This window comes from Euphorbia lathyris, chromosome 3, assembly GCF_963576675.1.
Source record: "Euphorbia lathyris chromosome 3, ddEupLath1.1, whole genome shotgun sequence".
Taxonomy (NCBI): domain Eukaryota; kingdom Viridiplantae; phylum Streptophyta; class Magnoliopsida; order Malpighiales; family Euphorbiaceae; genus Euphorbia; species Euphorbia lathyris.
In genome coordinates this window covers 35,835,185-35,907,273 of record NC_088912.1, presented here as the reverse complement: position 1 = coordinate 35,907,273, position 72,089 = coordinate 35,835,185, and the positions used below count along the sequence as shown (strand labels likewise).

The following is a 72,089-nucleotide window of genomic DNA, read 5'->3' as shown; positions in this document are numbered from 1 at the left end:
ATGAAGACTTTCAAATTTTAAAAAATTAAAAACCTTTTGCATAAGAAAGGAAGACTCTTTTGTTTACCTTCCTTTATGAGTCTGCATAATTTAAGGGCACAAATGTGAAAGAATGGAAGGTATGTCTATTTGAGCTTTCACTACCCCAACGCTCTCTCCTTTGACCCCACAAAACCTGTAACATACCATTAAAAAGTTCACAAGTTGGGATAAGAGAATAGAATCCAAGGGGAAGAAATAAATAATTTCACACCTTCTTATCATAACAACCCTGAACAGCACTGCACTGCAGCAATAAAAGCAAAAGATATTTGCTTTCATTCAATTTTCATATCAAACTCACAGTAAAAAGTTAGGAACCATCAATTTGTTTTACCAAACAGGAATTCCTGAATTGGCCAATCTTCTCATGAAACATTATTATACTCAGAAAAGGGTCCTACAACCTATAACCATCATAAAAGGATCAAAATTACAAACAGGACCCTTTCAACTACTATATAGACACAGAAATCACAAGGTCAATAATGTAAAAAATTGGTTCCTCCATTTTTGCCGTGAAATTTGGAAACTTTTTTTTTTTTTTTATCATGATTTGTGGGGTTTGTTAGACTTATGAGTTTGAAAACTTTTGAACTATACAATAGATAATATTAAATACCATCATACCTACTCAAAACTGGACCTTCTTTTGGCCGGAGAGAACCGGGAAAATAACGGTAACCAGGAGTATGTGTTCCTGGAAAAAGATAAGATAATTGTAGAACTGATACAAAATACAGGAAGAAATCTTATAAAAAGTAGAGAAATAAGCTAGTAATTGCAGCTCAAAGCTTCAATTTGGGGCTTTTAAAATGATGAAAGTAGAGTGTAAAAGCTATGAATTGCAGCTCAAAGCTTCAATCTTTCTAGGCTCGAAAATCGAAGGCTACTACAGTATGAGATACTAATGAAAGTACTTTTCCAGGAAAAAGAAAAGAAAATGAAGTGTGATTACTCAAAAGAGAGCTTGAAAAGGAACATCATTACAGAAAAGAAAATTGGGATTCTAATTCCACAACTACTACAAAACAAACATGGAAAAGGAAAAGGGAAAAGAATATTTAGAGATACTCCAACTTAGTTGCAGAGTAGAATATAAATATGGGAAAGTTGGATAAAGTAAAGTGAGATGGATGAACACTTGAAAATGATACTACTTTTCACAGAAAGGATAAATATTCTTTCTTGGAACTCAAATTGTTGCATTTTCTCCAGAAGGAAGCAGAAAATGAAGGGTGTACTGACCTTTGAATTTGATAGTATGAATGAAAGCAGAAAATGAGGTTAATGGAGGTACATTGGAAGATGGAGAATTGTAGAGGAAGAAGTGACTCTTTTGCTTCTGCTTCTTGCACAGTTTTCGAGATTTGGATGAGAATAGTAATATAGTATAGTAGGAAAGGATTTTTTTAGTTGGAATGGTAGGAAAGGATGAGATGTGAAGAGTGAAAACAAAATGACAAAACGGTATAAAGGTACAACTACGAATTTGTCGTTTCATCATTTGGAAGATTATTATCTCACTTTTTAACTTGTTCTTATGTCCGCATGATATAGCACCATCACACGGGCCGAAAATAAAAGTTCATGTCTTTGTGTTTGGACCACTTCAACCTATCTGAATTTCCAAAAAATTTAAATGAATTTTGATACATGTTATCCGTGTAAGCACGTGAGTAGCTTGGTTTGCAGACTACCTTATAAATAGGGATGGCAACGGGTACTCTACCTGCGGATACCCGACACTACCCGACTCTAATGGGACCAGGGACGGAGACAGGGGTGGGCCTGGAGGGGCCCGAGCCCCTCCGGCCGCCGGAACCACCATGGTTACGAGTAGTTTCGGCTAGTTTCAGCCCCTCCAAATATTAGTTTATATATACTCTATGTAGTAATATTTCATTGTTTTAAGGTAGATTAGATGATTAAAACACTTGTTTTTTTAGAAGGTCCTAGATTCAATTCCCCCCAACCTCAATTTATTTTAGAAAATGTTTATTTATTTAAATTTTATTTTTCAATAATTATAAAGCTATGTTACCATTATTAAAATTAATTTATTTTCATAACACTTTTCAACTCATTTTTATTATATCTTTTCCAATCCGTTATCGAGGCCTAAATTGATACTATTTTTTAAACGTAAGCCTATATTGGTGCCATTTTGTACGTGGATCCTAAATTGATACTTCCCCCAAAAACCATAGACCTATTTTAGTACCTTATCCCTAATTTTTTTAGAAACTAGTATTGAACTAATAAAAAAATTAAATATATCCCATTACATATTAAGCTTGTTCAAAATTCAAAATTTCAATATTTTGGACCTATTAGGTACTCCCTCCCTAAATCCAAATTTCTAATTTTCTTTAGGCATGGTAGGCCTCTCTAAATCCAATTTTTTTTAAAAAAAAAAATTGGCCTATTTGGCCTCTATATATCCAAATTTCTAATTTTTTTTTGCCACTTAGGCATCCTTAAATCCAAATTATTAATTTTTTTTGGCCGGTATGCCATCTGAAATCAATTTTCTTAATTTTTTTACATGTTCAGCTCTTCTTAAATTCAATTTTTTTACATGTTAGGACTATTAAACGAAACCTAACTTAATTTTGAGAAATTGTACATTAATACTTAAAATTAGTTATTGATCATTCAAATTATAACACGCATATATAAAAAAAATTAAGCAAGTTCGATTTAGCAAAAAAAAAATCTCGAATGTACGTGTAAAATCGCCCCCCCCCCCCCCCCCCAACCGAGTAATCCTGTATTCGCCACTGAATGGGACTATCCGTACCCTGTATAAAAGGGTATGGGACGGGTATGGGATCAAAACCATTACCCGTTAGGGTAATGAGACGGGTATGGGAAGACCCCTAGTGTACCCGGTACCCGTTACCTGTCATAAATTTTTTATACATTAAAAAATATTATTGTGTTTTAGATGTAAAACGTGAGATTTGAATAATAACATTTTGTTCTTTGACCATTAAGTGATACCACTAAACTATTTTATTTTTATTGATTAAGTTCAATTTGTTCAATTTTTAAATCAATGATTAATTAAATTTATACTTTGTTAAATTTGTAATATTTTTTATTTTATTTATTGATTCTTAACGGGTAAGGGTACCCGCGGGTACCCGTGAATTAAATGGGAAGGGTATGAGATGCAAAACATATACCCGTTAGGGTAATGGGAAGAGTACGGGTAATTAAAAAATAAAAGGGTAAGGGTTTGGGATTGGCACTACCCGCGGGTACCCTACCCGTTGCCATCCCTACTTATAAACCGAATAGAACATTGATTAAAGATAATTGGTCTCCAATTACCAAATCAAGACCCGACGCCCCTGACCGTTCAGACTGAATGGTGCAAACTAGTAATTGCGAGTCTGTCTCAATTAAGACCAATGATCAGCTACAGGCTCATGACATGCAAGCGCCTCCATCAGGACGGTTCAGACTACTCTCATATTTTTTATCTAATTGCATTCAATAATCTTTATTTTTATCTCATTGTATTTACTAAACTCATATTTTTGTCTAGTTGCATTTAATAACCAAAAACTTCAATCTTTTGGACTTTTAAAAGTTCATAATTATAGGTCTATTTGGCACTTTCTATTTGACATGTGGTGAACCATATCTCCTCATTTCTAGATCCACCAAATTTTATTACAAATGGTTTTGAATGCAATTAAATAACAATATGAATAGTTTAGAACTTTTAAAATCTGAATTAAAAGCATTTTGAAGCACTTTTTCAATTTTTGATTTAGAAAGTAGGGCTATAAATGAATCGAGTTGCTCAACATTCGGCTAGATAAAAGTTGCTCGATTTATAAAAGTCGGTTCGGAAGCTCGAGATCAGGCTCGGCTATAAACTCATGAACATGCTTGATTATAACGTTCATAAACACAGTCATAAGTAAGTTTGATTCAATTTTTTTTTTAATAATAGTATTTCTACAAATGGAGAAATGAAAAACAACGTAGTTTTATAGGTTATAAAACAGATTTGTGTTAAAGAAGTTTCAAATGAACATAATTAATGAGTTGTTCGCGAGCAAAATATATGAGCAGAATTAATGAATTACTCGCGAATAAAGCTCTTGAATAAATAAACAAGCTTATCGCGAGAAGCTCACAAATAGAATGTTGTCTTCGAACTTGTCAATTTTGTGATGAACTGAATATGATTAGACTAAAGTTCGGCTCGGCTCAATTACTGTCCTATTGATTTTTCATTTAGATAAATTAAACTTTTGATTATTTATCTTTGGTTATAATAAGCAATTTATTAAAAGCATCTGCAACACTTCGAATAAGGAGCATTGGAGATTCTGATATAGGAGTGTTGAAGTCCTCCCTGTATCATTCCCCCCAAGATCATGATTCTTCCCTACAAAAAAAAAAAAAAAAAAAAAGGAAACAAAATGGTTCCTCGTTTAATAGGGAACCATTATTTTAATTTTTTTTAGCTTTTTTATTAAATAGATATATTTTATTTTGGATGTTTAATACGATCTGTAGGCATTTTTGTCAAAATAAGGAATTAACGTAGTCTAGAGAAGTTCTGATTCAATTAAGTAAAGTAGCAAAGTCAGCAAGCAAACTGCAGTGTTAGGGTTCTAATTTTCTTTCTCTGCTTGATCGACCAGTTTAGTGAGGAAGGAGAATAAGACACGCCTACGAAGAAGAACACGTTTTTAGGAGGGAGAAGGGAATTATTCTTTTAGCTTTTTTTTTTTTTTCTCTAACGCATGTCAATTAATAATTTGTTGGAAATAACTCACATATTGACACCTCATTAGAGCATCACCAATGCACATTGCTTGGATAAGTGCTTGGTGAAGCAACATTTTGTTTGATATCATTAAAGTGTCCCATCACATTGGATAAAATGGTGCTTGAGATTTTCAAGCAATATTACCAGTTTTTTTTATCAACATTTTATTCCTTTCTTTTATAAAAATAAAATAAAATAAACCATTTAATGACATATAAAATACTGATGTGTACGACCATAATGATAGCTTTTGGAGTTGCTTAGTGATAGACAAATATAACACGACACTTAAGAGACATGAATTAGCATTCGAGAAAAGGGAACACGTGTTGCCTCCATAGCCAAATTATATAATACAACTTCGTATTAGTAAGAAATCTATATGTGAGTGTGGTCGTGATCTGCTATTAATGCTCCTCTAGTCAGCAACGCATTCGTGTTTGGTCTTTCTTCCTCTACTTTTCCATTTATACTCTTTTTAGTCTTTGACTTTTTTTAGTTTCTACTCTCGTTACGGTTTAGATAATAGCGTAAAATGTGGAGAGATTGGGAAGAAAATCTTAATTTGTCCACTTATATTTTTTTTAACACTTACAAACGCAATACAGCATTGTTTTCCTAAGCAAAACGATATTGTTTTGCATTTGTAAGAATTAAAAAAAAAATAGAAGAAACGGGAGGAAGGCATGACAAATACATGGATAAATTTCGTGAGATCACCCCTCTTATGAGTCTTCCTCCTACGAGTGAGAAGGTTAATGGACTCTTTCAGATCCTTATTAGTTTCGCTCATATCCATATACAAGTTCAATAAACTGTTCTAGTGATCAATGGATGCTCAAACTCTCACTCAATCTCTCTAGAGATGTTCCTTATATCTTGTCGGCCATTTTATACAGTGGCAAAGTGAGGAGTCCATACGTGGGGGAACTAATTTTAACCCTGCAGACCAGGGGTGGAGTCAGTGGCGGGTAGACCTGTCCACGGGCCCGGGTACCCGTCCGGCCCACCTAGGCACGTGTCCCTTAGGCCGGGCTTGGAAAATGATAATTGCTGTTAGGCCCAGTCCGACCCAAGCCTGCTAAAGTCCGCCTATTTTTTGGGCGGGTTTTGGATTAATAAAAATAGCACGGCCCGGCCCGGCCTGACCCGCCTATTAATATTAATTAATAAATTTTATAGATTTATATATTAAATATTTATTTTTAAGTATTAAAATTTATTTTTTATAATTAAAAAATTATGTATGTATATTTAAATGGGTTTATATGGGTTGGGTTTGGTATTTAATTTTTAAGCCCGAGCCCACCTAAATTACTAGTGGGCTGGACAGAACTCAGGCTGAGGACTTTTATGGAAAAGCCCGCATGGCCCGACCCATGGCCAGGTCTATGGCGGGTGGCTCAGGCCTCCAGACTCCGGGCTGGATTTTATTTGAACTCTGGATGTTGTGATTTATCCCCTCGCAATCAAATGGGATCAATCTTTGAACATCATCTTAACTCGTTCAGAAGTGTAAATGCATATATACAACAAAGTCTAAAGGGGTTTGTGTTTCATTTTGATGAGTTGAAATTCCAAAATTAACAATTAATATAACAATTCAAAAAACCTGGAAGATTCTATGGGTTCAATGCTCTTCTATCATTAATGGAATCACACTACCAACTTATATTTTATTTTATTCTTTTCTTATTTCGATTTTTTTTTTTTTTTTGTTATTTTGTTACCATTTTTTTCTCATTTAAATTATGTTGATTGAATTTTATTGAATTAAATAAATAAAATTTAGTTTATTGTATTTTTTATGAGATAAGATATAAATGTAGAGTGTAGAATTTTATGGAAGTGTAGATTTATTTTTAACATGCCAAATGGTGAAAGTTTATTCTAAATATTGCCAAGTAATATCAATTTTACTATTACCTAGATCTATTCACGAGCACGTTGGCCCATCCAAACCCATTTTATATAGGTTGGGCTTAGACATATTAATTTGATATTAGACCCAGCCCAACCCAAGCCCACATAAACAAGCACATAAAATAGATTAGACTTGGGATTTATCTAAAAGATTGACTTGACCCAGTCCGACCCATCCCTATATTATTATACTATAAATAACACAAAATATTTCAATAATTAGAATCATAATATTTGATATTCTTTTTGCTTACATCTCAATACCCATAAATTAACAATTGCACAGATATACCAAAATTATGAAATTACAAATCAGAAAAGTGAAACTAAATTTTAAAAAAAATTCTTAAGTCTTTGTAATCATTAATTTAATTATGGAGACATTACTTATTTTTACAATTATTATCTCACACTTTAACATTTTGTTTATTGATACTCACGGAAAAACTAAAGAAAATCAAATCAAATAAACAGAAAATTAGATTAGTGGAAAACTGCATAGTTTCTTTTGAAATAATTTAACATGTATATTTTATGTTGAGATAAATTTAAACACTTAATTCATTAATTAAAGATATAAATATAAATATAAATTAATTTATAAAAATAAAAATATTAGTTGGGCGATGTAAATATAGTACGAACTGCACTGGGTTTGAACAATGTAAATATATACAAAACCCAGTTAGGTCCGGTCCGACCCAACCCATAAACAGGTCTATCACTACCTAACAAAAAATTGAACTTGCTAGTTATTCGTTTGCTACAACGGATCTTTCAAACATGTTCGTCGATAAACTGAAACAGTTTCGTGTATTTGAACAAGTTGTTTATAACTGTTTTACAACATAGTAAATGTTTTATGTAATTTTTTTTTAATTAATTTGTATTTGACATACTTAAATTTTAGCAGGTTTTTTTTAATGTATTAACATCAAAATTAATATTTTAAATATAATTAATATTTGAAATTTCTAATAATGTGAAAGTTAAATAATAAATACTAATCCCTACCAAAAAAAAATAATAAATACTAATCTATTTAAATTTTCTATATATATAATAAAAATTAGTCTCATCTGGAAACATTAGGGGTTAACTGAACTATTTCGTGATCAAAAGGCATATTTCCAGAAAACAACAAGCCACAAATTTAAAACTTATCCCTACCCTATTTTTTTTGTTTATAATCATTATTCAATTTTAATTTTATTGGTATAAATATAAATGCTGTACGGGTTGGACCTGAATTCAGAAATCTCTGGCTTGGTCCAACCTGATGCCAAATAATACAGACATACAAAACTTGATAAAATAGTTAAATGTAAAATCTGAGTAGACTAGTCTAACTTAATCCATATAGGGCTGTAATTAAGTCCAGGGCTATTCCTGAGTCTAGGTCCAAGGTACACCGGTCTAGAGTCCAAGGTTGGAAGATACTAAAATTTGTTATATATATATATATATATATATATATCAAAAGTTATTTATTAACTATGTATATTAAAAACAGGAAGAATATTTATTTATTTAAATAACTGATTCACTATGAATATTTTACTCCTAAAACTCTGCTAGAATTGTTTTTCCCCTAATTACTATGATCATCTAAAACATTTAGGGCTCGTTTGTTTCGCGGAATAGAGGGGGAATAGAATAGCCTATTTCTAAAGAATAGCTATTCCCACCTTTGGTTGATTTTTTTTATGGAATAACTATTCCATGGAATCCCTATTCCTTGATTTCATGGAATAGTTATTCTTCAATTTAGGTTAGGAATGGCCTATTCCTAATATTATATTTTTATAATTTACAAAATTATCCTCCATTAAATCCTCAATCTCCTCTCTAATCACTTTCCCAAATCTTATAAATTTTGGTCAATCCATAATTTATATCATATAAAACGTGAAAAATGGAAAAATGACGAAAACGTTAAAAAATTTAAAAATACGAAAAATGTGAAAATGTTACAAACACGAGAATATGCAAAAAATAAAATACGCGAAAAACATGAAAACGTGAACAAATGCGAAAAACACGAAGACGCAAAAAAAAGCAAACACACGAAAAACACAAAATAGGAATAGCGCGAAAAAGTGACAAAACACGAAATATTAAAAAACGTGAAAAATAAAAACACGAAAATGCGAAAAATGCTAAAACACAAAAACGTGACAATATGTGAAAAACATGAAAATGCGAAAAACGCAAACAAAACACGAAAACGTTAAAAACAAAAAAAATATGAAAAAATACGAAAAACATGGAAAAACGTGAATAACACGAAAAAGTAACAAAATACGAAAAATACAAAAACGCGAAAAAAACAAAAAGGGGAAAAACCGAAAAACTAAAACATGAAAAATTGAAAAAATGCAAAATAAAACACAATAACATGACAAAACGTGAAAAATACGAAAACGTGAACAAACGGAAAAAACAAGAAAACTTGGGAAACACGGAAAAACATTAAAAAAAACGTTACAAATGCATTTTTCGTGTTTTTAACACTTTTTCATGTTTTCGTGTTTTTCGATTTTTTCACATTTTCGTGTTTTCCACTTTTTTCATGTTTTTGTGTTTTTTTACGGTTTGCACATTTTTTTGTGTTTTTTCATATTTTGCGTGTGTGTTTTTTTTTGTGTTAACACATTTATATGTTTTCGCGTTTTCACCATTTTCCACTTTTATCTCATTTTTTTCTTTTGTTTTTGTGTTTTTAATTTTTTTTTTGCGCTTTTACATTTTGTTTTTTTGCCTCTCTTTTTTCGTGTTTTTACAATTTTTCCGTTTTCATGTTCTTATTGTTTTTTCGTTTTTAATGTATTTTTCGTATTTTTTTCGTCTTTCGTGTTTCCCATTTTTCTATATTTTATATATTTTTTAAAATAATATATATTAAATATTTGAACAATTTATAGTAAAAAATTAAAATTTTAAAATAAATAAGAAATTACATTTGAGGATAATATTGTCTTTTTAATAAAAAAATTATCTATTCCATTCTACCTTATTCCACCAACCAAACATAGGAATAGTAATTCCTAAGAATTTCTATTTCATTCTTTGCTATTCTATTCCTTTGGAATAATCATTTTATTCCATTCCATTCTATTCCGCGAACCAAACGGCACCTTAACGGTTTTAGGATCATATTAGAGAAGCTCGCTGTCGTTTTGGTGGACCGCATTCAACCACCACTTGCCCCAAACTACATACAGGTTCGTTGGACCCCCCCCCCCCCCCCCCGACGGGTTGTATTAAGATAAACACGGACGACTCCGCTATTGGTTCGCCAGGTGCTGCTGGGGCGGGAGAAATCTTCAGAACAGCAAGAGGTTTTGCTAGAGGTTGTTTTGCTTTCCCAAATCCGAATTCTTACGCGCAATTTGCAGAACTACGGGCTATCATTTTTGCAATTAAAATTGCTTGGGAGAAAAACTAGCACAGACTCTAGGTCGAATCAGATTCCGCTACAGTCGTTTAGCTGCTCCGTACTCGTTCAGCGAACGTACCTTGGCAGCTTCGACAGGATTGGTTGCTCTGTCTCACTCGCTGCTCAGCCATGGAACTCACGATCACACACGTTAACAGAAAAGGAAATCAATCCGCTGACTGTCTAGCCCGCTATTGGGTCTCAGCTTCTGATATTATCTGGTGGCCATCAGCGCCGGATTTTTGCAAACATTTTATTTTTGAAGACCTTTGTAACATTGCACATTTACGTTCCATTTAAACTCTCTCTCTCTCTCTCTCTCTCTCTCTCTCTCTCTCCTTGTATTCTTTTATTTATTTAATATAATTGGGTTTGTCGAGTTCCAGGGGTGCCAACCTAGTTGGGATGCCTGGATACTCGACTTCGTTCCAATCTTTATTCAAAAAAAAAAATAATCTAAAACACTTAATATGTAAAATTTGAGACAAGACTATCAAACCTAGATACATATTATATGTAAAAAATATAAATTGCTTATAATTAAGAACGGAGAGAACAACAAATTCATAATCAAAGGAAAAGGTCAGTTTGATATTGGTGTAACCAACAAAATCTATTATGAGAAAAAGTGCTATAGGAAAAAACTGATAATTGGTTAATAAGTACATGATAAAAGTTTTAAAAGTCAAGAAATAAAAAGAATTCTTTTTGTTCAAAAAAAATTTAGTACGAAAGAGAAACTGTACGGATGACAACCGATAACTCAAAATTGTAGGAACAAAATTGATTTTATAAAAGCAACTCTAATGCGCATTCTACCTGGTTGTTACTTTCTATTAATTAGTAACAACCAAGACTGGAGTGCCAATTTTAGTTATAACCAAAAACATATCCCGTAAATCCAAAAGTTTCAGCGTTTTAAACCCACGGAGGGCACTTGAAACGTCAGATCTGGTGTGTTAGATGCCCTCCTTTCAATTCAAAATCTGCTTTTTTTTTAAAAAAAAATTACAGTTTTGATCCGTAGAAAATTACAATTTCGGTCTCTATTTATACTTTTTAGTAATGTCTCCAAAATCACATAATCATAGTGGATGCTGTGATGAGTTTGGAATAGTGGAGTAACACAAAAATGGTCAAGGGACAGAATGTCAAAAGCTGCAAGGAAGAATATCAGAAAAATAGAGAAAGTTTGTGAATTAAAGATTTAGAGAAGCATTGCATTAAAAACAAAGAAGCTGCAGTACAAGCAAAAACAAGAAGAAAGCAACATCATCTAAATCATCTAAATGTTAATATAAGAAATGGGAAGAAAGTGGAATTAATCATCCACAAGATGCCAAGAAGTTGCAATAGTTTATTATAGTCAATTAATTCATCAAAACAGATCACATGGGCCTTGCTTCCCCATTCCTTCATTCTTTTCTAACTTTCAACTTCAAATTATTTGCAAACTAATTAATGTCTCTCAAATACATACAAACTGCCTTACTCACAAAATGGAAATCAATTAAATTATTATAGATATCATGCATTAAATAGATGTATCAACAACATTATTTACATATATACTATAGTTAAAGATATTCATTTTATAAGTCTATTGATATAAATAAGGTTTATCTCTCTTGTTTATAAGATGCATCAATATTATTAAAATTGTTAAAGCAGGAATAGAAATATGCAATTTTAATGTATATAGTAATGTGACGGATTGCAGATGATGTCGCTCTTCAAGACGTTTGCAGAACTGCTTTCAGACAGTGCAAGTTGTCGTATAATCCAATCGTCTCTAAAATAAAACAGCTCACTCAATGAAAATACGAGTTTGTATTGCATAGTACGAACTCAGTCAGAAAATACATTCAATAATTGCTCAGTTTCGAATTGTAAAAGAAGCATAAAACTTGTAGTGTTAAGAAAACGAAATAATAAAGCTATATATAGATGAAAAAAGAGTTGTTGAGTTTGCTGGTCTAGTGGAGCAAAAACTTGGAGAGGAAACAGAGTAGTGGTGAACAGGTTAATCTGATTCTGGTGGACCAAACCAACTTAACAAAAATAAAATATTGTGTCCACACTACACTACACCAACTCAACCCGGATCTATCGGATAGATGATGGTGGCATGCATGTGTGTGTTGTGGTCAAGTATTATGTAAGTCCTCACATTTTTACAAAAGTGGAGTACCCATTGGGACACATCTAAGTATGTGAGGACATTCTATTATGAATAGCACTTCAAAGTGATTTTTAGGCAATGTCGAAAACTTTACACTTCATTTATCTCTTTAAGGACAAAGTTTTAAGGCTATTTTCATAAATTCAAATTTGGGCCAAGTGGCTTAGCCCAACAATCCTCCACCTGAATTTTTAAAAACATTTAACTCAGTAGTACCATCAGGTAAAATATAAACAAATGTATCTTTCTATTTGAACACTTCCGTAGTGAGTATAATTTAGTTTATGTTAGAGTTACTCGTGCTCTTGAACTCTAACTCTGACATTGTACCACACCAAAACCTTTTCAGTGTGCAGTTCTAGTAGTATGTGCATTTATTGTCACGCAAGTTTATCCCGATATAATGAATGCTCTAGAGTTTTTCCCTAAACTCAAAGCGGTCCCACTTTTACATTCATATAGGTGAGTCTTTCAGAAATACTCCTGTAGCTATGTACTTCACTCCAAATGGAGTATTATAAATATCTAACTCGTATTACATCACAACTTATTGTTACCCATCGAACGTACTTCTTGGAATCTCCAGTCTATAGGTTGGGTTACCATTATCTGTAACTCATCACTGTAGAGGCATTGGTCCCACGCTTTTTATGGTACTTTGGAGTTTCTCTTTATCTAATTATTTCATCAAAGAATCAACTAAATTCTCTTCAGAGCGTATATAATCCACTCTAACAGTATTGTGCTTACAACGTATCTGTCATTCTTACCATTATAATAATGATTCTGAATCTTAGCAATAACCGTGGTACTATCGTAGTGAATCAATACGGCTGAAATTGGTTCTTCCCATAAGGGAAACTCAGTTAATAGACTTCTCAACCGACCTGCTTCTTTACTAACTGTGGCTAGTGCTCTAAGTTATGATTCCATAGTTGATTGAGTTAGAATAGTCTATTTCTTAGACTTCCATGGAACAGCACCACCAGTTATACTAAAAATATAACCACTAGTTGCATGGAATCATCTGACAGGGTGTTCCAGCAGTCATCATCACTATGTCCCTTAAGGACTGCAAGCTAGTAAGAACATAAGCTTAGCTTTTGAAAGGAGCAATTTGAATGTAGAATAGCTTCAACTTTAACTTGATTTTTGCATGGAATAATTCAAGTTGGTGATGCGGGCATCTTCAATGAAAGACTAAGGCAAGAAGTGCAAGAGTGTCACACGACGTGTGAGCAGAGAGTTGCTTGAAGAATTGTGGAAAAACAACCCACACAACATGTCACGGGAGGCCCACGACCTATGGGTTGTGGAGAAGCTTTCGGAACTTGAATGTTAATTCACACAGTATGTGCCTATTATCCACACGTCGTGTGACATATTGAAGAGGGGCCTGGATGGTATGATCGACGAAGGTAAATATGAGTTATCTAACCAAACACATAAAACTTTCGCCTTTAAAGTGGAAATGCAAACATAATAAGAAAAGTAGGTAAATACACATCTCATTATAACTTTTTTTTTTTAATTTAAGCATAGGAAAACAATAGCTTGTTCGTAAATGAATTCTCTCTTGATGAAAGCAGTAACGATTCCAAAACATGATGGAGAAATCAATCATTATATGTCTGGTTTTTCAAAACGAGATTCCTTATGTCAATTGTCGATCGACATGAGGAAGAAACCAATGATAAAATGATGGTTTCTAATTTTTTTAAATAAATAAAAGGCTTAATACATCATTTGCCTTCTGAACTTGTTCAAAAAACTTGATTGACTTTCTGAACTTTCAAAGTGTTCTGATAGCCCCCTAAACTTGCATAAAATGTTCAGTTAGCCTCCTGAACTTGCGTAAAATGTAATTAATTGATCACTCGGTCGTAAAAAAGTAAGTTAAATGTGAAATATGTATTCTTGAAGCTTTTTGGAACTTGAATGTTAATTCACACAGCGTGTACCTATTATTCACACGTCGTATCACATATTGAAGAGGGGTCTGGATAGTATGATCGGTGAAGGTAAACATAAGTTGTCTAACCAATCACATAAAACTTTCATTTTTAAAGTGAAAATACAAACATAAAAAAAAAAAAAAGGTAAATAAACATTTCATTATATATATTTTTTTTTAAGCATAGAAAAAAGAGTGAAGCTTATTTTCAATTATAAAAATCAATTGTAGTAAAACTCATATTTTTAATATAAAAAAAAAATTGTAAGTAGAAAGTCCAAAGTCGACATAAAGTAATGATTAATCAGGTGCTTAAGAAGAAATATCCTGGTAAAGAGCCCTGTTTAGAGCCAAATTCCAAAACTTGACACAGGACCACATTTAACTCTTTATTTATTACTCCCTCCCTCCCTCCCTCACTCTCTCTTTATTTTATAGTACCTCTCTGTCCTCAGAAAAAAAGAAAAGTAAAAACTTAACAAGAAGATGAGAAGCAGCAATCACTTGATAGGCCTACTAAACTTCTTAACCTTCCTTCTTTCAATCCCAATCCTCGGCGGCGGAATATGGCTAAGCAGCAGAGCAAACAACACCGACTGTTTGAAGTTCTTACAGTGGCCGTTAATAGTCATCGGAGTTTCCATTATGGTCGTCTCTTTAGCTGGATTCGCCGGCGCCTGTTATAGAAACACTTTCTTGTTGTGGTTATATCTATTCGTTATGTTCTTCATCATCGCCGCTCTGATTGGATTTATCATTTTTGCTTATGCGGTCACCGATAAAGGAGGCGGCCGGAGGCTCATCAACAGATCTTATTCCGATTATTATCTGCAGGACTATTCCGGCTGGCTCAAGGATCGTGTGGCGAGTGATAGTTACTGGAATAAGATCAGTTCTTGTGTAAGAGATTCTAAGGTCTGTGGTAAGATGGGAGTTACTGTTAATGGTGTGCCGGAAACTGCTGATATGTTTTACCGGAGGAACCTCAGTCCGATTCAGGTAATTTCTCTCTTTTTTAATTTCACTATTTATTTTTGAAAATTTTCTTTCAATTTGTTCATTTTTAGAGGAAAAAAAATTCAATTTTGAGTTTAGTTTATGATTTTTTTAACTAATCATATTTCTCTTCTTATTCTTTAGTTAATTAATATTTTAAACTAATGAAAATTGATTTGGATGAATAAAAAATTATTATATATTATTGTTGTCAAGCCTGAAATTTAATTTTTTACTCTTTCAATTTACGAGACATGTAAAAAAAAGTAAAAGTAAATGCACGATTGACTGTCCTTTTTGTACTTGTTTTTTTCTTTTTACTATATTAAAGTTACTTTACTCAAAAAATATTGTCAATTAATGTACCAAAGGTTATTTCAGTGAACATCTAAAATTGGATGAATTTTATAAATATGAACATCTAAAATAAAAACTACCCTAAAAGTTTCTTAATGTTTTCTACATCTTTTCAAATAAAAGTTATCAAGTAGTAAAATTTAGTAAAAGAGGGTAAAAATTGAGTTAAAATAAAAATGATAATAACAATATTGAATTCTAAAAAAAAATTGAAGGAATTAATTACGTTAGATCATTGACTATATGGGCCATGTGTAGGTAATGACGAACCCGTATATTGCGGTTGTGTTTAGCATGAAAACTGGTCCTGGCTGGGTTTCTTCGTCTTTATCTTTGTGATGATGACCATAACCCACCATTACTTGTAAATTAATTGAATACTAGTATTTTATTCCTTAAACAAAATAGCAATATTATTGTTACTGGAATATTTATTTCTTAATTTTTTTTTAAACAATTTATTTAGATAACGTAAATTTATGTAAATGTAGGCCCTATAATATATAACACTTTAGTTTGCTTAGTTGTAATATATAAATAATTATAATCCCAATTCCCGCTAAAGAAACAATTCCAATTTAAAATTTTAATTAGTTTTTTCTGCAATCGAGATCTGCCCAAATTGGTCGGTTGCTTCATGTGACCCATGCTAATAAACCCAATAATACGTATTCTCATTTTGGAGGGCTTTACAAGTTTTTTTTTTTTTGGAATAATTCTTGTGGTTTCGTTGATAGACGAGGGTGTTTGTAGATTTTTGTTGTTGCAAGAAGATGGTTAAGGTTTTTGTTGTTAGTAAAATTAAAATTTTTTAGATTGATTGGTTTTAAATAGAAAATTTTAAGAATTAAATTTATTTAGTACCACATTTAATACGAGATCACATTTTCAGTTTTTCAAAATCTTTTTTATCTAAACATTAATTTTTACTATCCTACCAAACAACAATTAAATAACCTCAAAACTGAAAAATTGAATAATTGAAATTGTTTAGAATATCATATTATTTTTAGAATTTTCTATACCGGATAGAAAAATAGCTAACTTGATCTTATAATTTAAGCAAATTCTTTTTATCTGTCTTAATTTAATAAAACTATTTGTAACAAAAAAAAAAAAAAAAAACTAATTGAGGTGAGGAAAAAGACATAGAATTGTCACTTTCTTATTTTTCTTATTGAGAATGTTGTATGTGGTGTAGGGAAGTGGTTGATTTACCTTTTTTATCTTTAAAAAAATTCCTTTAAAGTATAGAATAATTAATAAAGAATATGAATATCCCTTTTCTCTTTTCTTATAACAATATTACTTTTATTAATTGAAAGTCACAAAGATAGGAGATACAAGAGATCTCGAATCCCATCTTTTACATTAACTTTTCATCTTTATCCATTACTAAACATATATACTCCAATTTTTAATTCATCCACATATAATATTCCATCCTTGGACATTTCTAATTTTTCTTTTCTTGGCAGTTCAGTGATTAGGACAGAAATATGATAAAAATATTCAAGAAAATATATTATTTATTACGTTTGTATGAATTTATGGGGCAAGTCTTGTCTTGTTTCAATGGGTAAATGAATGCGTGGTATGGTTGCCATTCTTAGGTTTCATTATTGTATATAGTACTAAAAAAAAAACACTTTGCTTTAAATTGTCACTATAATAATGACTTGACAGCAAATAGATTAGGATAGGGGCATGGCTATTTTTTATTGGTAGCCATGGGTTTAATTCACCTATTACTTTGGACCCACATAAACACAATCTTCATAAGTGTCAAATAAATATCTTAATACTAATTACTATGAATTTGACTCTTTAATTTTAATTAAATTTGTTTAATACCACCGTGATATTTGAATTATATAGTTTGAATTATATAGGTTTTATTACAAGTAGATGCCTTGTGGTTCATCAATTTATAAATGGATATTTATGAGTTTTTTTTTTTTTTTGCATTTAGGTTTACGTTGTCAGAATTTAGCCAATAATGACCTTAAAATGCGAATTTTCTAGAGTTAAATGATATTTTAACTAACTTTAATTCTTCAACTTTTTGGTTTTGAGGTCATTTATGTGTTTTTTAATGAGAGAGAAAGTTAATTTTAGAGACAGAAACTCCAAAAATGATGATTTTAAAAAATTAAAAATATGGTTCTACAGTAAATATGATACTAAATAACTTTAATTTTTAAAAAATTTCAGTCGTTATCGGTCAAATTTGTAAAGTAAAAAAAATGCAAAATTTTGCAAACCATACTACAGATACCCATTTCTAAAATAGGCAAAACCATATAACATCTATTTATAATTAACTGAATTATATAATACAACCATGATATTTAAACTATAATACTATTGGCTTAAAAAAACCACTATAGAGATGATTGAAATGATATCAAAAGAAACTTTTATTCTTTTAGTTAGGAAAAAGAAAACTCTGAATATGTAAGTTTAGAAAAACATAGTAGAAAACTCTGAATATGTAAGTTTAGAAAAACATAGTTTTCGAAGGAAGGAAATGTGATTCTAAATAATTTTAGTTTTTAGACTACTCCATTTTGATATCATTAACATTCATTTTTGAGATCTTTTACTTTCGTAAAAACTTTTTATGTTCGTAAAATACGGATTTTTATCTATGAATTTGAAGGTAAAATACTAAAATTTATGACTTTGTTCTTGTTTGTGTACGTAGTCTGGTTGCTGTAAGGCACCAACAGAATGTGGATTCACATACAACAATGAAACAGTATGGACATCATCTGGAGGAGTTGTTTCAAACACAGACTGCAATTTATGGAGCAATGATCAATCACAACTATGCTATTCTTGCAACTCATGCAAGGCTGGGGTTTTAGGCAGTGTCAAAAAGAGCTGGAGAAAGGTTTCTGTCATCAACATAGTCATTCTCATAATTCTAGTCATTGTTTATGTCATTGGCTGTGCTGCCTTCAGGAACAATCGCCGGATCGATAACGATGAACCTTATGGTCAAGCTAGGATGACTAAATCACAACCTAGTCATTTCCATCTTTAGTATAATTACTGTATTTTGTATTGTATCATTTTGGTTTCTCAACATTTTAGGATTGCTTCTATGTTTCACAAAGACAAAGTACTTCAATTTGTTCCCTCTATGGGTTCATGTATGTATATCAATATGTTGGTTTTTGCCCATTTGATTCTCCTCTTCTTCCACCAATTCTAATTTCGTGAACAAAGCTCGTTAACAAATAAATGAGTTGCTCGCGAGCAGTTCGTGCTTAGAAAATGCTATTAATGAATCAAGTTTGAACAGGATGTTAAGCTCAAATTAAGCTCGAGCACAAGGATGAACATGCCAAAGTTTGATTTGGTTCAGCTCGATTACACTATATATGAAAGTTTGTTCCGTTGTCACTATTTCATAATCACTGCCAATTATTTCAAAAGTCGAAAAGAATAAAGTGTATTGCGAATTTTTTAAATAAATGTTTCTTCTTTTACATATATACATACTACATATTAGCCAACATAGGCATGTAAGGAAAAAAAAAAATCAATATCCAGCATTGCACCATTGCTAGTATTTCAAAGCGGGGCTCGCAAGAACTGCTCAAGTTGTGATTTGGGAGGTTTCTTTCTTGTTTCAGGCACAATTTTTGGCTTTGTCTCTAAAAGCCAAGGCTGAACACATTCTCCATTTAGACACTGGAAAATGTCAACTAACGAAGCATAGAAAAAATAAAGTGACCATAATCATAGAAGTCTGTAGCGCCTTTAAAAACATACCTGATACACAATAATGAAGTTGATTAATTAATTGATACAAAGATAAGAGAGTTGATTAAAGAAAATCAAATGAATTGGGCCACTTACAAGCTAGTGCTAGGAAGAAGTTTGACGGTATCGTTCGTCCAAATAGGTGATGGCCCCTTCATTAATTTGAACCAAATAATTGTGTCAGTCAAATTGGACTCCGTAAATAAGGAAAATTGGATATTAAAAAATATCTCGAGACAAGAAAAATAACTTCTCAGTATGATATATAAAAGTATAATCTTAGACAGGACAAGATTCAGAAGTTAGATTGATAGATAAACTGAACAAATGAGAAATATTTGAGTTTCTCCGCTCTATTACAAAAATAGTTAGAAAGTGAAATTATAGTCTTCGAACACATAAATCAATGTATAACAAATTACACAAAAATCATAATCTACATGCAGAGCCACAATCCAAATATATAAAATTAGGTGGGAAAGAAATCTACTGACCCATAGCGAAGCAGGATTCATATCTGGGGCTAAATATGGTTGGGATACTTTTTTTTATTTTAAGTCTAACCCGTTAGAACTGGAAATTTTTTTTAGCATCTTCTTAGTTTTGGTGGATTAACTATAAAATTAAAAGTGTCCAACGTAAAAACCATAGATATTTTAGTTTTCTATAAGTTCAACGCTAATTTCTTAAATTAAAACTCCAAATCATAACCCCTAAAATTTGCTTCAAGAAAAAGCATAACCTCTAAAATTAGATAATAATATTAACACTTTGATTTAAAGAAAAATTTTGACTTTTTGATTAAGGGGAAAAAACGGAAAATTGGATAATGAATTTTTGATTAAAGGGGGAAAAAATAAAATTGGTGACTTTTTTATTCAAGAGGGAAAAAATAAAATTGGATAATGAATTTTTGACTAAGGGGGAATAATAAAATTGGTGACTTTTTTATTCAAGAGGGAAAAAATAAAATTGGATAATGAGTTTTTGACTAAGGGGGAAAAATAAAATTAGTGACTTTTTTAATCAAGGGTAAAAAAAATAAGGGTTTAGATAATTAATTTTTAATTCAAGAGGAAAAAGTTAAAAGGAACAAAAATACAACACTAATTTTCTAAATTAAAACCTAAATCATAACCCCTAAAATTAAATAATAATATTAACAGTTTGATTTAAAGGAAAATTTTCATTTTTGATTCAGGGCAAAAAAAAATTAGAATTGGATGATGAATTTTGATTAAGGGGGAAAAATAAAATTGGTGACTTTTTGATTAACAGAAAAAAATAAAATTGGATAATGAGTTTTTGATTAAGGGAAAAAAATAAAATGGTGACTTTTTGATTCAGGGGGGAATTTTTTTTTGGAGAAAAAATAAGGGTTTGGATTATGAATTTTTTATTCAAGAGGAAAAAAAGTAAAAACAAACAAAAATAAAGAAGTAAAAGGGAACAAAAATAAAGAAGTTCAACGCTAATTTTCTAAATTAAAACCCTAAATTATAACCCCTAAAATTATATACTAACATTAACACTTTAATTTAAAAGAAAAATTATTAACATTTTGATTTAAAGGAAAATTTTGACTTTTTGATGGAAAAAAAATAAAATTGGATAATGAATTTTTAACTAAAGGGGAAAAATAAAATTGGATAATGAATTTATGATTAAGGGGGAAAAAATAAAATTGCTGATTTTTTGTTTCAAGTGGAAAAAGAATTGAAGAAAAAAATAAGGGTTTGAGATAATGAATTTTTTATTTAAGAGGAATAACGTTAAAAGGGATAAAAATAAAGAAGTGAAGGTTTCAAAATAAGGGCCTCCTTGTATACAGAGAGGTTTCTAACTCCTCATTTAATCAATTGTGTTTAATTATCCTTTAATTTTTATTATTATTATTTTACAAACGCATTTATAACTACAAATATTTCTCCCTTAGTGGGATTACCCAGGGCGGTACCACTGGACTGTCTCTGCTTTGACTGACTCATAAATAACTAAAAAAATCAAAAGGCAAAGAAATAATTTGTTTATTGTCCATACCAAATGAAGAGGCCACAAAGCGAGAAAGCTGAAGAACAGAAAAAGAAAAGGACTGCAAGAAAATCATGTGTAGAGGGACCGTTGGCCGTGAGAGCAACAAGTAGAGCTGGATTCTGATATACACTGAACTTTGCTCGAGAAGAACCCCTAACACGTTCCATATTGCCGATGAAGAGAATAGATTGAAGAATGAATTTTTGTTTAACAGAATATGAAGATAATGTAGAATTAGATTGAGGAAGATATGAAATGCATCTCTATTTATAGGTGAAGGATAGATAAGAAATGTAAAAGAAAAAGGTAAGAAAAGTAATTCCATAAGAAATGTAAGAAAATGGTAAGAAAGGTAATTATGTGAAAAATGTAAGAAGGGTAATTCTATCTTTACATTGGTCAAAGGAGCATTTCACACTTCAAATATATTTATTTGTTTAAAAATTATTCGCGTTTTCAAATCCTTTTCTCTGTCCTTTTTCTTTTAAGGAATAATTTATAGTCAAATTTGATTTCATACAAAGGAACATAAATGAATTTAATTATCTTCTGTAACCTAGTCAATTGAAAGAAAAAGGAAATAAAAATGAAATTTTTTAATATTTAAGGAGTGTTTGGTTAGCTAAATTTAAGCAATGGAATAGGAATTAGAATGAGAATAAATGATTATCTTTGTTAGTGTTTGGTTAAACAAATATAATTGGAGAACCATATTCCCATTAACTATGGGAATAGTTGAATCTCTCGTCTCTCCACATTAATCAAATCTCATTTCCATTCATATTGGTTTATTTAAAACAAAATAACAATAAAAATACAAACATTACATATATACCCACGTTTTTTTTTGTTTTTTTTGGGTCAAAACCCACGTTTTTAATGGTTATTTTTCAAACAAGATTATGGGTTTTTTTTTTTTCCTGCAAATGATGATTATATTTTATATATTGATGTATTTATATTTATATAGCAATGTTTATTTTCTTTGAATTTATAATACTTTTTTATTTACAATAGTAAAAAAAATAAGTAAAAAACCATTAATTTTATTGAAAACACACAAAGTAATACTTATTAAAAACAAAGTAAACATAACCTCTATCATCATTAAAGAACCAAACAATTCAAAGAGAATCTCATTCCGATTACATATTGAACCAAATATAATAAATAAATAGTTATTCCGATTCTGATTCCGTCAGATTCTAATTCCGATTCTGAAATTTAAACCTAACGCCCCTTTAATGCTTAGAGGGATTTGAATCAACTTTCGAAATTTCATTAATGATGTTTGACCTGATTTACCATTTACCATTTATACTCTTAATTAGAACTTGTAGTAATATTTATAACTTTATCTAGTTATCATTTTAATAGATTAGTATGGATGATGATACTTTTTTTTACGTAAAGTTAACTTGGTAAATAAATATTTTTAAATAATTTGTTAAATGATTATAATTACAATAATTGGTTTATTTTTTAATAAATAAATTGACTAATTTATTCTTTTTTCTTATAAAAATAATTTATAATTTTGTATTTGTATTTGTATTTGTATTTTTTTATGATATGTATTTTGTAATGTAGTTATAGAATTTTACTATATGGAGAAAACTTTAACTCAGAGATGATCTACCTAGTGAGTATCCGACGAGTCTAAAATCGAGAAATCGGACAAACACTAAAAAAACATTGTTTATTTTGTTTTTTAAGTCTTGAAACTATTTTGTTAAGAAATTAATTTGAAAGATAATACTTTATAATAATTCAATTTAGGTAATATATATATTAATTTCATACTTTAAAATAAGTAAACTTTCCATAGTCAAATAATTTGAAAAAAAGCGCAATTAAATTATGCTTCCTAATTTAGGTTTGACTTTTATTTAGGATAATATTTTTCATATACGTTAAGAAATTCTCAATTTAATTTATCTTACCAAATTGATTTATTATTCATAAAACATTTAAAACTCTTGTTGTTAAAATTCACATTTTATTTGGCATATATGTGATATATATAAAATTAAATTATATTTTAATTTGATAAATATGATTACGTATACATGATTAAAAATCAAAGTAAATCAATTTAAAATGTTATCTCGAACTAATTAACCAAATTAATTCACATTGATATGAAAATTATTATTTGATGGAACTTAATAAATATTTTTAAAAAAATTCTTTATTCAAATTCACATTTATTTAATGTATATGTAAAATATGTGAAATAAAATTGGATTTTAATCAATAAAATGTGATCACGTGTATATACGTAGTTCCAAATAAATCAATTCGAGATGTTATTTCAAATCAATAAAACTTAACCAAATTAATTCAGATTGATATAAAAATAGACTTTAACAAGTGTACTAGGTTAAATATAGTGATGGTAAAACCAAGTATCGTTTCCACAGGGATTAAGAATCAAACAGTGTGAATTATTACATTAACGACTAGAAAACATTAGGTGAAAGTTTGTGTGGGTTGAAATAAAGCATATAAAGTAACAAGGTAAAAAAGGTGTTTGAAACAGATTGATGAGGGCACAAGTCTAACACAGACAAGAACATGTAATTGCTTCCAATTATACAAGAATTTTAAGAGTTCACGGTTCGAGTCTCTTTCTGCTTAAGTCAGTAAGGTCCGGTCTCCCATACTCTAAAGATACTATGAATACAGAATAACCAAGTGTCCTTGCATCATTTGTACCCACACATTAAGTTCAAAAAAGCATTTCATAAAAGAAAACCTTGATGCATGAATATTCGTGTATCCATCCCTAGTGATACATGCAAATAGGTATTTCTGCAACTTGTGAGTGCTCTCGTGCCATCTCTTATTACTTTAACATAGATTGATCAAGTCTAAGCATTTAAAAACCCTATCAACAACCATTCACAATAAACATTCTTCATTAATTGATAACAATAGTACTTACAAAAAACAACCAAGGCTGGCTAGACTTGTAAAGACAACGACTCACTCATTGTCGTAAGTGAACAACCACTTGGAATTAAGAACGACTCCCTACTTCTGTAGTAACTATGGCGGTATAGAGATCAAATGCCTCCTCCAATCACAAAATATTCCTTTTATACTCACAAAAAATTAACCTAGGTCCAAGGGTAAAAGTGCTAAACAAATGTTCATTACAAAATGAGATCAAATCTCGGACCTAGGATGAACTACTAATGATTACAGGTCTTGCAAGAGGATATTAACTGTAATCCACATCACTTTACTCTCTCTTTCTCTCTCTCTCTCTCTGTCGTTGGATCCGTGTGCAAACCCGGAAACCCATCAAAAGATCTGTTTCTGTTATGAATAAGTTGTTATGCCTTCTGCGAAGCTGTTCAGGAGGAATCCTTCTCGAACTGTTATTTTTTGCTGTTTCTTCCTCGGATGGATGAAAACTTTATCTTTATGGGTGTTTTTCTGTGAATGTACTGCCTCACAATCTCATCCATCTTGCTCGTATCAAACTACCCCCAACTTGACCATTTGCTTGTCCTCAAGCAATAACAATGGAAAGTGAAAGTGAAAGTGAAAAACAAACAGCAATAATGGCAATCAATTAACCAACTAGGTGATCGTTAGTATGAATCTTGAGCGAAGGCAAAAACATGCAAAATCGAAGACAAGATGACAAATCAAAAACATGTAATTCTCCCCCATTAAGGTACAATCAGAATTTCTCAAAGGTTGTTTCTCGTATGCTCACCATCTCTCGATGTTTGATGTTCTTAATGATGTGTTTAAGCACTCAACAGCTATACATGCATTTGAACAGAATATGATCTTGTAATTCGGTCCAAACAAAGTAGTCTATAACTAAAATGGCATGATCAAAAGGTTCTGAAGCGGGTGTGATAGAGTCGGGGTGTAAAGGTTTTTATCTAAAGCAAAGGTAATTGCTGAGTTTGACATAGTAACGAATAATCTTTAACATAGTATTTAAGACGGTTTATACTATATCATTTCACATATTTTATATTATAGTATAAATCTTGTTAAACAAAAGGGTTTAAATTGAAATGCCAAAATTGGCCTAAACATTTCTAGCTTGCTAAATATGTGTCTAAAAAAAGTCAAAAAATTGATTTATGGATTTTATTATAACTTTGATTGAATAGATTACAGATTTTGACTTGCAAGTAGGGGCAGAGCCAGGGGGCGAGGAGGTTCGGCCGACCTTCCGGCCCCACCGAAAATCTCCTAAAAGGTTTTCAACCCTGGCTTCGTCAGGGGCTACCATGGTTGGAAGCTTCTGTTAACCTAACAAGTGGAAAGGACAATTTCACCCTTTCCATCTGTTATTTTTTTAACTTAAGCTACACAAAATGACATTGTTTTGTGCTGCTTAAGTTAAAAAAATTTACGACAGCTACAAATTGTAGTTTTTCTCCAACAACTACAAATTGTAGCTTTTCTTGAGAGAAATTTTCCTAGTTTTATAGGAAAGTAGTTTTGTATTTACCAAATGTTGTTTTTAGTTGGAAAAACTGTGAAAGTTAAAACTAACTCTCAAATTCTATAGATTGAAGCCCAACAATAAGGGAGTCGCCTACAACCCCTCAATTTGAACTTTCTCACAGAAGAATAGGATATGTTGTCTTTGGAAACAAATCCCACATGGCCTAAAATAAGAAGTATGAAGAGGAGCATGGTTATAAATAACAACATAGCCAAGTGTTTCCATAGTTATTTAGTTGGGGTCTATGACAATAAGATTTATGGTCTCCAGTTGTGATCTTTATTGCATTTAAGATCGAGGTCTCCCCAAGTAAATTTATATTTTAACATTTTTTTAAAATTCTAATGGGTTAACTTCAAAGGTTCATTGGTTCTTAATGGATTAACTTAAGAATGTGTTAACTTTGAAGGTTCACTTATTCTTAACGGGTTAAATTCTTTGACCTAATATGTCTGGTTTATGGTCGAACTAGTCGGTTTGGTCTGATTTTTAAAACTTTCACTGATTTTCTACCGGATCACCGGTTCTTAACGGGTTAACTTCGAAGATTGTTCTCACCTTACATAACCTCAAGCATATGGTATGTCTTGTTGTTCATTGTAAGTAGATTCTTTGAATAAATTGTGACTTATATGTGCATATCTTAATATCTTTATCTATGATTCTTTTGTCATAATCACTAATTGCTCACACATTTTGTATGTACTTCCAAAAATTCACATATGCTTCTATGTGTTCTCATAAGGACCAAAAGTGTTAGTTGACCATGTTGAATGTACTAATAAGCTCAAATTAATGAAACCTTGCTGCTTGTATAAATGGTTGTGCCTAAATGTACATCCTGCCGGCTTCGTTAGGTTACATAACTTCTAATAATGTGGCAGAGTATGAAGCTTTGTTGCAGGGATTACAAATTTTGAACATCATTAAGCCGGATAGGGCTGTTTTGAAAAGTGATTCGCAATTAGTGGTCTGCCAATTAATGGAAAATTTTGAAATTCGCACTGAATCAATGAAAAAATACTTGGCATTAGTCAAGAATTTGTTGGTGGAAAGTAAGGCCGAAGGCCGAAGCTTGGAGGTTCAAAGGATTCCAATGGAAGAAAATGAGGAGGCTGATTATTTGGCAAAGCTTGCTTCCACTCCAGATGGGTCAACGAATTGTGCTTGTAGAATCGAACGAATCCTTGCACCAAGCATTAATCAAGCTGAAGTTATGGCTATTAATGAGTCTTCTGAATGGTACTATCATATTCTTACTTATTTGCTTACAGGTGTTTTACCTAGTGATAAGTTGGAAAGCGTAAAGATCCAAAGAAAGTCGCGAAGGTATTCGGTTGTGGAAGGCATTTTATACCGAAGGTCATTTGATCGACCATGGTTGAAATGCATTGGATTTAATGAGCGAAAGCTCATCTTATAAGAAATTCATGAAGGAATATGTGGGGCACATGAAGGAAGAGATGCTCTAGCAAGAAAGGCACAACTACATGGGTTTTATTGGCCTTAGATGGTTGCGAATGCAGCTAATTTGGTTAAAGAATGTGTGCAATGTCAACAATTTGCACCAATTGCTCAATCACCACCAGCAGCTATGAGGGTAATTCAACCAATATGGTCGTTTGCAACTTGGGGCATTGACATCATCAGAGTTTTCCCAAATTCTAAGAATCAGAAGAAATTCTTAATAGTAGCAGTCGATCACTTCACAAAATGGCCAGAGGCTGAAGCAGTAGCTTTCATTACTTCAACACAAATTATAACTTTTGTGGGAAAAATGATTTTTTGCAGGTTCGGTGTCCCTCACACTATTATAACTAACAATGGCAAACAATTTGATTGTAAGGCATTTCGGGAATTTTACAATTCTTTGTATATTAAACTTCGGTTCACTTCAGTAGCTCATCCGCAAAGTAATGGGATGACTAAGGTAACAAACTGAACCATTGTTTAAGGGTTGAAGAAGCGTTTAGGCAAGGCAAAAGGTTCATGGGTGGAATAATTACAACATGTCCTATGGGCATATAGAACAACTCCATGGGCAGCAACAGGGGAAACACCTTTATTTTTTACATATGGAGCTGAAGCCTTCATTCCGGTAGAAATTGGGAGTCTAAGCCCAAGGGCAACCTATCATTCCGAAGAAGACAATGAGGAAAGGATGAGGATGAAACTTGATCATTTGGAGGAGAGAAGAGAGCAAGCAGCTATCAAAACAACAGCTTATAAGCAGAAAATTAAGGCAACTCATGACAAACGGGTTTGGCCTAGACAATTCTTTCAGGGAGATTTGGTAATGAGAAATGTTGAAGCCTCGCAGTCCAGGCAAGATAAAGGTAAACTGGGGAGAAACTGGGAAGGACCATTTCAGATTGAAGAATGTGTGGGTACTCATGCCTACAAGCTTCGGTAACGGAATGGAAAATCTATTCCTAGAACTTGGAATGCAGTTACGCTAAGAAAGTTTTATCAGTAAACCTATCGAAAAGATAGTTTGATTCATGCTCCGTTTAAATTTGCTCATCTTTGTAAGTTCAATAAACATTGTCAAATCCTACTTTTTCAAGTAGTCGATTCAATGAGCAATATTCTTTCTATCAATTTTAAACATCCATAATTAGAGTTACTTAATGATTAAATTAAAAAGTTAATCCTATGCATGCTAAAAGGGTTCTAGCAACAATCATTAAGCGAAAAACATTCTAATTAAGGGTAACATCTTCATGATCTTCTGGAGGGAATACATTTACCCAGAAGTCGAAATCAGCATCAGGGTATATTTCACAAAGTTGATGCAAAACCTGAACTCTAAACTTCATAGAGTGACTAACTGCTAAGTCTCGGGCTTGAGTAAGAACATTAAGCATATCCCGGTTTAGGCTAGCAATGGAACGGGCAAAAAGAGCAGTATTAAGTAGCTGGTCTTATTTAAGCAACTCAATTTTAGCATGAAGTGCCGAATTAGAATTTCTGGCAACATAATACCCTTCTTCAGAAGCTCGGTTCATCATTTTTCGGCGTCCGTTTCTTCTTGTGCCTTAAATAATAGAAGTTCCAAGTTTTCACACTTCTCGGATAAGGTATTCAACTCAATATTGAGTTCGGTAACCTTATCTTGAGCAGTGTTTCTTTGCTTCAACGCTTCATTATAATCTGCTTGAAGGGTTTGGAGATTATGGAGTTGTTTTCGGACAAGTTCCTCCCTTTCCCCAACAAGCCAGTTGAGATCATCTACATCCTTTGCTTTCTGCAAAGCAAACCTTTCCCTCCTTTCAGCAGTAACCTTTTTTGCCCTAGCTTCGGCCAGCTCTTTCTTTAGAAGGAAGATATCTGCAGCTTGTTTTTTGTTAATTCAACGAATTCGCTGTATTTCTTAGTAGTGGTCCGATATTGATCCACTAAGATGGTGGTGGCTGCTTGATCCTAGAAGGAGGAGAAAAGATAAGTACTTAAAGTATAGATTTTTAAAAAATTAAAAAATAATAGCTAAGGGAATTACCAAAGCTTTTCTCTTTAGAACCTCTTCACAGACAGAAAGAACATTGATTTGTTCAAAAAGTTCTGTATCCTGGGGCATAACAGAAAGATGGGAGATGTCTTTTACCATCCCCGGAACGTCAAGTGATACCTGGTTCTCAAAGAGTTTCTTTCAAAGCTGCAAAAATTTAATTTTTATAAAAATACATAAAAGGATCAAACAAGCAAAGGAAGTTAAAAGTGGGGTTAGCGTACCTCAGGTCGGGCATACTGATGAAATTCGAATAGTTCGTTCAAATCAACAATGTCAGTTACCTGATTCAATGTTCGGTAATTCACCCCTTTCAAGGATTTTCTTCTCTTGGCAGAAGGCTCGCCAACAGAGATTGAGATTGCCCTCTTAGATGGCTTCATTATTATACCTTCTAGAATAGCACTTTGTTCCATTTCTCTTTCTATAAAACGTTCTAACCGAATGGATTTTTCGGTATTAGAAACGTTAGAGTCGGTATCCGAAAAATACCTTCATCAATAGCAGGCTTTGGAGCTCTGGAGGAGGAAGCAAAGTCTTTCTTAGAAGGTTGAGGTTGGTATTTCAATGGTTGAAGATTGACCTTCGGTGAAGGAGCAATCAAGCTTGAGCTTTGGGGAAGTTGAGCAGAAACCTCCATTTCCATTCCTGTTTCAATCTCCAAAATTATGGGCGTAGCACCAAATGGACCGAAAGATGGAGGAGTACCCATTTGGATATTACTTCTGGAAGGTGGTGTTAAAAAATCTAATGTTAGGATGGTATTCTCGGGAGTAATGGGTTTCAGAGCGGAAGAAGGGGCATGCTTTGGAAGAGAAGGTTTCTTCGGGTTGTTGGCAGGAGCAGCTTCGGCCGCCTTTGGTGGTTTGGTCTTTGCAACTTGTGGGGGAGTTCTTTTGGTGGTAGGATTGGTTGTGTCCAAATTCAGAGGTTGATCATCGGTGGTCGGTGGTAGATTTTTCTTTGCAGCTTCTTCTCGTTTCTCCACCTTCCTCAAACGATCTAATATGGTCGCACGAGTAGACATGGTTAGAATGACTTGCAAAATAAAAATTAAAAGAAGAATTAAGAATTAAATTGAGAAAGTCACCTTCGGCGTCAATAAACATTTGAGATTTAAGGTAGATAATCTCGAATCGGCGAGAGTAAAAACAAGTTTGGCCCCGGGTCTGAAGAACTCTTAGCATCTCTTTATAGTTCAAATCATATTTGTAGAACTCGATGAGAGAGCAAGAAGCTTTTTCAGCAGTAGACAAGGGTCGTTCGGGCTTCCATTGGAGGGAGTTGGGTTGGCATTCCATTTGGTGGAGAAAGGGTATCCACGAACAACGTAGGGGTTTTGGTTGAGGTCTAAACCATTGGGTTCAATCTAAAACCATTTCGGTTTGAAATCCTTATGGCTCAAAACTTTACTTAAATAAAACCTATGCGTCTGGTATGATATTTCCAGTATATCATATCATGATTTCCCTTTTTTATAGGTTTCCAGTAAAAACGAAATAGAGAACCAGTAAGGTCCAGACCCATATCAAGACAAACTTCGTTGAAATTTAACAGCTCCATCCAAGCATTCAGAGTAATTTGACAAGGGCTAAGGTTAAACTCATTAAGAACAGAAACCACACCGTCGGCAATGGGAAAGGTCATTTCCCATTCCAAAAATTGAGAAAAAAATTCCTAATTCAAAGGGGAATGGGGGAGATTGGCTCTTTCATTAGGAGACGGGAGAGATAAAGTCATGGTATTTAACCATTTGTATTGTTCCTTCAAATTCGTTAAATCTTTTTTAGTAAGAATAGATGATTGGTCAGGAACCCTAGGGTTTAATTTCTTAGCTTTCTTAGGGATCTCAGGACTTTCTTCATCTACTTCTTCTATGGGGAGGATTCGGAGGAAGGAGTAAGGCTTTAGGTTCACGAACCTTTTTCGTACCATTTCTAGGTGCCATGGAAATAAAGGAAGAAGAAGAGAACTTACAGTTTGGATGGAAGAAGTTGAAGAGGATAGCTTTTTCTGCTTAAAACAATAAACGAAGAGTTCTTGTCAATGTGTCTCTTCAGTATTAATAGGAAGAGTAAAGTAGCGACTGTAATGATAATAAAAAGTTAGGTTTGTCTTCTTTCAACGCATGTGATGTAAGCAGAACGGCTGCATTTATGATGGGTCATTAAAGTTAGGTTTGGGGGGGACTTCTGATATGGTAAATAATATCAGATGGGCCTCTGTAAAGCCCATAACTTACCCTTTGTGTCGGCTCATTTAGGATCCCCAAAAGGGTCCAGTTGTGAAATAAGGTTTCGGACCTCATAAACACGCTAAGCTCAATTAAGGAGGGAATTTAGGTTTCGGACTAATATGATGCTGACATGTGTACATGAGTTGAAGCTCGAATTACTATAAATAGAGGCTTAGCACAGGAAGAAAGGTACACATTATTTTATACACTTCAACTCATGTACACATGTCAGCATCATATTAGTCCGAAACCTAAATTCCGCTTAGCACAGGAAGAAAGGTACACATTATTTTATACACTACAACTAGTAGTTTCCAGCTTAGACTTAAGCTTCGGAGAGGGTTTGCCGGTCATCGGCTCCCTATCTGACAGCGTTCTATTTTACAGGTCTCAAGATGTGGTGATTCGACATTCTGACATCATTCCTTATGAAGTTTAAGGACCAAAAATGATATTTCTTTTTGTCTGATCTTTAGTTCAACAAGTCCTAATGTCTATGCTCATTATTTATTGAATTCAATATCAATGATCAATTATACTCCATCCGCTGTTGTTTGGTATTAAAATTTGAATAACCCTAATCCCACCGGGTATTAAATTATTGGATAAAAATACATTATTCTATCAGCAGAACTAATCATTAATTTAAAAATCAATAGTTATATCCTGGTTTTGCTTATAAATCATGTATTTGTCACAAAATTGATTCTTTAAAAATGAACTCGCTCTCAATATTATTATTACTCTTTGATTTTTAATTAATTGATAAAACAAAAAAGTATATATCTTTATGAAAATGTGTTCATTTAAAATTAACTTAAGTACATCTCTTTCAATTTTTAGCTGAAAGCTAATTTAATCTACCTCTTCCAGTTGTATGACACTAACTTCTCATAAATACGTTTATTTAAAAGAAATTCTAAGATGATCAAATTTGTGATACAGATTAAACCGGGATGTATTAGTTTTAATCGTAAACTAATAAAAATGTTCTTCTTTAGTTAAACTAGAAGGAGTGAATCTCGGGTTTATGGCCTAAATCCGTAGGAAAATCATAGATTTCCCCATTGTTGAAGGTTGAAACCTTAAAAAGCTTCAATGAAGAAGATGATAAAATTGATTTGATAAAAGTTGAATATTCTTACAATAATAGGAGCTTATGTAGCTCAACAAAATAAAAAGGCAATAGACTAAAAAGCCTAATTTGGGTTACTAATAATCAAGAGTGCTAAGGGGTAGAATGAGAAGGAAATGCCAAAATGGAATTTTGGCAATTAAAAGAAGAGTGCAATAATAGGGTTAAAATGACATAATGGCAATTAAGGGATGTAAGTAATTGTGGCCGCCATGGTCCTATTGTCCCCTAACCTTGTGTGTCTTTTCTTCTTGATTTGAAAAGTTGATTCTTCGTCGCTAAAGATCAACATTCTGTCGCTGAAAATAAGCATTCTGTCGCTGAAAAGAATCGTGTCGCCAAAGATGGAGCCATTCCGCATAGAGCTCAGAAGTCACATGTTTTAGGCAGGGATGTAAACGGGGCGGGGCGGGGCGGGGATTTGGTTTCCCATCCCCGTCCCTGCCTAAACAGGGATTCCCCGTCTCCGCCAGCTAAACGGGGACAAAACTGTCCCCGTCCCTGCCCCACGGGGAAATCGCGGGTATGGGGAATCCCCATTTACCCATTAATAACAATTTCAATTGCTTCTCATCCTGATATATAAATACACCAACACTATATATAATTTTGAAGCACTATATAAATACACCAGCACTATATAAGGATTTTGAAGCATTATATAAATACACCATCACTATATATAATTTCCTGTACACCATTACAAACAAATTCCACATAAATCAAACAGAGCATAAGGAATATCATTTACATCACTCGGGATTATAAAATTGCTAAACTGAAGAAATAAATTCCAGATCAAATATATGCTTCCAATTTGAGCTTTACTAATTCTCGCTTAAACTAAATCAAAGATTTCCTTAGAAAATTCTTATAATTCCGCTAACCAATCTCTACAAAAGGAAACGCAACCATTGATCTTAATAATCAAATTCTTCAATACAGTAAAACACGATTGCAAGTAATTCTAGAGAAACGAAGCCATGAAAGTTGAAGGAGTGGTGGTACCTCGTAAAAGATCAGATCGCTTCACTTGTTGATGATGTAAAGGCTGTAAATCAAGTCCGAGATTTCAGTCCGAGATCGAGATCGATAGGTCGAGGTGGAGGCGGAGTGGTGGAGGTCGATGATTTCAGTCCGAGATCTAGATCGAGATCGTTAGGTCGAGGTGGAGGTGGAGGCGACAGTGGAGTGGAGAGTGGAGAGAAATACGAACCCTAGAATTAGAATACGAACCTTAGAATTAGAAACAGACTCTCTAAATCTAATCTTTATTTCCTTTCCTTTTTTTTATCTGTTGGTTTAAAATTCTGATCCAAATGGTTAAAGTGATTGATGATGTTTCATTTGATCGGAGGTTCGATTCTCCATCCAAGTAAAAAATTTTGATTTAATTCTTATATAAACGAGGATTAATCGAGGATTACCCGTCGGGGATTTACGGGTACGGGGATCCATGTGGGGTGGAGATACTGTTTCCTGGCCCCACCCCGTACCTGACTACGGGACCATATTGGTCCCCATCCCTGTCAAAAAAAAATTGTAACGGGGGGAGTTTGACCATAGGCAAACTCAACCCCAAACATTGGCAAAGCTACGACATGGCTTCGACGTCTAGTGGCATATGAAACATATCAATGTACGCTGATAGTAGAGGCCAAGTTGGTATAAGCAACACTATAGGGGACATTAACTACCTTGGCGTTGGATCTCTGCCACCCCCTAGGTCAGTAGTCATTAATGGCTTAAGCGATCCACCCTCGTCCACTAGGGACAGGAGAGTCGGGCATTCGTCCTTCATGAAGGGAGGCGGATGTTACCATAGAGGGGAACTTTATGGAGACTATGGGGCCGGCGAGTGTCCATAGTGCATGCCCATTCTAGGGCAAGGTTTAACCACATAAAGACCCTCCAGTACGGAATATCGATAGACGTATTGACAGGATGCTACAAGGCGATAGACCCTTTGGTATTAATTGGTTGGCCGAGACTCGGGGGGAAGTTGAGGCGCCCACGGGGTTTTGGCCTGGCTAAGACCTGGCCCCGTGACATTTGGTATCAGAGCTTAACCCAAGCAAAGGCCTTGTGAAGTATGCGGTAGTCTCTTAACTAAGCAAGACCTTTGTGAGGTGGGCAAGTAAGCTTTAACTAAATGAGTTCTTCATGATGTGAGTGTGCCAGCTTTAACTAAGCGAGTTCTTCGTGGTGTGAGCCAACGTTGCTTTAACTAATCGAGTTCGTCATGGTGTGAGCGAACATTGCTTAACTAAGCGAGTCCTTCGAGATGTGGGCTTGCGATACTAAAGATCCTAAATTTCCCCAACGAATTGATTGATGGAAATTTATGATGCTTTTTCAAAAATATTTTGTGATGCCTTTCGGTTCGATGAATGTTCGTGGTTTATCAGGGCCATAGTTGTGTGATTTTTACCCAGTGCGTGGGAGTGCGGAAATAGCAAAAGGGAACTGAGATTGCTAATGTATACTCCCCTATGGTTGTGGGCGAAGGAATTCTACATGATTCGATCCCTTTGAGAAGGGAGAGAGAATTCATAGGTATCATTCGAAATTCGACGCTCATGTGAAGTAGCGGAGAGATGATCTATCAAATTGATGGTTGTCATAGCCAAATTATTGAGGCGTAATTTGTGCTTTAATCCTTCTAATGCAGTTAGACATTGTTTGGTCTCTTCCATAAGTTGGGAAAAGTAAGGCGGAATATCGGGTTGAGATGAAGGGTCGCAAGAATGGACTGTTGGATTCTGGTTTGACGAAGTAGGCTTATTGAGGCGTAGTCCGAATACCAACCTACTAGGATTCAATGGAAAGTTGTTTGTTCCTTCTCGGATGATCGAAAACTCGTAACAGAGTTTCAGATTAATTGGAAATTGTCCATAGTATGGAAACAGACCATTGTTTGGAAAATTGTGGGAACTTCTAGGCATGTTGGCCTAGTCTATCTTGGCAAAAGTAGACATCGGAAGTAATTGCGGTCGGGTGGGAAACATCCGATTGAGAAATTTGGTGGCCACAATGGGCCTTGTGGGGGAAAATTATGGAAGTTGTATCTGACCAAAGAAGGTTGTGCGATAAATACTATGGAAGATTCATTTGACCTAGAGTTGGTCACGAGATGATAGTGAAAACTCCGAGGTCGTGGGCAACATGGAGTGTGTCAAGATTTGGGTGACCCCGGGGTCCGGTCTATGAGAATGACCAATACGTTTAAAAAGAAAAGATCGTGATCACTAAGGAGTATTATTGGTGAATGCCATTTTGTGAAATTATTGGATGTGGCCATTGTGAAAATAAAAAGAATTGGGTTGCGGTAACCCAGGATCGTATATACCTTTGAAGACCTCCTCGAGTGGAGATGAAAAGTTCTAATCACTATGATGTATTGAGGGGACGCCTGAAATAATTCATAGGCCTTGATCCTTGCTTGTAATGAGCTCTGTGGAAGGGACGTCCAAAACAACTCATGTACAAGAAGGACGTATTTTCTGTGTAGGTACTCCAACAAGCTTGAGAAAAGTGAGGAGTTTTGATAGCAAAAGCGTGGGGATCTCACTAAGAGGAATGAAGCATGTAAAAGCATTTAAATCGGCGGCAAACTCTAAGGAGCTTAAAGCCTGCCCAAGCAAACCCAAGATAAATCGAAATGGTGGCGAAGCAAATGGAAATGGCGGTTAACAAATCAACAAGCAAAGGTTTTGGCAAAATGTGGACGTGTCCATCCCAATAAGCGGCATTCTACTAGTGAGCTAAAACATGCAACAACTAGAAGATCCTATCGGAACCCATAAAGGCAAAGATCGGTGAAACAAAATCATGATCAAAGTTGAAGGAGGAAGATTCAAAGCAATCGAGTGAAAACCCTTATGATCAAAGTCGACGGAGGCAGATTATGAGACCATCGATGGAAAAACCCTGGGGTTTTTAGATTTGGGGTTCAACTTCGACTTTAAACTCATCTCGAGAGAGAAGAAGAAGTAACCCAATGCAGAAATTGGAAATTGACAGAAGCAGGAAACAAGCAGAAAACAAAGATTACAAACGACAACGACATGATGTCCATCAAACAACAGGTGTAGCGAGTTCTATCTAATTTCAAAAAATCAAAAGTATTTAAATACTTGATCAATGTGTAAGTGGGCTTACCTTTGTCTCATGATTAATTATGGCTATGTTATTTTCTTGATGTTTGGTTTCGGTTGCATTAAAATGTACGCTGACTACCAACATTCACACAATTTTTTTTTAAATTGTGAATACTGTGGTATTTCCTTTGGTTCTTTTTGCGAGGTGCAAGTTTGAGAAGACCTTGTTTGGATATTCAACATCAATGGTCTTCGTCGACCTACCACCTCTTTTCTCTCCCGAGCAACAATCAACGGGGACGTTGATCCTCAAGTGGGGGAGCGTATATGGAGGAAAATTGGACCCGTATGGACCCCATTTATGGTATATTATGGTAGATATATTGAAGGGTGGGTTAAATGAAGATGGAAGATAGAAGAAGAATGAGATGAAAGGCCCTGGAGGAAGGAAGAAGACTCGGATAAAGGTCCTGAAGAAAGGAAGAGTACTGGGATAAAGACCCTTGATAATAGAAAAGTATTTTTCAAAAGTTCGAAAACTTCAGAAGATTACTTTGGCTATTACAAGGGAATTGAAGACGTTCAGGTGGCAGAGAGTAAAAATAACGGATTGAGAACAACAAAGTGATGGGTGAAGTCCATTTTCAAAGACAAGCGAATGCAAGCAGAGATCAATTGGGAAAGAAGAGTGCAGACAACTTGGCGGAACCTCAGTGATGTTCAAGGAGGAAGTGAAGTTCCCTTTAGAGGTGGCGGACTTGATCAATGAGGACGTTGATCCTCTAAGTGGGGGAGGATGTAAGGGGGGAGTTTGACCATAGGCAAACTCAACCCCAAGCATTGGCAAAGCTACGAGAACACTTCGACATCGAGTGGCAAATGGAACATATCAACGTACGCTGATGGTAGAGGCCGAGTTGGTATAAGCAACACTATAATGGACATAGACTACCCTGGCATTGGATCTCCCCACCCCTGGGTCAGTAGTCGGTACTAGCTTAAACGATCCACCCTCGTCCATTAGGGATAGGAGATTCGGGCCTTCGTCCTTCGTGAAGGGAGGCAGATGTTTCCATAGAGGGGAACTCTATGGACACTATGGGGCCAGCGAGTGCCCATAGTGCGTGCCCATTCTAGGGCGAGCTTTAACTATATGGAGACCCTCCGGGATAGAATACCGACAGACGTATTGACGGGACGCTACAAGGGACCCCTTCGGTAGGAATTGGTTGGCCGAGACTTGGGGGAAAGTCGAGGCGCCCATTGGGTTTTGGCATAGCTAAGACCTGGCCCCGTGACACATGTCACATAAGTGGCACACTGTGCGGGTCAGTTTCTGACTCTATGAGTGAGATTTCTTCGTGTCGGCTCCTCGTGCCACTCCCTCGAATCAGATCCTACTCCACACGCCGTGGGAAATGATTGGCACGTCGTGTGGGGATGTTTTGGCCCTTTTCTCGCTTGATCGTATGTGCTTCGTTCCTCCTCCGACTTCCCTCGCCCGAACTCGACCCTTGAAGGAGATGCTCCGCATCAATTTGCAACTGATGTTTATTTCAAGGGGGTTGTGAGTAAGGATTTTTCGTCTATTTTTCATGATGAAAATAATTATGCCTTTCCATCTGATTCAATCAAGCAAGCAACAATCGGTTCCCGATAATTTTTTATTTACTTAATCTAACTAGTTAAAAACTATCACCGCCGGTACAATGAAAAACAAATTTTTTTTTTTTTGCCATTTGGGAGACAAGTGACAGACATGGAGTAAATTACATCCATGGCCACCGAACTTTTTCCATTTTAACATTATGGCCGTTGAACTTCAATTCTTAACGGTATGATCACTAAACTTTACACTTTTTAACATATTGGTGACCACTCAATTTTAACGACCTCAAAATGAAAATATTCAAGAATTAATGTTGTTTAGAATGACATTTACCATGAAACCACATTTTTTATTTTCTAAAATCACATTTTTGGAGCTTTCTCTCTCTAAAAAATTACTCTCTCTCCTAACAAAACACCTAAATGACTCCAAAACAAAAAAAAATTCAAGAATTAAAGTTCCTTAGAATATCACTAACGCTTCGGATTTTTTATTTTTAGGCCTCAGCGGTCGTTTTGAGGCGTTGAGTGACCACCAGTATTAAAAAGTGTAAAGTTCAGTGACCATACTGTTAAGAATTGAAATTCAATGACTATAATATTAAATGAGTAAGACATGACATGATTAAAAGTAGGATTAATACATCATTTGCCTCCTAAACTTATTCAAAATGGTTGATTGGCCCCCTGAACTTTCAAAGTGTCTCAATAACCCCCTGAGCTTGCATAAAATGTTCAGTTAGCCCCCTGAACTTGCGTAGAATGTAATCAATTAATCATTCGATTGTAAAAAAGTAAGTCAAATGCGGAAGATATGTTACACGTGCCTTAGAATGTTATTACATACTTCACAAAATATATTAAAACATGTTAAAAAAGAATTTCTTACTTATTCAACTATAAAACATTTTCTTCTCTAATATTATAATCGCATACCCCTATCTTGGTCGTTTTAATTTTTTAAGATGCTTGCAACATATCTTCCGCATTTAACTTACTGTTTTACCACCGAGCGATTAATTGATTACATTTTATGCAAGTTCAAGGGGCTATCGAGACATTTTGAAAGTTCAGAGGACCAATCAACTATTTTGGACAAGTTCAGGGTGCAAATGATATATTAAACCTTAAAAGTATATCATTTTTAACATGATTGTCCTATCATTGTTCCAATGACCTATATGAAATTATCATAATGACTTTATTGAATAAGAAAAATTAATAGTTTTAGTGGACGTAAAAATAAAGTTCAATGACCTCTAGAAAATTACCATAAATTTAAACAATTCTTGCAATTTTACCCCTATTTTCCTACAACCGTCCATATTGAAAGTGTCAAGACAGAAATCCTAAACTAGTCTATCTAACTATCGGTATTTTATTAGTCTATATGTTTTAACTTATTACATGCGTAATTACTGTCGGAGGTCACAAAAATTTGGATAATATTCCTAAAAGGTTATAAAAGTATAATTTGTTTCAATAAAATTATTTAAGTTTCTTTTTGTCCCAATAAAGTTTAAACGTTTTTCAATCATCTTTTCGCCGAAATAACTCACTTGACATAAAAAAAAAGCCGCATAAACCGAAATTAGAGAGATAGTAACAAATTAACTGAGCATTATTTACATATTTTCATCTCATTTGACATTAATATTTGATAGAAGGACTAAACCATTAAAAGTGAAAAAATTTAGAGACCTTCTAATTAAATAGTGGATTGATCAACGAGTTATGAAAAACTATAGAGACTAAATAATTGTTTACCCATATAAATAAATTTATTTTTATATTTTTTTAATATTTAATTGAGATTCGGTCGGTTTCGGTTAACCGCAGTTTTTGGAATGAAGAAACCGTAACCGACCATTAACCATTATTTTTAAAATTAAAAACCGTACACTAATCAATCGGTTTCGATTAACCTTATTTTTTATTTGTTTTCAGTTTGGTTTTTCGGTTTTTCAGTTTTTTGGATTATTGTGTGCGCCCCTAGTTTAAAACACAAATATTAAACGTGAGTCTTTTTTCCTTTTTTCCGCTTATAGTGTCGTTTTTGTGCTTTGGTATGCTAATTGAAGGAGTTTATATAATTAATTATATGTAGCTATTAGCTAATCATTGTACAGTTTTAGTCATGCTTGATTGCCAAGTTTATGTGAAATGTTTTTTGTTAATGATTTTAAAGTCTATTTGGTTGAGTTGTAGTTAATAGTTGTTATGTTGTTGGCTCTTAATTGTTGTAGTCAGTAGCGCTTACCTGGATCCTGAACGACCAAATGAATTTGGTCATTTACCGTTAGATCTAGTCTCACTAAATCTACATCTTAGGATGTTTTGGATATTCACCGCACGATTATAATGAGTCTAGATTTAACGGTGAACGACCAAATTCATCTGGTCATTCAGAGTCCATGTGAGCATTACTGGTGTTATAGTTAGTTGTTTGATATTGCAATTAACAGTTTATTATTAGCTGATTAGGGGGGTTGCTTATTTAACCTTTTCGGAGCATCATTTAACATTTCATTCCAAATCGCGGAAAATACAGTGTTTGGTCATGTTTATACAGCCGTTTATATTTTGAGCAACTTTAATTCTTCAATTTCTAATTTTGAGATCATTTAAGTATTTTTTTTATTTTTTTTATTAGGAGAGAGAAGGTGCACGTTTAGAGTGCAAAAATTTCAAAAATTATAATTTTGAAAAATAAAAAACATAGTAAATGTGGTACTAAACAAATTCAATTATTGGAGTTTTCTAATTTGAGGTCTTATCACAAACACCTATTTATAAATCGGCGAAACCACATGCTTATATTTGGAATTAGCCCCAATAAAAAATTCAATCCAAATTAATAAAAATAATATAAATTAAAATTAAAATTTTATTAAATGGGACAACACCTTGTTTTTTTTAGTAATAATGTTATAGAAATAAGAATAATATTAACATCTAATATATACAAACATCTTTTCGTAAAAAGCTCTAAAACGTTGATGTTTTATAAAAAAAATGTTACACTACTTTTTCCACAGTTTGGAGTAAAACGTTAAACACTGCTCCGAAAAGCTAAAATAAACACCTCTTAATACAATAGCACTTTTAAAGTTCAATATTGTTAAACTCAGTTTGATTATTAATAATAATGATTAAACCCTTAACAATTATGCTATAAAAATAAATTATGTACATCTTGTAACCAAAAAAATTATGTATTGTTTCTGATTAGAGATTTTATCTTAAATAAGTATTAACTACTGCGGTGCTTTTAAAATTGGGCATAATATCCATTTGGCTCCCTAAACTAAGACTTCGAAGTCAATTAGGACCTTAAACTATCAAAATCATCAATCATGTTTCTGAACTAACAAAAAATCATCACTTGAGTTCCCATTCTAAACAAAAATCATCAATTGAATCCCAATTCTAAACAAAAATCTCTAATTGAGGTCTCATCAAAAATCATTCAGTTGAACAATTTCAGACTCTCTTCCCTAAACTCATTTTGAACCAACACAAAGATTATTACAACCTATATGAAATAATCACAGTTTCTGATTTTAGGATAAGATGGGGACTCAATTGACAATTGCTTAGTTCAAAAACCTCATTAATGATTTTGATAGTTTAGGGTCCTAATTGACTTTAAAACTTTAATCATATTAAGTAAAAATAATATGCCTATTTTGTTTTAGATGTGTAGTTTAAGGGCTAAATTGTGCTTTATGCCTATTTTTTATTATTTAATATAATATTTTAGAACTAATATCAAACATTTGTATGAATCTTGAAACTTTTACAAAATAATATTTTTTATATTTTATTCATAAAAAGTTTAGAGTAAATGATACTTTCATATTAAAATTTTAGTCTAATTTGACTTTTAAGGATTAAAAAGTTGATAGAATGGTTGTCAAACTCGAACAGGACCGATCGGGTTAAACTAAACTAGTCATATTTTAAACTGGTGGTGATTTGGTTATTTAATCTTTTTAAAATTTGCCTTTTATTTAATCTCAAATAACTAGAAGTATAAGAATCTGTTAATCTCAAATAACTAGAAGAACCTAGCAAATGATGAGTTCCAACTTGACTAATCATAAAATTAAAAACCGAGCTCAAATCCATCTCCACCACCATCTTCTTATACCCTTTATCCCAAGCTAAATAGAGACCAAAGTAAATGACCCAAGTTGTGCAAATTGACGGAAGACTGAACTTGCCTACCCTGGAGTTTGCAAAGGAGAGATAAACATCCATTTTTTTATTTCAAAGAGCATTCGGCTGCTCTTTTTAGGAATATCAATTGGAAGAGACTTCTAGGGAAGGAGGGAGAACCATTCCCAAGAGAAGAAACAACTCTCACAAAGCAAAAGGAACTATTCTTTCCTACTCCATATGATTGATTTCATCAAGAATATTCCCATACACTTTAATGAGCAATTTGCTCATTCACGATGCTTTGAATCTCCACCTTAGGATTCTAATAAGCCTAGATCTAATAGTGAATGAGTAAATTCTACATTCATTAAGATGCATGTAATCAAGACTGTGATTTCATTTCCTAATGCTATAATGTTTGATTATTTTTTATATTTTTTATAAATTTATGTACTTTTTTAAGTGATAAACTGAATTAACATGAGTCGGATTTAAAAATACAACATTCAGTGTTTGGGAGAATTCAGAAGTTTAAGTTACATAGAGCTCTAAAAATGACGTAAGAATCTTATGTTTTTAATTCCTTTCATCTTTCATTGGATACATAATTCCGTTGGTCAGAAGGTAGCAAGCATGATGAATCTATTTTGATATGTTATGCTTTGATTATGGCACTCCCTAGTGTTGATGGAATGAACAAGCTGAGTAATAACATAGACACTATCCATGTTTGAATTAAGCAGAGTTTCAAGCATCAAAATCATGACATTATGACTAATGCAAGCTCTATAACTCGCAAGCCAGATTAAGGCATCAACCGACACCAAAAACTAATGTCCCATTACTTACTAGTCATTTTATAGAACTTCAGCCGAGAACTAGAATATGAAAAACCTCAAATAATATACTTGAGCAACCCGTTGTAATGCAAAGACCAATGACGAATTCATATAAGTATTTGCCGAGCAAGATGTGTATCAGCTTCCTGAACATATTAAAACACTAACAAATTCATGTCAACTTTTCCATCAAAGGCAGTTGCAGGTATAAACTCACCCTAAGACGAAAAAGAAGACGATGAAAAAGGGGCAATGAGGTTTCTAACTATTAAGTTGTGATAGTAGCAACCAAAATTGACTCTTTCCTATAACACGAGCAAAACACTCATCCGTCTGGAGGATCAACCTGCCAGTTATCAATATACACCACATCACAATATTATCGTCTTATCAACTGTAGACTTGCAGCTTTCCTCACCTGCAGCCAAAACGAGCAGCCAAACAATGAATCAGACATCTTTCTCATGTTAAAGAGTTGCATAGTCAGCTAGGTTTCCTACATCACTCTACTTCAGAAAGTTAACACAATAGCTATGTGAAACATAAATTATGGCAACTTCAACTCCGAGATAAATTTCAGTGTTGGTTCTAGAAAGAAGAAAAAATAGTTAATTTTTTTTATCACAGTTGGAAACTTCAAAGCAGAAACAAAACAATTTATCAGTACCTGCTGCCTTCAAGACCCCAATTTCCGGGAGTTTATCCTTCATTAGGCTGCCCCAAATAGATCAGTCATGAGTCCGTCCCTTCATTCAGTACAATGCCACATCACTGCATACAGACCATTTATGCTTTTATCTGATGATTGTCATTAGCCATGTAAAATATGGCCATTTCAACAGCTTCACATCTCAAATGTTCTGTTGTACAAGTCTCCAGAACTTGGCATCCGAAACTTTGAATCATCATACCCAGCACTATAGAACTTGTTCAATCCCAGTCTCTCATTTCGGAGAAGCTCGGCCACACTTCCAGCTTGACCCTCATTCCATCCATCCCAGCGACCATTTGACATGTGCCCATTCCTGGAATGTTGAAGAGACATTTGCATGAATGGAGATATATTGCTCATTTGTGATTGGTCGACAAGCCTTGAAGAAATGCCATAAGAATCATTAAGTGAAGAATAGCCATTGCCAATGTCAGAATATCTGAGGTTCTGGTGTGGCGAGAGAGAACTTTGCATCAGTAGCTGAAGTCTTGCATCATTCTCAAAGGCATTTAACTGTTGTTGGGGGAAATTAGATCTCATGTCTAGGCCTGAATTGTTCAGCCCACCTTGAAGTCTCCCTTTGCCGACCGCTAAAATTGCAGGATCCATAAATTCAATATCCCCACCACTGCTACTAATATTTCCAAGTGAGGGTGATTGATATGAATTTCTTAGCATGGAAGAAGGGTCTAGCAAATGATTCCCTAAGTGAAAAAAAAAAGAGAAAAGATTACAAGAGTCTAGCAAATGATTCCCAAAGTGAGCAAAAGTGAAAATATTACAAAACAGACAAAAAAAAAAGCCTATGCCAATAATCAAACCCAAAAACTTACCAGGTAGCGTATCAAAAATCTGTTCCATCCTCTCCTGAGAAGAAAAGCCTGGGGGTGGAGCTCTATTAGGTAGAGAGAATCCAGGAGGGGCAGAAATTTGAGACCTAGAAACTGCTAGGGAAAAAAAAGGTTTAATAAATCAAGTATAAAAGAACTTCATTAACCTAAAAAGAGTAGGCTTTCCCACGAATCCAATATAGAGAACGGCCAGTCACAGCTAAAGGTAAACCCTTATAGGAGATAGAAAAGAAAGGGAAAATTCTGATTAACAGTTAACATTATCATGCACAAGTGATAAAATCAGCAAAAACTTTCAAATAATAACTGTTCAAGTTACATACACCCCCAACTATAAATCCAGCATACTAATTTTATCCCACTGCTAATCTTAAACATCCACATTGTTCCATGCCAGAAGCATATTGTCATAAGGTTATACTCCAAGATTCACTTGCTACAATAAAAAAAAATAAAGCTCTGGATTTTTATCCAAATGGGCGGTTTAATCTAAAATGGAATGCAATAAAAAGACAATTAATCATTGGAGTCTCACAACCTAAACTACCTTCTTAAAGCTTAGCAGAATTTCAGTCACAAAATTGTATGATCTACTTCCCAGTCTAGACAAACAATGACCAAAAGAGTTAATGGAACATATAAAAAAACTGGCATGACGACTTATTTGGCCCCTGTGTGATCCAAAATTTTGTAATTTCCCCCTGTGGTATCATTTGGTAACATTTACCCCTGAGGTATTCCCACAGGTGACATTTGACCCATTTTGGATGAAAATTTAACTGATCTATTAATTATTCTTACATGACACAATTTTTAACAATTGGCATGTACACATGTCAATTGTTTTAAATTTTTTTTTCCCACATAGACTTTATATGTGGATAAATAAGAAAGTCTTATTTATCCACATATAAAGTCTATATGGGGAAAAAATAATTAAAACAATTGGCACGTGTACATGCCCATTGTTAAAAATTGTGCCATGCGAAAAATTTAACGAATCAGATAATTTTTCATCAAAAATGGGTCAAATGCCAACTACGGAAATAACTCAAGGGACAAATGTTAACAAATGATAAAACAGGGGACAAATGACAAAATTCTGGATACCAACCTCTGAGTAAGTCTTCAGAATTTTAGCTTTGATAAATTGCCATATTAAGGTAGAAGGTGATATGAACTTTTGGCAACCCATGTATAAGAAGAATACTACATGATTTCTAACGTTCAAAATGAAAATGAAAAATGATATTTAGTTATTAGGTCTTTAAATCTAATTTTTGGTTCAGCTTTCAATGCCAAAAACAGAAAGAAGGCTAGTTCTCGTTTACATCAACATTTTCATAATTAAAAACACAACTTCAGACAAACACTCACCAGACGTCTTATTAGACGGGAAAACTGAAGGACCACCCATAAAAGCTTCAGATTCATCAAAATTGCTTGGAGAGAAACCATTCCCCATCATATGCCTATCCACATATGAATTTCTTTTTTCAGAAAAATCCTGACCATAGGGATGGGTTTTTTGCAACTGCCCAAAAATGCTAAATGGTGGATCAGCATCAACTATTTGACTCCTAGATTCCTCATGCCTAGCAAAAGAGAACCTAGACTGACTGTTATGTTGACCTTTCCACGAACTTGCCATTTTGAGGCTAGGTTGTTTATCAGTCTCACCCAAAAATTTAGCCAGATTCTGAGGCGATGTTAATGACTCATCCCAAGAATCCAGATCTAATGATAATATGTTTGAAATTATGCTGCTCTCACCCACATCCAAGGCAGTAGCATCACCATGTGATTTTCCAATGGGCTTCCCTTCCCCTCCATTCGTAAGAGGGAAGCCATGCTCTATGTTTCTATCCAAACCAGAAGAACTGCTGAGCAATTTTTCAGGGTATCCATTTGCTATCATACTATTACTAGAGGAATGTAGAAGTGACCGATCAACTCTAGTATCTACAAATAGAGGATCGGAATTTAGAGCACCAAAAGGATCATTGTGTTGCAAAGAATGGGACCTAGAATGATTTGTATAATGGACGGAATTAGCAGAATTTGGCAAGTAAGATGTATGGCTAACAACTTCAGGATCCTTCAGTCTTTGATTATCAAATGATATTATGTCCTCTTCTACTTCAGTACTTGTAGCTGCTGGATTATGAGGATCTGTTCTCCAATCAGATTGATCTGTAAAACCAGAATTTATCTGACTTCCTGCTAGAGCTAAAGGTTCCCCATATTGGTCCACATACTGTTGATGTACACCGTGACTCCCAGGTGATTTTATCATACTGTGATCTGCACTACTAGTTCTAGTAACACCAGAAATATCACATCTAATATTACTGTCAGCCTTGATTGATCCCATATCAGCTATAACTGCCCCTCCTTTTTCAGACTCGCAAAATGGCTCAGTATGAGCAAAGGAGTTTGGACTGTCTGAAACCATATCAGAGCCCCAGTTATTTTGCTTAGATGTTGGAGAACTAGAAGACTGGTCACCTGAAGTTAAAGTAGCATTAGTTTCATTCATGCATGGTTTCTCCAGAACACTGGCTCGTAAATCTAAACCACTATTCTGCTTTACAGGTTTCAAATAATCCTGTTTTCCTTTACCAATGAAACTTTGACCATCTTCATTCCATACTGCCCTTTTTCCTACATCACTATGTAACGAAGAGGTCTGAGATGAAGTTGCAATTGCAGAAGAGAATGCTAATGTGCTATTAACCATATCTGGCTTTGGCTTAGAAGGTCCATTTGATTGTGTTGAATTAGCTGTTTGTGGCTGATTAGCAGCTCGTGTTCCCCTAGTACAATGTTTAATCAGCAAGAATGCTTACAAAAAACAAGTAAAAAAAATAGGTTTTAGCAACTGGCATACCACGAGGCTGCTGCGGGAAGTGTGATTGATTTACCCAAGCTTCCATTCGGAGGCGAACCTTTAGATGTACTCACTGTATTCTGCTGGATAAATATGGCATATTCAAGAACCAACCATCAGCAACAGAAAAATCTATGTTTTCTTTGGAGCAGATATTAGTGCCTAATTTATCATTGCTGACATTATCATGCAAAATTTACTGCCTACTTTTATTTTAACAAGAAAAGAACTCACATTAGAACTACTTTTTACAATGGGTTTTGCTGCAGCAGCAGTAATGTTACAGCTATAATCATCCATAGGCGGAGGCAGCATGCTCCCTGCACGACGCACCATACTACTTGTTGTACCAGTAATTTGTTGAACCCTACTCCTTTAAAAAAATAAGGAATTAATCATCGATGAAAGGTACACTTCTGCTGAAATAACAATTCCGAACTGTTATAATTTTTTACAACTTAAAGGGAACTTAAATTGAGAATGATGAGATAAACCAAAAACAACAAATATCATGTCACTAAATCCTAGTACCAAAGCAACACTAAGTATTTTGGTACCAGCAGAGATCGTAAAGTTGCAGGGACCTCCAAAGGCATCCCAAAGCAAATGTCTAGTGTGCAAATAATAGAGGCCAGACAAAAAAAAAAACAACCCCTTTGCATGCACACTTGATAAATACCCTAGGTGCTCTTGCTCATGAGCACCACAAATGACTATAAAGACCACCAAACTTGGGAACTTAAATTGATTTTCAATATTGCAGAGCTTAAAAGACTACTTCAAATGAAGTGGGTAGACAGCATCTTCTAGAGACCAAATGGAAAGAATGAACAGTCCTATATGCTTTTCCCCAATGTAAATTGAATTCAACCATTCTTTAGATCTGCATGACAATTCACAAGACTAACACACCATCAGGAACTGCACCGAACTATACCTTGTGTATGCTGATATTATCTCATCTTTTGTAAAACTGTCCTCCTGAGAACCAATCTCATGCAAATATAGACAATCTGGATTGGTGCAAGGCTGCAGTGAACAAAAGTCATTCTAGTGAGAAAAGATTCTCCAATATCTCCATCATTGTGTTTCATCTCGTATACAAGGAAGGATTCCATGAATCCAAATACCAAAACATTATTGTAGCCCTAAAAACATACCACATTTCTGAGCCATGCATGACAATACTTCGTTGTACCAAAGCACGCCCTGAAAATGCCCAATAAAATGATTAAAATTTACGTGGCTTATCAACCATAAAAAGGGACCTTATATTTAAAGCTGCACGCACTTTAATGATCTACCATCCAAGACAAACCCATGTACAGACTGAATACAACGAATTGCCTCTTCCTCCCTTCCATAAGTTATATATCTGTCAGAAAATTTCAAAAACAAAGGCTTTACCAGGTTAGTTGATTTATTTATAAATAAATAAGAAATGAAGAGTAGTAAATGCTTAGTCAAATAACATAAACTATAACATAAACAGAAAATTTAAGAAAATTAGGCAAGTACTTCTACTGTATACAAAATTCACAAGCATCAGCAATACCATGTCAAGAAGTCCTACTGCAGTCAGAATTTCAATAAGCAAACCATGCTAACAAGCATTAACCGAAGAGCACACAGAAATTATCAACAAGAATAAGTACATGTTTATTTGAAACTCACACACTACAAGTATTGTTTGGAAACTGTTGAATGACACCAGCTGCTGTTCGAGACATAGACACTTTTAGAACTTTTCCATACTGGCCAAAGTACTCTCTCCGCTGGAGAAGCTGCTCAGAAAATTAAAAACTTCATATGTAAAATACTTGCCTATGAAAGGGCAAAAAAATAAAGCATTAATTAAGTAGATAGTACAAAAAAGTGAGATTACATCTTCATCAGCCAGATTAAGGGGCAGCCCAACTATGTACACAAGGTTCCTTTGAATCACCCGCACACTGCTGAGCTGCTTCCTTCCGTCAGATGGCTTTGATTTTGTCTTCTGTGACTTCTTTCGCTCCATATGGATTTCAGCCACCATTCTTTGAGGGGAAGTTTCAGGAAATAATAAAACGAAAATCAGCATAACATTCCAGACACTGAAACAACTAGATAAAGTTATAATTGGTCAAATGCAAAAACAACCTCTCACAGCTTGCAGCCATCCCTACTATCTTTTCCTTGTCGTATGGGATACGGCATGCAGGGCAACGGCCTTCTGTATCATCCTTCTCTGCCATGTCCATTATATGATGCCAACACCAAACACATATCTTCCACGATGCAGATGAGAACCATAAATATATGTGAATTTAATTAGATATTGTAAATGTAATTGGACAAAGAAAATTGCTGAAAATTCAGAAAATTCAAAATGAGTAAAGAGGCCATATAATAGAGCATGTCACAATCACCCTTGCTCTCAATGCAGGTGAAAAAAGAACTATTCAAAGATAAGTAGTAACAGAGACAAGTTACTAGTGCAAGAGTATCAGCACAACTGGCTATAGCCTATATGCAACTATATTACTTCTTAGTACCAATGTCTGTAAACTTTTTCAAAGTCTGCACATGGGCAGTAAATGTATGGCATATAAGATCACAGTATTATTCTACTTGACTGGTATAATAATTAGTAGCCTGAAAGTAATAATATCAAAAACCTCGTAGCCACATTTGCAAGGCTTCAATTGCTGATCCGTCAAGTCCATCTCCTCTGCACATAGTGGGCAGGTCCTTTCCCCTTCGTCACTCATGTTTGCCCTGAAAATATATGTTTTTGAAAACAATATCAGAAGTATTGGGATGTTTAGTTCAAAACTAGCAAATGTTCCAAACATAGGCCTAAAATCTACAATGTTTCCAAAAAAAACACAATCTTTGAGTAGATAAAGCAATCAGGGCCCAAACAAACAACGAATTAATAATTTTACTATATCTCACCGTTCACATTCCTCTCGACATACATTAACAACAGCCTAGGCATACACTTAGTGTGTGACTTACGGTCCATCATTCAAATATCGCCGATCACAACCAACTCAAGAAAAATTGCATACAAGAAATTAAGAAAAATGATTTCGAATCCTTAAAAACATAACAGGAATAAACTCAACGGGCCAGTTTAGACTCAAAATTGCATATACAAAACCCTAAAGCTACCTGAATGATTTCTATTTTATTCACAAAAAAAGAATCGATTTACAAATCCAAACACATATGAAGCAAAATCGCAAAGAACTCGCAGATCAAAAAAATCAATTTATAATCAAGAAAAAATTGCACCAGAAAAATACCAAATAATAACAAATCAGCAACATGCATACCATATCAGAACTAAAATCCAAACAAAAACAAATCGAGAACACAAATCTAATAATGGCTTAAAAGTAAACAAAATTGGGGCAAAGAAAATTAGGGATCCGGATAAAAAGAACAAATATCGAAGGCTACGATTGGAAAATTAGGGATTTCTGAAGAAGACTCACAGTTTCTGGATCGAGAGAGAGTCTACGACGGTGAGGCTGAGAGAAAAAAAAAAATCAAACGCGAGATAAAAAAGAGAGATGCGAGAAGAGAGAAGCGAGAAGAGAGAGAAAACACAAGGTAAGCTTTTTAAAAGAAAATAGAGAGAGAGGGCGAAGCTCTTGTGTTGTTTGTTTGGATGGCTTTTTTGGCTGCTGGCTTTCTCTTATCTCTGCGTCGCTGTCCTATCATTTAAATATTATTCTATACTCATTTTACCCCTCGATTTTCCTTTATTTACCGTAAATACCCCTCCGACACCGAGTTAGCAAATCTTCTATTCAGTTTGATGATTCACTCCGGCACCGGAATCTCGTGTGGCAGTTCCAGCAATTGCCGCGTGGACAGCTTTTTTAGATCTGGCGGTTGATATTCCGTTTCGCGATGTTTATTTTTGACCTTTGGATGTGTACCCAAAACAATTTGCGGGTGGGCCCCTATATGACCTCTAGGTGGGTCCAAAACCCACCGATGTGTTTCTTCGTTCTAATCGGATGGTCTATATTAGTCTTACTGTATTTTATTTTGGTTCACATGAATATTTCAATGATGTGTATTTCAGATAAATCTCATCTACAAATAATGTGATTTGAAATTGTTTCGAGTGAAAAAGAATTAAAATACTGTGATTCCCAAAATAATACTCAAACTCTTTTTGCAACTAAAATTTAATATTTCTTTTTTACACTAAACTTTGCAACTTTATATTTAAGCTTTTTACCTTTTATGGTTAATTCTTATATTACTAAAAATATATTATAACATTGAGTGACTATAGTGCTGAATGAAACATTGTAACGATCGTTGATTCTAGATCTCGATTTAGTATAAAGAACATTATAGGGGGAGTGACATACCACTTTTAGACTTATCACTAGGTTTGCTTGTATTCCACCATCTCAGTAATTGTCCCTCCTACTACTACGGGATGGGACCTTATGGATGTATTCTTGTCGATTATATATTAATGAGATCATCCGCGTATTTATTCACTTCCGTGTCTTTTCTGTGTTGTCTATGCTTGTATGTGAATATGTTTGATTGTCTTATGATTGTGTTATTGTTGTGATCTTTATATCTCGGATTTCTAACCCTTGCGTGTGAATATTGCAGATAAGGTGAATTATATTTAGTGGTTGGCTTACTTCCGAAGGGTTAAGTGAGTGCCACATGGGTCCATGTTCTCGTCAACGGTTTATTTTATTTATTTTTATTTTTTTTGTTCATTTTAGTGTTTTCACTAAATGCGTAATAAAATATAAAATTGTCTTCACTTGTTTTTTTATAGCAATATAAACTAAAACAGCAGCAAAATAGTAAAACAAATAAAAATTATTCTAGGATCGTAGATAACATCCGAATATTATATTTGGAAAATGTGTGATAATAAAAGAAGCGGATGAGTTTACAGCATTATGTCATGTCACGTGGATCATGCAGGATACGTCATATGAGTGAGATACGAGGAAAAGGAGTTGACATTGCTTTCCATATCAACATGCATCTGCCATTGTATCTCATATTGACGATTCCAGAGAATATGAAAGGGCCTTTACAAAACAAGAATGAATATACTTAAATAACAATTAATAAAGATAAGTGATAACATGACTGTTCCAATAAGGCGTCATTAATGCCAAAAGGTTACAGAATCCTATATAAATGCCTTAGCTCTGATGTATTTGAGGTATGTTGGCTAACTTCCATCTAATTCTTGTCATTACCCTTTTTATTCATAAATATATCACGACTCTAGGATCGGAGTGTCCTCGACTGAACCCAACGGCACCTCATATGGAAGGGATTCTGATCAAGAAAGCTTGCACATTTATCAACTAGTGTGGTGAGTGTGGAGCTCTAAATAAAATATAGTTTCATCATGAACAAACAGGACGAGGTTTGATGGACTACCAATTCCTCCCACTACAGGGATTCCTGAAACACCCACTAATGGGATCCCTACAATTCCCACCACAGGGAATTCAACCATATCACCATAATGAATTATTTGCCTTTGCCATTTCATTTGACGATTTCTACCTCTGATATCGTCGTAATGGAAAATATAGATGAGGCATCCCCATGTATATTCCTTAATAATGTAGGAGGTGTTCTTACGACCAATATAAGCCAATAAGCATAGAATCGTTTAATTGTGATATTCGGTGACATTGTTGACAAACTTGCGACATCTGCCCAAATCCAAACTTGTCTCCCTACGAATGCACAACCTGGAAGTGTGTTGCACGAATCAGGCAGCGGGCGCCCAATCTACAGGCTAAGTCCATGTCAGATTTCTCCTCCTATATGCCTCCCAAAATGACAAACCCTCCACTCACTCAAAATGTTGAATCAACTATATATCAAACTAGATTTATTGATCGTTATGGCATCCGAAAATAATTATTTAGAGATCCACAGAGACTAGAAGTTCGAAGAGAATTATGGTTGTTTGATCCAATCATAGGACAAAGACTACCCCGGAATATGGACCGTCCAGCTCCTAATGTCACAATAAGAGTACATTCGATGATAGACAAGTCAGGAAGTAAAATGACAAATTATTCTTCTCCCAAACCTGCCACTATGGAAAGAAAAATGGAGTGCTTGATACCTTGGCTAGATACAGATACTCTGCAAATAAGCAAACTCCATCTCATAGGGATTCGCTATTCTCTTTACGGATCTTAAGCTATAAGAGAGATCAAAGGTTCAAACCTCACACTCTACCACGATACAATGGAGAAGGCAATCTAGAGGCCCATGCATGTTAATACAAAGAATTGATGGACGTTTGTGACACCAATGAGGGGATCATATATAAAGTTTTCTCAACAACCCTCAAAGGTCCAGCATTTGATTGGTTCTAATCTCTTTCACTATGGTCAATTAATGGATAGGAACAGTTGAGCCGTGAATTTTGTGCTAAGTTTGTTGGATGTATTCCTCCAACGGTTGCTTGTACATATCTCCATGATCTAGTACAAGGTGAAGATCAGCCCTTGGGAGAGTATATTGATAAATCCAATCAACTATGCATGCAAATCACACGAGTTGATCTCAATACCGGCATGGAAGTAGTGATTTGAAACACCACTTGCGAAAGGCTAAGGGAAGATTTAATCATAAATCGCCTCGAGACTCTCATAGAGTTGATTAATATGTCCAAAAAGTTCATGGACTTAGATGATGTAAAGAGAGAGGGGAAATTAATGTTAAAAAATCGAAGAGATGAGAATAAAGGAAAAGAAACACTGCGAGATATGCCTTTAAAGAACAAACGAAGCACCCGAGAAAGACCGACATATACCCCTTTGAATGCTCCAAAGAGAGAGATCCCCATGTGGATCGAGAAAAGCCAATATAAATGAGATATTCAATATCCTGACTCCAAAGACGGCGAGAATGTCGGACAAAACTCTAAAGCGTACTACAGATTCCACAGGATTAATGGCCATGACATAGAGGCATGTTGGGAACTGTCTAAATAAATAGAGAATTTGGTACAAAGAGGCAAGCTAGACAAATTCATTCAAAACCCCCAAGATTTGGAAGAAAGCAAGCAGAAGTCTAATCCAAAAATAAATCCAAATGCTATATAAACGTCATAACTAAATAGATTCATGAGACACGTGAATCTAGCCAACTGCAATACACCCATAGTAATAAACAATGGTAATCAATCTACTGTAGCGTTTGCCAAAGTTCAAAGGTTCCATGGCAAGACCAAACACATAGAGATTAAGTATCATTTTGTTAGAGAACTAATTACACGTAAAGAAGTTAGTATGAAGTATATATCTACTCATGACATGGTGGCTGGTCCCTTTATGAAGCATGTCAAGTGAGATGTTTACGTGAAACATATTAGATCTCAAGGTTTGCGTAAGATCTAAATATACTTTTATTTTCATGTATTTATGAGAACATGTTTATTAAATAGAAGTCTTCAGAACATTTTCTTTCAATATATGAGTGTGAATGTTATTTAATAATGTTTGATATTAAAATTTTATTATGCATATCGGATAGAAAAATAACTCACTTGCGAGTTTTTACCCTTATACTGCCATTTGGTGGTAAGAGGAGTAAGGATAGGGCTATTTATTGAGTGATCGAGAGTCAGCCTGTATAAAGGATGAACTGAGTTTCATTTAAAGTACGAGATGATTGTGTGTACTTTAAGTTGTACTAACATATTTGAGGATGATATGATAATAAGTTAGAAGTAACTTGAAATATGGTATCCTTGCAGCCAAAAGTATTATTTATGTTGTGTAGACTAAGATTAGATATTTAGGCACATGGTAATTTTTGAGAAAGACATGTTGATGGGCTCATACTTGACCCTAATAAACATACCATGCATGATTTAAATAGGGCTAATTAAGGCATGTAATTGCATAAAATAAGGACTAAAAAGGTTTTTTGTGCAGATTTAAAGAGAAAAGACGAAACAACTGCTATGCAGTCTGTTTTGCAGGAAAAGATAATAGAGACTCGTTAGACTAGTGGGTAAAAAAGGAGAAACGCAGAGGACAGCAGGAACAGGGAGGCGGTAACATGAGTAGATAAAGTAATATGATGAAAAAGATCCGGACCTTGAGTGTTTAAGTATCCAAAGTCAACACCCTTCTATGAAAGAACAATTTCACCTTTTTCCATAACAAACTATTTTTGTAATATTTAGTATTATTTTATTTTGGCCTTCCTTCCTTTATATAGCGAACAGTAGGTGGAGGGAAGGGGGACGTTTCTTTTGAATAATTTTATGAGAGAGAAGCTTCATCTTTGGGAGCGAAAAACTCTCTGAAAGAGCCAACAACCTCCATTAATGGAGAGTTATTACTTATCTTGTGGCTGTTCACTCGGTACCATGAGTGAGTAGTCTATTGAATGGGCTAAGCCAGCCAAGGGCTGGAGCTGTAAGTACTCTTACTCTTTTGATGAATGAATGTAGTTTATGCATATGGTATTTAATGATGCTATTAAATGCATGTTTCAATACTTGCTATCTAGTGTTTATGAATGATGGGAGACTGCTTTCATTCTTACATATCTATCAATAAATATGTGAAACCTGAAATAGGAATATAAGGGTTTTATATCAAGGGTTTTCTGAAAATGAGATGCTGCTTCGTGTTTAATGCAAGAAAGAACCATCTTTAAGGACGTTTGAAGTTGTAGTAAGTCTTAGGATCTTAAGAACACATGATAGTTGACTTAAGTGAACCTAAAGCAGATACCTTGACCGCGCATATTGCATTCATGAATAAATAGACAAAAGTCGTATTGTAAGCTCCCTGTTCCTGCCATTGACTTAGCCTGATCCACCTTTTTATTGTGGCAAATCGGTATTTTCTAAACGAACTACGAGAAGATCTCTCGTTGTTAGCCGTTTCGAACCAAATCATACAAAACCATTTCCAACTAAAGAAAGAAGTTGCGTTACTACGAACACTATGTTCTGTAAGGTTTTTCAGATTAAAAATTATTCATCAATCCCTGAGGAGACGATACTCTACTTATTGAAATATTACTTATTTCTAGTGCACTTGCTAGAGTCTACTTCAAGGACAACACATGCTCTCCTTTTGCAATGAAAGGATTGAGCACCATGATACACGAATTTCATACCATGTGTGCTTAACGACCACAAGATGGAAAAATATTATAGATAACATATCTCAACTTTTCCTAGTGCGAGACTCGCACTATGAGACTATGGTTTTTTGCTCTTTATTTATCCTTAGGACTCAAAACTCATTCTAAAAGTATGATTTGGTATTGCTTATCTTGGAAGGAAACACCCGAAGTCCATAAGATAATTTTGACCTTAAAAAGACCCAACTGTTTAAGTGAATTAGATCATGATGAAAAGAACTAAAAAGGAGGAAAAACACTTTATTTGATCACATCTAAGAGTCTCCATTTTTCAATGTCCACACACTTATGCATGTGTGCATATTTGTGAAAATAGAAACTGTAAATGAAATCATTAGAAATCCATGTGGATGTGAGATGGATTATATGATACGGCGTCACATCTAAAGTTGCACATGTTCAAACATGAAGGCTATATATATCGAATGAATATATAATTATGAGTTTGACACATGTGTATCGAGCCATTATATGTCTCCAACGAGTATATAACACCAGAGCTCTCGAGTGTATATCGGTCACACGAGCTATCTGCAACTATGAAAAATGATCGAGAAAGAGATTAGGAATGCGAGCCAGAAGGAGATAGCAGTGAGCTCCATTAGCAAATAAGGAATGTGTTCCATTATATGGGAGTGAGAGATGTTAGAATTATATTCAGTAATGGGCTAAATATTAGGGCTCATCCATTAATGGTCTGGTTTGGATCCTTATAAGGAGTGAGTTTCACCCTAATTACCACCTATATGCAAGGATGAGATTAGAAGCTTATTATCATAAGATCATAAGAGAATAAAGAATTCCTAGCCTCTTTCTCCCTCTTTGTGTGCTGCCACCCTTTATCCCTCTTTTTCTCTCTATTCGATGCATCTAGCTTGTGGATCAATCATTTCTTCTCACGTTCATCGGTGTAGTTGAACATTGTTGAAACACATTTCCACACTAATTTTGATTTGACAAATCTATTTAAATTAGAATTAAATCCCTGAGATAAATTCCCAATACATTAAATTTAATAGCTTTGATTTATTATCACTAATGTGTTTGTTGAGTGTTTTTGGAATAATTAAGTTATAAGTGCAAAAGAAATTTGAGTTAAAACCCAAGTCCAATAAGCCAAGTCAAGGCCCAAACAAAGCCAATAAGAAAGTCAAACGGATCAAAGGCTTTTGATCCACTAAGTCCAGCAGAAAGAAGGATCCAGAAGTAAAGCCAATTTCTTCATCACGAAGCTGCTGGGTTCGAAGGGCAAGCAGACAAGGCGAAAGTTGACTTCCTAACTTGCAGACAAAGGCTATCCAATTGAGGAAAGATTCAGACGCAGCAGACGAGCTGTTGATGTGCTGTCTGGGAATCCTTGCCAAAAATGGAGAGACAATCTGAAGCTTACTGAGTAAAGCAACTGAAGCACTGATCAACAAGACAAAAAAGACTTTGTTCTCATTGGCACTGAGCGCTGAGGATGAAAGGGACAGTAGAGTCGTTTCCCTCCAACGGTTATTTCGAAATTTGAAATGACAGATGCCTTGAAGTGTCACTATAAAAGGCTTGTCATTTGCTTCATTGGAACTTGATCTTCAACAAGCCAAAACTCTGAGCAAATTCGTACTTGAAGTTCCCTCTGAAAGCAAAGCAAAGACATTTACACAAACTCTTATTTTTCTATGTAAATAAATAGATTAGATCATTCAAGTGTTCTTTATTATAGAACAAAACTTTATCAATCACTAAATTTAGTTAGGAGACTCTGAGCTGCTCGGTATTTAGCACTTAGAGTTAGATATTTTTGAGTATAGGTTTATAGAGGACGGTACTCTATAACTACTCGCTGACTATTGTAAGGTGTTTGTGCTCTACCCAAAAGAGCTCAGTAGTGGATTAAAGCTCGGAAAAGGAATTCTAGGGACTAGATGTAGGCAGGAGACCGAACCGGGATAAATTGCCGAGTAGTATCTCTATCCCTTATCTCCTATACTTGCTTGCTTTTATATTTGCTAAGAAAACGTGTAACTTGAGCTGCTGAGTTGCTTGATCTAGTGATGTGTTCAGGAATAGACTACCAAGTGCTATTTTCTGAACCAACCTCAGAAACAACTTTAGCTGCTGACTATAACTAAAACTGTCTCTAGTTGCACTCAATATCATTGTGCTACTTAAATCATTAAAGATAAAAACAACATAAATACTTAAAATTTTAAATAGTTCCTTTAACCCCCTAAGAACTTATTCTCATAACACAGTGGACCAACAAACATCACCGGCAATACAATATCGTAGTGATTTTATCTTCTGCTGCTCAATCACATCTACGGATATATGCGCTAGAATAGATAACCCGATAACCCAAATCTCGTTATATTTATAATTGAATCTGTTTAATATAAAACCTTCATATATATTATATTATATATATTATAATGGTTATGAGTAAACTAAAAACAAAAGGAAATATAAATTAAATTAAATAAATATAAAAGAAAGAAACTTATATAATTCACGTCTTTGTACAATTAATGAGTGAAGATTGAGAAGATGATATTAATTGTGTATAAGTCTTTGTACAAGATTGAGAAGATATTAATTATGTATAAGTATTTTTTTTTATAAATTGTGTTAGGTTGGAATTGATGGTTTTGGATATTTGAGTTTAATATGTTTTAGCCGTAGTACTTACATGTATGGTTATGTTTGATATTAATTGTGGTATGAATATTTATCTAATTAAGTTATATTTTAATGTGAACTTTAATATTGTATGAATTAATTTTGCTTTTTGGTATTTAAAATAACTAGTCGAAAACCCGTGCGATGCACGGGATATGAAACTTTTATATAATTTAGATAACTAAATAAATTGACATATTATGTATATTTGAAATTAATATATATATTTTGTTGATAATTTAAATTAAATTAAATTAATAATTAATATGTAAAATTAATTCTATTAATTAGAATCATTATGCCCAACATTTGAGAATTTGAAGAGATTCGAATAATAATAATTTTTAATTAATATTTTCCAACAGCTTGTCCTATGATCATGTTTCATTTTCACTTGTTAAAAACTCTTGAAATACTAACAATTTTGTACAAACCACAATATAATAGTTAAAAACTATATAAGCCAATGTTGCAAAAGCAATTATCTCAATATCCATAATTAATATACATTTTTAGGATTTTGAGCATCAAAATTTATTTTTATTTACCTTCATTTTGAATTCGTATCTAGCATAATCCAAATTCTTCAAGAATAAACATCTTATCAAGTGTATTAGACGCTTACAGTCTCTTTGTCTATAGAACTGAGAAAAAATAACTTCTTAATAATAATAATAATAATAATATAACATAATTTATAATTGAAATAAACTCCACTGTAAGTATAATATTTCAATACATCTTTAATATTTTATTCAATATATCTCCAACTTTAATGAACAACTATTGTGTGAATTAGAAATACAATCCATTCCGATTAGATAAACTCAAACTAAAAAAATGAGTGGATTTCTACAGGTTCCGAATTAGAAAAACTAACATAACTTCAATTAAACCTAAAAATTGAGTTCATATAAAGCCGAAAATCTAAATTTTAGTTAGAGTTAATAATCGAAACGATAACATCTAGCAACATATACTAAAAAAGAATGCAAATATACAAAATCTTTATTTTAGTCATTTTGAACGAAAAAACAAATAAAAACGAAAACATGGATAAGGTAGCAAGAGGTATGGACCCTGGGTAACGTCATAAATGGAATTTCATCTCTGAAAGATGAAACTATAACAACTGTTGTTTAATAAAAATAAAACAACAACACAATTGAGAATAAAAATAACTGCAACATATGAAAAAAATCGAATAATTACCTTGAGAAACATAAGAATTTCTTATAATTTTTGACACTTTTGTATTTTCCGATTTTAGTTGTCCATGCATCTTCTATTTCTATCGGATTTCTTCAATTGGAGATATCAATTTGAAAAAACGACAAATAAAGAAAAACGTGGATAAAGTAGCGAGAGGTATGGAACCTGGGTAACGGCAGAAATGAATCTGAAAGATGAAACTATAACGACTATTGTTTAATAAAAACAAAACAATAACACAATTGAGAACAAAATAACTACAACATATGAAAAAAAATCGAATAATTACCTTCAGAAATATAATACTATTTATCATGGCCAATAAATATAATGGTGGAATACTATCTATCATGCTTTATATAGAAGTTTATTTGCGACTTTGGATTTCCTTTGCTTTGTGTTTTTTCATCTTCTTGTAACTCTTACTTTCTTTTATTATTTTAATTAATGGGATACTAATTGTTTATTATATTATAAATATAAATATGTTATTTTTAATTAATTAAATCTTTTTAATTTGATTTTTTCCTAAGTTGACGACTCATTAAAAATGTCTCTAAAACACTTCTCCTCATTTCTCTCTGCTTCCGCTATTATATATAGTATAGATATGTATGAATTATTTTGGTTTAAATACGGTAAATCACTCATTATACTCCTTTATTAAACTCTATCCTATTTGAGTGAATTTAATATACTGAACACTTGTCAACCACTCAATGTTTATTGAGCTTTTGATTATTTTTTATATATATTTTTGATTTTTAAAATAATATGACAAGTTCAATTAATTGATAAAATCTTTGTGATTGGTGGATCTATTATGATTGAGTGGTTATACAATTTAACAATTGGAGTTAGATAGTTTAATAAAATGATGTTAGTTAAATGGATGATGTGGCATATACATATATATATTGATTGGTTGTGAGTATGAACCATTGTATGTGCTCTTAGGGTTGGATAAAAATATGGTTAACCGTTATTTTTGGTTAACCATTATATTTAGATTTGGATAAAAAGATAGTTAACTATTGTTTTTTAGTTAACCATTGAGATAATGGTTAAAAAGCGTTAACAGAAAATTACATTTAACTATCGATACAATTAACTAATATACTTTAACTTTTTGGGGGTTTAAAAAACTCAAAAATCAATAGAAATTACTAGGCTCAAAAAATATCATCCGGTTAATCGAAACATACCCACCCCTAGTGTGAGACTCTAAGATTTTACGTGAACCTTATTAGTATATCCTTAGTACTCTAGTATATTTTTTAATTTCTAATTTAATATTTGTTATCTTAGAATATCGCCCGGTGGTCATGAATGATACGACCTATAAGGGTATTTGTAGAAAAAAAAACCTTAAGTTGTTTTTGAGATTTGAGAAAAGAAAACGGTTACACGATACAACTTTTAGATATCACATTAATTATGATGTATTTATTGATCGACTAGTTTTATTTGTCTGCTGTGATAAAACATAATTATAAATATAATCGTATATGGTAAAAGGTGATTGAGATCATTCGAGGAATGTGATACGTGATTCGAATATTGCATATAAAATCATCATGAGTATCAATTATTCGAGAAGTCTTTATACGATTAAACTATTCTACATAGTTCGTCAATTTCATTTGATATGATTATATTGTTTGATTCATATTAATGACATTTGGCATGATTAATTATGTTATTAATCACATGAATATATCAATTAGAAAATTTTAGAGAAAAATATAAAAATAAATCTTGTGGTTTAGGTCATTTTCAAACATAAATTATGTGGTTTAAAAATTTACAAACTGATACCTTGAGGTTGATTCTATTATCAAACAATGTCCAAAAAGACTAAAGGTGTTAAAAAAAACTGAAGTGGCTGTCACACCCGACCCTAAACGACCTCAATCGGCATCGGGCGTGAAATAGAAAGATCATAATCAATACGTAGGAGTCTCCAATTTAACCAAATATCAATATATTACAATTGCAATACCAAAGTTCTAACCATAATTCTAACAAGAAGCAGCCAACTTCCAAACTTCGCCTAAACAGTCGGTAACCTTCTCTATATCCTATACTTTCTCACCTAAAAACATCAAAACATTTAAAAACGTGAGACAAATCTCAGTAAGAAACTATCAGCTATAAAAACCAATTTTACTTAACATAGCTACAGATATACCTTTATAAAGGGATTTAATCAAAACCTTCTCAAATACACTCAAAACTTAACGTTTCATCAAACCATTTCATAATCAAATAAATCTTTTATCAAACCAACTTGTAATCAAATAAATGTTTTATCAAACCAACTCGTAATCAATCAAATGTAAAACCTTATATCAAAATCAATCATAACCGAAAACATAATCCAAATGAACTTAAAACATTATATCCATCTTCGAGTTTCTCCCCTTAAGTATCAATCCATAACCACATATATAGTCGAGACGTCTCTTAACATTGCCTATCCCATATGGTCTTACCCAACACTTCGCTGCCATATCCAATAGGTCTTCAAACTGTGTACACATGCCATGTCCCTCACTGAACATGGTCTTCAAATATAAAACCACCGATCCGGATAACTCTCGATGGATATAAAATCATAAAATCATAACGTGCTCAAATTTCCTTTTACAATCAAATTCCAAACTATTTCATAACCATAAATCATTTGGCTTCAATTAGCCCTTTTGTATCATAAAATCATATTTGGACTTCAATCCAAAATAATAACAACAATACCCGCAACAGATTTCTCAATCCAAAAACAATTCGTAAGAAATCATCAAATTCATTTTGTTCAATATAGATATATATTGAAACCAAAAACATATATGTATATATGTAAATCAACCAAATTAAGCCTTAAATCAACATAATCAAGTAAAATCTGAAATTCACTTAGAAGCATAATCAATAGCTTCATTTGAAGCGTAATTTCACAATAAAAAGCAAAATCATAAAAAACCCTAATTTTACAAAATTCCTGCATAACCCTAAAATATCAATTTCTGAAAAATCTTTGATTCTATATATATCTATATACATAAAACTCAAAAGATAGTTGATAGTTACTTACCTTGGTCACTAATTGAACAAAATACACCCGATCGATTTGTCGCTAAATTCTGTCTAAGACGTTTCCCTCCATACACTTCCAAAACTCAAAAACTCTTCGGTTAGGACTTAGAACTATGTATAAGGATGCTATGGTTTCAATTTCGAGTGATTCGGCCGAATCTCCGTAAATCAAAGAAACGGTGGAGAAACGGTTCAGAGAAAATTGATAAATTTAAAAAGGAATAGAAAAAAGAAAAGAAAACTGATAAATATATAACGAACCCAGACAAAACCCACCTCCTGATAAATACATTCAGGATTTATATCCAATATTTGGCAAATATCCATTTTGGTCATCCATCTTTATATAATCTTTTAAAAATTACTCTAAACTTTTAATTTACACTTAAAACCATCAAATTAACTCCAAACTTTTTCCATAGCACCAAATAAAAATCATACACCCAATAACTATAATATATACTAATATCAAAATATAAATTTTAGAAATTTAGACACGGACGTGACAGTGGCAGTCAAAGGGAGGGACATTTTTGTCCTTTTATTTATTTCATATTTTACAATTTATTATATTTTTAAAATCATAAACCTTACCCAATCCCCAATTGACACATCACCTCTTCTATTTCTCTCTCATGTACTCTCTCATTCATTTTATACCTTACTTCTGCAATGGCCATAAGGTCCATGGAAATAAGTCAAGCACTTAAATCATAACTTTTCATATCCTTGTCTTTTCTCCTTTTCTTATATTATTGGGTTTTTACACAAATAAGTCAAAACATTTATGGAAATTTCATATACCTAAAGTCTAAAATTATTTGATTTTTTTTTTTTTTTTTTGCAGATTCGAATATCAATGGAAATGGATTTTGATTTCTAGACCTCTCGCCTTGCCACGGCCAAACGTCAATACAACATGCAGAACCATCACCAAAGCTCGCATTTAGGTTCGCCTTCTATTTTCTCCTATCTTCATTTCCCTTTATTCTTTGGGTTTTCTCATTTACATGTGATTTAGATCGATTGAGCATTGATGAGTTCGAGATAGAAGACAAGGTTCGACTGGATTGAATCAAGGGTTAATTTCAAATATAACCCCCGTGGTTTCAAGTTTTAGTAAATAAATACCTGTGATTTGATTTCGAACAAATAAATACTTATGGTATGCTCCGTTTTTCAAAAACGCGGAAACGGATGATGACGCCGTCTATATGCTGACGTGGCCGAGGGTAATTTAGTCAATACGAGTTAATTTCAAATAAATTATTGTGGTTTGCGTGTTTTTTGCAAATAGGTACATGTGGTTTGGATATTTTTACAAATAGATACCCATGGTTTGGATGTTTTTGCAAATAGGTACCCGTGGTATAACAAACCATAAATAAAAACTTAATTTAGACAAATACCCGTGGTATAACAAATCATAAACAAACGCTTAATTTAGGCAAATAGGTACCTGTGGTATAACAAACCACAATATTTGCCTAAATTAAGCATTTGTTTATGGTTTGTTATACCACGGATACCTATTTGCAAAAAATCCAAACCACGGGTATCTATTTGTAAAAATATGCAAACCACATGTACCTATTTGCAAAAAACACGCAAACCACAACAATTTATTTGAAATTAATTTTTATTGACTAAATTACCCTTGGCCACGTCAGCATATAGACAGTGTCTTTACCGTTTTCGCGTTTTTGAAAACCAGAGCATACCACAGGTATTTATTTGCTCGAAATCAAATCACAGGTATTTATTTACCAGAACTTGAAACCACAGGGGTTATATTTGAAATTAACCCTTGAATCAACCATGTATGTGATTGGCAACTCGTGAGCATCGAATGCTCAACTGTAGAACAAATGCATTTGCCCATTTTTGCGATTTACTTTGAACAATCCAATTGTAAGCTTCAGGTGAAATGGTTTTGATGTTGTCGATGCATCTCTTGAAGGCAGTAGTAATGATATAAACCCTTAAATATCTCGTCAATTGATGCATTTAGACCCTTCCGAGTCATGGCCATAGTAGAAGCAAAATTTGAGAAAAAATGAATCAGAAGCCATTAGAGGATAAACTGTAGAAGATGAACGAGATAGTACCTGAGAGAGAGAAATGGGAGAGAAAGAGTAGAGGTGAGGTGTCAACTAGGGAATGAGTAAGGTTTAGGATTTTAAAAATATAATAAATTATAAAATATGAAATAAATGAAAGCAAACAAATGCCTCTTTAATTCTTTGATTTTGACTGTCATCTCAGTTTTTTTTAACTCTGTTAGTTTTTTTGGATATTGTTTGCTAACAGAATCAATCTCAATGTATCCGTTTTTAAATTTTTGAACCACATAGTTTATATTTAAAAATTATTCAAACCGCCAGGTTTATTTTTGTACTTTTCCAAAATTTTAATAACTAATTAAAAAGGCAAAAAGAAGTGAACTTTATAATATGATAAAGGATTAATTTTAAATAAAATCCATATGTTTTCACGTTTTTACATATCGGTATTTATGGTTTTTTTTGTTACAAAACAAACCTTGTAGTTGCCATTGTTAACCATTTTGAATTGACTTTGCCAAGTTTGACCGATAACTACCTCAAAATGAAAATTTTTAAGAATTAAAGTTGTTGAGTATCATATATATTTTAGAATCACATTTTTTATTTTTCAAAATCATCATTTTTAGAGTTTTCTCTCTCTAAACATTATATTGTTGTTCTCCTAAAAAGCAATAGTTAGTAAGAATTAAAATTATTTAAAATATCGTTTAATGGTTGAAATTTTCCATTTTAAGGCCGTTATCGGTCAAATTTGGCAAAGTCAAAATGGCTAACGAGCAAACTATATGATTTATTTTGTAATAAAAAAACACAGATACCGATCTGTAAAAATATGAAACCATATGAGTTTTATTTGAAATTAACTCCATGATAAAGGGGTTAAATGCATCATTGGTCACTGAACTTACATGATTGTCTCAAAATGATCACTCAACTTTAATTTGTCTCAATAAAATCACCAAACTTTGAGTTTTGTCTCAATTAGGTCACTCCGCCAATTTTAGTGGTTAAAACGCATCGAAATAATGACATGAGTGACATGTCAACATGAGTTAACTCAATTCTCTAACAGAAACGAAATGTGACAGTCACATGTCGGGTATTTTTATGAAAAAAACTAAATTTTATTTATTTTTTCATAAAAATAATCGACACGTGATAGCCGGGTGGCGCATATGTGGATGTCATTTCGGTTAGAAATATGAGTTGTCTCATATTGACGTGTCACTTATATCATCATTTCGATGTTTTTTAATCACGGAAATCGTTAGAGTGACCTAATTGAGATAAAACTCAAAGTTGAGTGATTTTATTGAGACAAATTGAAATTAAGTGACAATTTTGAAACAACTATGTAAGTTCAATGATTAATGGTGTATTTAACCCCAATAGTAAGGTTAATTTCATAAAGAAAAGGTAAATTTGTTATTTTCAATTATAATTAGTAATTAAAAGATTTGACTAATATTTTCTTAAATAGTCAATTAAACTGTCAGTAGAAACAAAACTTATTTCTTTAAGCAATCAGTAGAAACAAAACTTGAAAGTTTTATGATATATTTTTATAATACAAGGGTTTACTAGTTAAAAAGTCAACAAGTCAACTATTAATAAATCATTTACTCTTATATGATGGATGAAAATTATTGAAATTTCTTGTAACGACCCGGTCCGGAGTGGGTGGCGCCGGGATAGAAAGCCTGAGCAAGGAGCGGCCCTAAGGGATGGCGATGGGAACAGGAATGAACCGAATCCCACATCGGAAATGGAGAGGGAGTGAATGAGGCTTATTAGTAAGATGAGAATCCAATACATGCAGACGCGTTTTAAAGCTGTGAGGCCCAATGTGTTGGAATTGGGCCAGAGTGGACAATATCTACATGGTATTGAAATAGGGTGTTACAATTGGTATCAGAGCCGACTCTCCACATACGATGTGTGGTTCGGGGACGAACCAGGCAGAAGCTGGTGAGCCTGTAACGACCCGGTCTGGAGTGGGTGGCACCGGGGTAGAAGGCATGAGCAAGGAGCGGCCCTAAGGGATGGTGATGGAGACATGAATGAACCGAATCCCACATCGAAAATGGAGAGGGAGTGATTGAGACTTATTTGTAAGATGAGAATCCAATACATGCAGACGCGTTTTAAAGCCGTGAGGCCCAATATGTTGGAATTGGGCTAGAACGGACAATATCTACATGGTATTGGACCAGGGTGTTACATTTCTCTAACATAAAGGATCAGTGATATAAAACTTTTAGTATTTGATTTATCTAGAACTAGTTTTTGGCCCGTACGATGCACAGATTCATCTTAATATATAAATATTAATAAAAATACAATCTAATAATTACAATTAATGACATAAATGTGTTATATAAATTAAATATTATTATTTGATTTTCACATTTACTTTAAATAATATTTTTATAGATAAATATAATAATAAAATAAAAACTAATATATTATATATTATATTATATTTTTTATGAGTAAAAAAGGAGGAAGTGACACCTCAGTTCCATCGTTACTGTTTTATATTATATATAGATATGTAGAGAATTAGAGAGATTTTAGGGATTAATTTAAATTCTGTAGTACTCTTAGATATATAGGATAAAATAATCTTTTTATAGATAAATATACATAATAAAATTAAAATTAATATAATAAATTTTTTATCACTAAAAAAGGAGGAAGTGACACCTCAGTTCCATCGTTACTGTTTTATATTATATATAGATAGATGTGTAGAGAATTAGAGAGATTTTAGGGATTAATTTAAAATATGTAGAACTCTTAGATATAGTACGGGTGAAATAATCTTTTTATAGATAAATATATATAATAAAATTAAAATTAATATATTAAATTTTTTATCACTAAAAAAGGAGAAAGTGATACCTCAGTTCCATCGTTACTGTTTTATATTATATATAGATATATAGATGTGTAGAGAATTAGAGAGATTTTAGGGATTAATTTAAATTCTGTAGAACTCTTAGATATAGTACGGATACAATAATCTTTTTATAGATAAATATATATAATAAAATTAAATTTAATATATTAAATTTTTTATCACTAAAAAAGGAGGAAGGGACACCTCAGTTCCATCGTTACTGTTTTATATTATATCTAGATCACTAAAAAAGGAGGAAGTGACACCTCAGTTCCATCGTTACTGTTTTATATTATATAATATAGATGTGTAGAGAATTAGAGAGATTTTAGGGATTAATTTAAATTCTGTAGAACTCATAGATATAGTACGGATAAAATAATCTTTTTATAGATAAATATATATAATAAAATTTAAATTAATATATTAAATTTTTTATCATTAAAAAAGGAGGAAGTGACACCTCAGTTCCATCGTTACTGTTTTATATTATATATAGATATATAGATGTGTAGAGAATTAGAGAGATTTTATGGATTAATTTAAATTCTGTAGAACTCTTAGATATAGTACGGATACAATAATCTTTTTATAGATAAATATATATAATAAAATTAAAATTAATATATTAGATTTTTTATCACTAAAAAAGGAGGAAGTGACACCTCAGTTCCATCGTTACTGTTTTATACTATATATAGATGTGTAGAGAATTAGAGAGATTTTAGGGATTAATTTAAATTCTGTAGAACTCTTAGATATAGTACGGATAAAATAATCTTTTTATAGATAAATATATATAATAAAATTAAAATTAATATATTAAATTTTTTATCACTAAAAAAGGAGGAAGTGACACCTCAGTTCCATCGTTACTGTTTTATATTATATATAGATTATATATAGATGTGTAGAGAATTAGAGAGATTTTAGGGATTAATTTAAATTCTCTAGAACTCTTAGATATAGTACGGATAAAATAATCTTTTTATAGATAAATATATATTTTTTTGATTAAAGATTGGTTAGCGAGTATAGATAAATATATATAATAAAATTAAAATTAATATATTAAATTTTTTATTACTAAAAAAGGAGGAAGTGACACCTCAGTTCCATCGTTACTGTTTTATATTATATATAGATTACCTAATTCGAGAAAAAAAAATTGCAAATTGAGTCATACTCCAACTTTATTAAAACAAGTAGTTTTCCAAAATTGCAAAGTAACACCAATTTTTAACATTAAATCGAATTTCCATTTTTTCTTTAAGCCTAATATATAAATAACTCCTGAACTTGTTCAAATATTGCAACTGTCCTTCCAACTTTCAATTGTAATAACTTACCCCTCAAACTTGTCCAATTGTAAAACATAACCTGTCAAACTTGTCCAATTGTAAAACATACCCCCAAATTGGGATTTTTTTACTCCATACTTAAAGTAACCGAAAAAACGTTTCTCCGAATTCGTATCACGCCATGAAATCTTCAATGGAACTATTCCTTCACATAAACACATTTTCACCCTCATAATATCCCAAAACTTTGAATCAAGAAATCACTAAAAAACGAATAGGAATAACAAAAAGAAGACTGTTAGGTTGAAGAATAAGTTAAAGAATTAGAGATTTGGTTACTTAAATACTTATTTTTTGGATTCAAAGATCTGATTATCACATTACACGAGTGTTACACCTTTTGTATTTGATAACCAGATTTCCAGGAAAACAATGCAAAGAATGTAAAGAGAATTTCAGAGGGAAAAGGAAAAGAAAGAAGAATATTTCATTCCGTATGTGTCCTGCATCACCAAAAACAGTGCAGGCTATAAAGCCAAAAAACAGAGCAAAAAGACAAAAAAAAAGGCAAATATAACCGTTTGCATACAATGCCAGGTGGTAAGCCTGAATTAGGAAAAGCATAAAGACTAAAATGACCTAAAAGACTGAAATATCCTTTAATACTCCCCCTCAAGCTGGATGTGAAGAAGAAGTTGTGAGTTTGTTAACATGCTGAACATGAAGCTTGACAGGAAGCACCTTTGTGAGGATATCAGCAACTTGATTGGAGGATGAAACATGAGCAGGAGTGATGAGACCGGCCTTAACTTGATCCCTAACATAGTGACAGTCTATTTCAACATGGTTAGTCCGTTCATGAAGAACAGGATTAGCTGCAATTGCCAAAGCAGCCTGATTGTCACAGTTGAGAACAGTTGGAGGTAAATGTTTAAGCCCCAAATCTTTGAGGAGAGAATGCAACCAAGTAACTTCACAACTTGTAAGAGCCATAGCCCTATATTCAGCTTCAGCAGAGGATCTAGCCACCACAGATTGCTTCTTTGACTTCCAAGAAATAGGTGAGTCACCCAAGAAGATACAATATCCAATAGTTGAACGTCTAGTCATGGGACAGCTAGCCCAATCAATGTCACAATAAGCTGTCAATTTTGCAGCAGAAGAGGATGCTAGGAGGATGCCTTGAGATTTGGTTCCCAAAAGATAACGCAGAAGTCTCTTGGCTGATTACATATGAGCAGATGTAGGCTTGTGCATAAATTGAGTTAAGAGTTGAATAGGGAAAGCAATATCAGGTCTGGTGATGGTAAGGTATATAAGCTTGCCAAGAAGTCTCTGATAAGAAGAAGGATCTGGGAGGAGGTCTCCCTGATCAGGTGAAAGTTTGAGATTATGCTCCATAGGTAACTGTAAAGGTTTAGAGTGAAGTACATCATATTCTCTGAGGATATCATGAGTATATTTTTGTTGGGAGACAAAGAAACCTGCAGCAGATTTAACAATCTCGAGACCTAAAAAATATCTCAATTCACCCAAGTCTTTCATGTGAAAAGCATTGGACAACATTGATTGAAGATGATGAATGTCAGAGAAACTGTTGCCAGCAATCAAAAGATCATCTACATAGATCAATATAACAGTAA

At 33.3% G+C, this 72,089-nt stretch overlaps 3 protein-coding genes across 10 annotated transcripts in view; 1 reads left to right on the top strand and 2 right to left on the bottom strand.

Annotated features, from left to right (window-relative positions):
* LOC136223676 (interactor of constitutive active ROPs 3) overlaps positions 1-1,438 on the bottom strand; it is a 4,655-nt gene extending 3,217 nt beyond the window's left edge. The window contains exons 1-3 of one of the 4 annotated variants that reach the window (XM_066011794.1): positions 1,288-1,438; positions 670-739; positions 68-175 (exon numbers count right to left, since the gene is read on the bottom strand). In XM_066011794.1, the coding sequence (XP_065867866.1) occupies positions 68-87 (20 nt within the window). In that variant the 5' untranslated portion in view covers positions 88-175; positions 670-739; positions 1,288-1,438. Of the gene's footprint in view, positions 1-67; positions 176-253; positions 597-669; positions 1,244-1,287 lie in introns of those variants that run through there. The other 3 variants (XM_066011797.1, XM_066011795.1, XM_066011796.1) reach the window with 3 other exon arrangements.
* Positions 1,439-14,719: 13,281 nt separating this feature from the next.
* On the top strand, positions 14,720-18,877 carry LOC136224048 (tetraspanin-3-like). Its single transcript, XM_066012270.1, has 2 exons — positions 14,720-15,334; positions 18,396-18,877. Exons 1-2 carry the CDS (start codon positions 14,822-14,824, stop codon positions 18,735-18,737), a joined length of 855 nt encoding a protein of 284 aa, XP_065868342.1. The 5' UTR covers positions 14,720-14,821; the 3' UTR covers positions 18,738-18,877.
* A 24,733-nt stretch (positions 18,878-43,610) lies between these two features.
* LOC136222746 (uncharacterized) lies at positions 43,611-51,707 on the bottom strand. 5 transcript variants are annotated; one of them, XM_066010475.1, is made up of 14 exons: positions 51,505-51,707; positions 50,680-50,779; positions 50,162-50,289; positions 49,908-50,058; positions 49,697-49,806; positions 49,314-49,397; positions 49,183-49,231; positions 48,960-49,051; positions 48,257-48,395; positions 48,023-48,105; positions 46,510-47,948; positions 45,115-45,228; positions 44,237-44,985; positions 43,611-43,987 (listed from the first exon to the last, which is right to left on the bottom strand). In XM_066010475.1, the coding sequence occupies exons 2-13, from the start codon at positions 50,770-50,772 to the stop codon at positions 44,414-44,416; spliced, it is 3,054 nt and encodes a 1,017-aa protein (XP_065866547.1). In that variant the 5' UTR covers positions 50,773-50,779; positions 51,505-51,707; the 3' UTR covers positions 43,611-43,987; positions 44,237-44,413. The 5 variants fall into 5 exon arrangements, with proteins under 5 accessions (XP_065866547.1, XP_065866548.1, XP_065866549.1 ...); XM_066010476.1 differs by having other exon boundaries at positions 45,115-45,225; XM_066010477.1 differs by having other exon boundaries at positions 48,023-48,102.
* Positions 51,708-72,089: the final 20,382 nt, after the last annotated feature.

Bases quoted from the DNA above. Each gene is read 5' to 3' on its own strand.
- LOC136224048 (XM_066012270.1), top strand. From the start codon at position 14,822: ATGAGAAGCAGCAATCACTTGATAGGCCTACTAAACTTCTTAACCTTC. The intron at 15,335-18,395 runs GTAATTTCTCTC...TTGTGTACGTAG, and splicing joins GGAACCTCAGTCCGATTCAG to TCTGGTTGCTGTAAGGCACC.
- LOC136222746 (XM_066010475.1), bottom strand. From the start codon at position 50,772: ATGAGTGACGAAGGGGAAAGGACCTGCCCACTATGTGCAGAGGAGATG. The intron at 49,052-49,182 runs GTATGTTTTTAG...TGTTCACTGCAG, and splicing joins ATGCATGGCTCAGAAATGTG to CCTTGCACCAATCCAGATTG. The intron at 48,396-48,959 runs GTATAGTTCGGT...ATTTTTTTAAAG, and splicing joins ATAATATCAGCATACACAAG to GAGTAGGGTTCAACAAATTA.